The following is a 72089-nucleotide window of genomic DNA, read 5'->3' as shown; positions in this document are numbered from 1 at the left end:
CATGGAAAAGGGTATTTGCTCTAAATTACAAATAAGAAAGTTCAAATTTAGAATGTAAACTGTATGCCCATAGTCCGCAGTTGTTAGGTATCAGATATAGAATTCAACCCAACCCCATGGAATGATTTTCCACAAATCATTCGATTAAAATTGCAATCAGTTATGAAAGCAGAGTTGGTAGCCCCATCTCACCCCTTTGAACAAATGCCCTCATCATCAATCACAAACAACATCGGCAGAAATCTTAGACTACTATTAGTTCTGGAGTTTCAAGCACAGGTTTCTTAGGCCCTCCATTTTTCAGTGTGTATAGATACAGCCATAAAATCTAATACACAGTCAAATTATTTATAAACTTCAGTCTCTTTCAAATCCATCTGTTTACTGATGTCTTTTGACACTATGAATCATTTTGCCCAACATAGGAAAACAGGATTCATCAGCTATGTGTCAGAATTCCATTATGTTTCCATATTTTTTCCCTGAATGAAATCTATCACCTTTAAAGTCAAAGCTGGATACAGGGAGATGAGGAAACAAATATTGTCTCATACCTAAGAGCACTATTTTCCAGTAATACCAAATGATGGTGAAACAAAAAGAAGTGGAAATTGTACAACACTTAAAGGTACTTGAAACAATTATTTTTGACTATATTTTACTTCATGCAATGAATGCTTAATAATCTTTTCTAGTATGTAAAAATATATGTAAAAATGCATGTAAAATGCATGTAAAATGTATTTTTACAATTGTATTTTTGTAAAATACATACAATGCATGTAAAAATAGTTATAGCAAGATAATTTATACTGGCTGCATTACCACAAACCAAACATACAATAATTGAATAATTATTCCACCAAAAAACAGTATAAATAGTAGATTAAGTATTATGCAGTTATTTGAAATTAAGATTGTAAAAAAACCAAGAGGTAGCCTGTAAAACTCTTATAATGTTAAGCATAAAAAGTTGAATACAAAAACATAAGTATATCCTTACTTTGGGAAGCTTAATTTTTTCCGTCCATTTTCTCTTATTTAATTAATGTGTCTATGACACAGCCATAACAAGATTATTTGTAACTCCTGCCAATATTCAATTCCATTTGTGTTCTAATATCCTTTTCTTCTACAGATTATTCTGTATCCATTTAGGTAAAAGACTATGTATGACATTTGGAAGCTGCAGTTAGTGATGGTTGCTAGGATATGTGAGCATAGTTGGTCTAAAGTGAAAGAAAATAAAGACATTATGTAGAGAGAAAGTGAGGTTATCCTGTAGCAGTTTTGTGTCTGATGCTCAAAATTGTCCCAAAGACCTAGGTAAGTCTTGATCCTTTTCCAAATTTGCTTATAAAAAAACATATTTAGATTCCATGAACCAATACTATGACCTTCCTGATGGAAGTTTAGTGGAAGGCAATGTGGGTATAGAAGACTGAGGAGGAAAGAAGTCATAGCAGGTGGGGCCAATGTTAGAGGGCCATCAAATTTGGGCAACATGAGGTCATGGTAATCAAATTTAAACACTTCCCTTTTCTTTATCATTGTAAAATGTGTTAATAACACTGGCAGTTACTTACAAGTTGGTACTTCTATTTTAGAATGTAACTAACTAAATATATATGTATTTTAGAGAGGTATGTTTATGCCCTTTGAAGCATAATTGTTATTACCGGAAAATGTTTTTCCATTTGTTAGATTATCTTCTTAGGTAATATAGCCAAAGTAGAAAATTATAACAATTCAGGTAAAAAAGGAAAGTAGCTGAGCTCAAAAGGGGCAGAAGAAGAGTGAAAATTCTTTTAATTCTGGATAGATGAGAATGATGGAGCCCACAGAATGTATTAAGAGACTGAATGTGGGGATAAAGACAGGGGTCAGAAATGACACCGGGATGTTTGGTCTCAAACACGGAAAGAATGGGGTTGCCCTCTACTGAGACACAGAGTAGAAGGTGCTGGCTTGGAAGAAAATACAAGCAGTGTAGTTTCATCAATGTTACCTTTAGATGCCAACAAACCTGCATACCTGTTCTTATCTTCATTTATCCATTTATTTCTCCCTCCTGTCATAAAAGAGGGCGATCTAATGCTAACATCACCAGTTCTGTTTTGAGATATATTCCTATCCATTTCCAATAGTCACTACTTATCTTTTTTCCATTGTTTCAACTTAAATTCCATTAACATATAATGTATTATTGTTTTCACAGGTAGAGGTCAGTAAATCATTGGTCTTATATAACACTCAGTGCTCACTAAATCACCTGCCCTCATTAATGTCCATCACCGAGGTACCCTATTCCCCCACCCCCATAACTCCAGCAACATTCAGTTTGTTTCCTATGATTGAGAGTCTCTTAGGGTTTGTCACCCTCTCTGATTTCATCTTGTTTTATTTTTCCTCTCTTCCCCTATGATCCTCTGTTTTGTTTATAAAGTTTCATGTATCAGTGAGATCATATAATAATTGTCTTTCTCTGACTGACTTATTTCACTTAGCATAATACCCTTGTTGCAAATGGCAAGATTCCACTTTTGATGGCTGAGTAGTATTCCATTATATAAATGTGCCTATTCTTCTTTATCCATTCATCTGTCAATGAAAATCTGGGCTCATTCCATAGTTTGGCTATTGTGGATATTGCTGCTATAAACGTTGGGATGCAGGTGCACCTTCAGATCCCTACCTTTGTATCTATCTTTGGTGTAAATACCCAGTAATGCAATTGCTAGGTCATAGCCTCGTTCTATTTTCAACTTTTGGAGTAACTGCCATACTGTTTTCCAGAGAGGCTGTTAACAGCTTGCCTTCCCAACAGTGTAACAGGGTTTCCCTTTCTCCTCACCCTCTCCAACATCTGTCATTCCCCAACTTGTTAATTTTAGTCATTCTAACTGGTGAGAGGTGCTACCTCATAGTGGTTTTGATTATATTTCCCTGATGCCAAGTGATATTGAACATTTTTTCATGTGTCTGTTGGTCATTTGGATGTCTTCTTTGGAGAAATGCCTGTTTATGTCTTCTGTCCATTTCTTGATTGGATTATTTGTTCTTTGGGTGTTGAGTTTGCTAAGTTCCTTACAGATTTTGGATAGTAGCCCTTTATCTGATATGTCATTTACAAATAAATATCTTCTCCCACTCTGTAGGCTGTCTTTTGGCTTTTGATCAAAAGCTTTTGATCTGGATGAAATCCCAAAAGTTCATTTTTGCCTTTGTTTCCCTTAGCTTTGTTGATGTTTTTAGGAAGAAGTCGCTGAGGCTGAGGTTACAGAGGTTGCTGCTTGTATTCTCCTCTAGGATTCTGATGGATTCCCGTCTCACATTTAGGTATTTCACCCACTTTGAGTGTATTTTTGTGTATGGTATAAGGAAATGGTCCAGTTTCATTCTTCTGTATGTGACTGTCTAATTTTCCCAACACCATTTGTTGAAAAGACTTTTTTCCCATTGGACATTCTTTCCTGCTTTATTGAAGATCAGTTGACTACAGAGTTGAGGGTCTATTTCTGGGCTCCTTATTCTATCCCATTGACCTATGTGTCTGTTTTGTGCCAGTACCACACTGTCTTGATGATTACAGCTTTGTAGTAAAGCTTGAAATCAGGTAATCTTATCCCCCAGTTTTGTTTTTCTTTTTCAACATTTCTTTATTCAGGGTCTTTTCTGGTTCCATACAAAATTTATGACTGTTTGTTCCAGCACTTTGAAAAATGCCAGTAGAATTTTGATCAGGATGGCATTGAAAGTATAGATTGCTCTGGGCAGTATAGACATTTTCACAGATGACATGATACTTTATATGGAAAACCCAAAAGACTCCAGCCCCAAACTACCAGAACTCATACAGCAATTCAGTAATGTGGCAGGATACAAAATCAATCCACAGAAATCAGTTGCTTTCTTATACACTAACAATAAAAATAAAGAAAGAGAAATTAGATAATCAATTCCATTTACTATAGCACCAGGAAACACAAGATATCTGGGAATAAACCTAACCATAGTTGTAAAGGATCTGTACTAGGGGAGCTACAGAACACTCATGAAAGAAACTGAAGAAGACACAAAAAGTTGGAAAAGTATTCCATGCTCATGGATTGGGAGAATAAACGTTGTTAAAACATCTGTTATTTGGGTTAAAGTCTAATTTGTCTGATGCAAGGACTTCCACCCAGCTTCCTTTTGATGTCCATTAGCATGATATCAAATAGTCAGTAATCCTCCAAGATATACTTCATCTTCAGATAATCCCCAGTTTGACTTGATCTTCTCTTTGATCTTTTTCAGACTTTTTTGGAAACCTCCTTCTTAAATCAGGGTCTGCCCCAGGGATTCCTTCTGTGTGCTACCTTAGGAGTATCACCCGCTATCACCCCCAATTCACTGTCTCCATCCAAAACCTGTGTCTCATTCTAGTTTTGCCCTGCACTGAGTATCTCCACTGAGCTTCTCAAAATTGACTGACATCTCAAACTAAATACATTCTCCAAAACTGAAACTCTCGTTTCTCTCGGTGTTCTGCCTTAAACAAACTTCTTTCAGTTATCCACATTAGTAAAATACATCACTCTCTAATCTAGTTGTTCAAGCCAAAAGAAGCTAGGATCTCTCTTGGATGTTAATCTTCTACTTATCCACCTATATCTATATCTTTAATCAATTAAACTTTATAATATGAGAAGGAAATTGGAAATGAAGGAGAACACATAATAATGGGTTGATTCTTTTCTGATAGGAGCTCCACTCCCAACCCAAAGGAAGGGTTGGATTTCTTTTTTCTACCATTAAAATCCTTAAAAAAAAAACTAGATCATATTTTCTACATTTGACTCATTCCTCTTGATGACAGTCATTGTTTCATTTGAAGATACATGATATATAGAGTTGCTGTTGGACATCATGAATCTCTTTATAAAATGACATTCATAAACTTCAGATAACAGCTGGAGTCAGACTACAGATGAATAGACATTTTCAGGGAGAAAAAAAAGTAAGATCAGTTGAGTACTTACCACATTTGCCCTTTCATTATACCTCTGATTGGTAATGAGAAATGAGAACTAGCATTCTTCTTCTTTTTTTTTTTTTTTTTGTACGTGAGGGAATTTGGAATTTAGATGCTGAATTGTGAAGCAAATTGTTCAAAATCACACATTCAGAAAGTAAGGGACTTAGGTTTAAATGTCATTTCTCTAAAATCTCTTAATTTATGCTATATCAAAATCCCATACCTATGTTTTTGTTCATGACTCAACAGTTTTTATTTCAAATTGATAATAAATGCATTAATTTGTTGTTACTGTCTCACATAAATTATTTAAGTAGAGAATAGTTAAAGAAACTTGTCAACTGGTGAGCATTAGGTATGATACCTGCTTCATGTGTTTTGTCAATTCATTCATTCATCATGATAATTTCACTATTGCCATGATATTTTGCAAAATGTATTAGAGACAAAGGCATTAAACATCAAAAATCCTTCTTTAACAAATGTCAAAAACAAAAATCAAATGATTAAGTAAATATATAATTCCCTGGTTTATGTAATTAAACAAAACACAGATGACTTAAGAGGGTGAAAGGGCACATAACATAAGAACCAGAACATAGCTAGGCTTAAAAAAAACAACTAAACTCACTAGAACTAATTATCTCTATTGCTGTGTATTGTTGTTCCTTGGCTTCATTCTTTTCACCAAAACAACACTTTCTAAACCTAACTAACAGCTTTCCCCAACTCTATTTTTAAAAATCCCTGGAAAGTAATTCTAATTGGCATGTCTTGGTCACATTCTTGCCCTTTGGTGAATCAGAAAGAACCGGGTGTGCATAGAGAGGGTCACTGCTAACAGTGTTGTGACTGAGTGTGTGTGTGGGGGGGAGGCTGGGGCGGAGGGAGGACATTCGAAGCAAGACTACTTCCTTATTAAAGTAAACTTTTAGAAGATATTAAACAACTCGTAAGTGGTGGGGATGAGATCTCAGTTCTTTTTACTTTCAAAAATCATGTCTCAGAATGTTGAAAAAATAAGCCAAAGTTAGTGACATCACAATTCCACACTTCAGCTAATTACAAAGCTGTAATCATCAAGACATTATGGTACTGGCACAAAAACAGACACATAGATCAATGGAACAGAATAGAGAGCCCAGAAATAGACCCTCAACTGATCTTTGACAAAGCAGGAAAGAAGATCCAATGGAAAAAAGATAATCTCTTCAACAAATGGTGTTGGGAATATTGGACAGCCATATGCAGAAAAGTGAAACCAGACCATTTCCTTACACCACACACAAAAATAGATTAAAAATGGATGAAATACCTTAATGTGAGACAGGAATCCATCAAAATCCTTGAGGAGAACACAGGCAGCAATCTCTGTAACCTCAGCCACGGCAACTTCTTCCTAAAAACATCGCCAAAGGCAAGGGAAGCAAAGGCAAAAATGAACTACTGGGACTTCATCAAGATTAAAAGCTTTTGCACAGCAAAGAATACAGTCGACAAAACCAAAAGATAGCTGACAGAATGGGAGAGATATTCGCAAATGACATTTCAGATAAAGGGCTAGTATCCAAAATCTGTAAGGAACTTATCAAACTCAACACCCAAAGAACAAATAATCCAATAAAGAAATGGACAGAAGACATGAACAGACATTTCTCCACGAAGACATCCAAATGGCCAAAAGACACATGAAAAAGTGTTCCACATCACTCTGCATCAGGAAAATACAAATAAAAACCACAATGAGATACCACCTCACACCGTCAGAATGGCTAAAATTAACAAGTCAGGAAACAACAGATGTTGGCAAGGATGAGGAGAAAGGGGAAGCCTCCTACACTGTTGCTGGGAATGCAGGCCGGTGCAGCCACTCTGGAAAACAGCATGGAGGCTCCTCAAAAAGTTGAAAATACAGCTACTATGACCCTATGACCCTGCAACCACACTATTGAGTATTTACCTTAAAGATACAAATGTAGTGATCTGAAAGGGCACATGTACCCAAATGTTTATAACAGCAATGCCCACAGTAGCCAAGCTATGGAAAGAAACTAGATGTCCATCAACAAATGACTGGACAAAGAAGATGTGGTATATATATACAATGGAATACTATGCAGCCATCAAAAGAAATGAAATCTTGCCATTTGCAACGATGTGGGTGGAACAAAAGGGTTTTATGCTGAGTGAAATAAGTCAATCAGAGAAAGACAATTATCATATGATCTCTCTGATATGAGGAATTTGAGTGGTATGGTGGGGGTTGTGGGGGAATAAGGAAGGAAAAAATGAAATGAGATGGGATTGGGAGGGAGACAAACCATTAGAGAATCTTAACCTCACAAAACAAACTTAGGGTTGCTGGGGGTTGGGGGGTAGGGATAGGGTGGTTGGGTTATGGACAGTGGGAAGGGTATGTGCTATGGTGAGTGCTGTGAAATGTGTAAGCCTGATGATTCCCAGACTTGTACCCCTGGGGCAAAAAAAATATATTATATGTTAATAAAAATAATTTAAAAAAATCAATTCTCTTTAAATTTAAGACTACTGTCTGTCAATAGCATCTGTGTGAGGAAAATTATGAAAACGACAAGTCCCTGGTTTTTCCTATACCACAAATGAATACATTTTTTCTATCTTTCTCCCAATTTTTACATGAATAATTTGTTGAATCTTAACTAGATCTTTTCACATAAACTCAAAAGTAGAAAGAAAAAAAACTGGTCAGATTATATATTCAGATTTGAGTTTAGAAGTCTATGGTAATTAAGCTTGTCCAGTTAAGAAACAGATTATATACCCAACAAATTTTAGTTTTAGAGTGTTCTACTCCTTTGTTTACACAACCAGTAGACTTACCATCTTCAGAAAAAAATATGTATGCTGTAAAAGACAAAAAAGTTTAGGTCTGTTGTTTTTCTACTGACTTTTATAGTTTTTCTATTTTGTTTTGTTTTGTTTTTTCCTTCAGACACACACTGAGATAACTGCACTTGGTAAAAAGTTCAAACTATTATGGATATCTTTGACAAAAGAATGCATAGAAGCTGGATTTTATAAATGTTAATATCTGTGCAATATAATATATTCTATCAAGAACATTTCCTAACTATTGGTGTTCCTATACACTTAAGAGTTGAACTATTTGATCACGTGAGAAAATAGACTTAAAAAAATACTGTGGTTAAAAAATATGTTGACATATGTAGTAATATAAACCTAACATGAATTTGGTGATGTAAAACATCATAATTCACGTGTGATTTTTAGGTAAATAAATTTAGAATCCACATGCTGTATATTATAAACCAATAATTGATTGAAAAAGATATTCAAAAGTCTTTCATTAAAGACAAACATTAATGGAAAATCTGGCTGTAAGGTTGAGGAAACACTGCCCATTAACAGAAGGAAGTAGGACCTTACCACAGAGAATCACATCTGGTTTTGAGGCTACCCCTAAGAACTTCTAATACTCTCATACCTTCCCTCACAGTTTGGGGAATGTTAGCCTCATGCTTTCAGAAGACAACCTGCAGGTAACACTTTGCTGAGTGTTTAGTGTCAGTGGACCTGAATAAAGCAACAGTCACATCTCCATGAGCATTTGCAAACATGTCGAGGTTTCAGACTGGTCTAACATCCAATCTGAGACAGGGAGAGGCAACAGGATATGATTCCATCCCCAGACATAAACATATGAACTAAGATTAAACCTTGGGATTTCTGATTCCAAAATAAAAGTATTTCACTGTGTCATTCTGTCCCATTTTATATGGGAAAAGATCCAACTTTGGTAACATTTTTCCAATATGATAACACGAACTTTGAAGAACATGATCCTGTCATAATTCTCAAAAAATTAACAGTTGGTTAATACCACCTCTTCTTCAATAAGACTGTTCTTCCCATAAGTTTCTTTGTACTGTAGGTCCCTCCATCTGTTCTTCATGAATTAAGTACTGTGAGCCCCTCACTAACGATAAGTAATAACCCTGTCTGTGCCACAGGGACACTCCAGATGCATCTCAGGGCTTATGTATGATAGGCCTGAAGGTGCCAAGAGCAGAATTTAAACTGCTTTTTCCTTCGTGGATAATGGTCATTGTTATGATCCCCAAGACAGATTATCTTGTGCCCATGTTCCTTCTTTTCTTTAGATGAGCTCTCTATCTTACTTTTCACTGGTCTGGAATAGAAGAAAAAAATATTAAGACAAGTTGTGAAAAGAATATAAGAGTAATGAAAAAGAAACAAATTATTAGGGAGAGCTATCCAAATTTCATTTTCTATTCTCTCCATTATCATTTTGCTTATAAAATAAAAATAAGCATTAAAACTAAACTCTCAAAATATACTGGAAGGAAAGAAAAAAGAAACAGCTTAAAACTGGGCAAAACCTCATGGACATTGGTGTCCTATCAGCTTGTGTTTCAAGTCTGAGTTCTGCTCCTTATCAACTGCATGATACTTGATGAGTTATTTAACCTCTTTGTACCTGAGTTTTTTTGTCTCTAGGCAAGTTGCACTATCACAACTGTAATGCAGTAAAAAAGAATTAAACAATATAAAGTCTTTAGAACTGTGCATGGTATTGTAAGGATATGACAGATGGTGATATAGCTCTTTTGCTTCCTCTTCTTTCTATAGGAAAATTCTTAAACACACCTGCCATTTCATTCTGGCACAAAAGATTAGGTGAAATTCAGAAATTGTAAGGAAGTAACCAAAACCCCACTTTGTGTTGATCTGACACCTGACTGAGCCTCCTTTTGAACAGAATTAGATCAATTTAATGCACTTATAAAATGTCACAGTAAGAAGCACTGCCTTACCCAACCTGGGTTGAAATTATTATTCCTTCCTGCTGTGTAAGCCACCCATTCCTGGGGGAACAGTGGTAAGAAGTGGAAAGAGTTCATATCCATCTTCCCAGACAATTTTGGTACAAACGATGCTCACCTGGTTCAGAGGGCATCACTGCTCTGTCAACTACTCTGATTCCATTCTCTTTTGGAATAAGGTACAGTTCTATTCTAGAGAAATTGCTTGAGAAGGATACAAGATCTGTGTTGACTACACCTGGCTCTCTCAAGACAGCAGTGGGCCTATCATATATAAACTGTTCATTTGTTTGCATTCTAGCCTAAAGGAAAAATCATGAACGTTTCTGCAATCTGTGCAGCAAATCAAATGTTTGTGAAAAGTGAAACATGAAAGTCTTAATATCCTGCAGGTAGATGATCTTCTAGAAGATTAATTTTAGGGAAAGGAGAGAAGAAGATATACAGACACCTCAGGAGAAGGCAGCTTTTCTGCATACCCCTCCTTTCACCTCATGTTTTCATGATAAGCAAAGAGGCCTAGAGTTTTGCCTTTTTTGAAGTCAGTTTCGCAGGTGGCAGTGAAATCAGCGGGACACAGCAAGTAGGCTCAAGTAAGGGCGAATGGGAAGGAGGACACAGGGAAGCTACTCCCAGCAAGGTCAATAAGCAGATGCTAAAAGTCTCACTCCTAAAGAGCATTTTTCCACTAGATCTCCAAAATTAAAGGACCAAATGGAGATCTGGGCTGAAGTTGGAGCTCATAATAAAGATTATATAAGTGTGTGTGTGTGTGTGTGTGTGTGTGTGTGCGTGTGTGTGTAATTTCTCCAAGTTTATGTCCCTTAGAAAACTTAGAAGTTCATGTTAAGTGGCTGGTCAGAGATTTAGACTCTTGACCAAAAAACAAAACAAAACAAAAAAAACTAAAACACCATGAGCCTTATAGAAGATTTGTATTTCCTTTATTTCTCCATCTACTGGAAAGTCTGTTCCCCATCCCTGAAAGGGAAACTAATTATGGATTTTTGAGAACACCATTTCTCCATTTTGTACCTGATTCCTCTTAGAATCCCCTAAATAGAGAAACAGAAAAGCCATCAACTATTCTTCATAAACTGGAAAATGTGTGGTAGATCAAATTGTTGTCTAACTATGGCAGCTTAGACCCACAAATGAGATCTGCCCTCATCTAAAAACCCACTAAAATGCCATTAAAAAAAAAGTTTAAAAAAAACATAACGAAGGGGTGCCTGGTGGCTTAGTGGGTTAAAGCCTCTGCCTTCGGCTCAGGTCATGATCCCAGGGTCCTGGGATTGAGCCCTGCAACGGGCTCTCTGCCTGCTTCCCTCCCTCTCTCTCCCTGCCTTCCTCTCTGACTACTTGTGATCTCTGTCTATCAAATAAATAAATAAAATCTTTAAAAAAATAACCAAAAGAAAAATAAATTGAAAATAGAAATGTGTCTAAGTTCATGGTTCTTGAAAGAAAAGACTCTAAGATGGAGATCTTTGTGTGTCAGAGTTTATGAGGGAGTATCCTTGGATTCAAGACCTGTGAGGGGATAAGGACTGGCATAGGGAGAGACTGAACTGTGGTTTTAATTGCAAGTAAAAAAACTCAGTGGAAACATCTGGAACTAAGAAGGCACTATAAATTATCCCTCAGGGAGGCATGAGTAGGCAACCAAATATTTGCCCATGATTGGATGCAAGCTGCCACCAGCAAAAGGTATGAACTTGGTGAGCAGCTCCCCTAGTCTGAGGGCAACCCACCTCTGAGACATCACCATGACAGTTTGATTGTCAGAGGAAGTGAGTATCTATATCCCACCATTAAATGATGCAGCAGACAAGAGTCATTAAGAATATTTTGTGGGGCACCTGGGTGGATCAGTTGGCTAAAGCCTCTGCCTTTGGCTCAGGTTATGATCCCAGGGTCCTGGGATGGAGCCCCTTATCGGACTCTCTACTCAGTGAGGAGCCTGCTTCCTCCTCTCTCTCTCTACCTGCCTCTCTGCCTACTTGTGATCTCTGTCTGTCAAATGAATAAATAAAATCTTAAAAAAAATATTTTGTAAAAAGAAAAGCTGATAGATACATCATAGCTGACTTTGAAGAGCAGAAAGGGCAATACCAACCCTTAACTGCCTATTGACTTAAGTAGAACAGGTAAAATGGAGGACAGAACAAGTCAAGAAGCTAAAAATAAGGGAATTTTCTAAAAAGGCTTTACAATAAATAATAATACCATGCTGCAAATTTGACCCATGTGAAAGGGGGAGGAGAGAAAATAGGTTTGGGTATGAAGAGCTTTCAGCCACAATGCAGATCTGACAAAGTCTAAGCTGACACAGTATGGAACTCCCCCAAAAGATTGCCCATGAGAAATCTCCCACAGGGGAGAAAGAGTCGAGCCCTGATTTCATCCTGCTTGCTCACTAGCTGGAGCTCAAGTCCCTTCTGTCCCAAATATCAAAGATGTACATCTCCATGATCACCACACATCAGAAGCTTGCATACAGTGGAGAAACTCCTTAATAATTCTTTCAGAAAGGTGGTTACAAACCAAAATTCCATCCTCTAAATGTCAATCAAGACTGAGCATAAAAATAAAGGGGAGCCTGGATGGCAGAGTTGGTTAAGCCTCCCACTCTTGGTTTCCACTCAAGTTGTGATCTCAGGGTTGAGAAATTGAACCCCATTTTGGGCTCTGTCCTCAACGAGGAGTCTGCTTAAAATTCCCTCTGTCCCTCTCCCTCTGCACATGCCCCTCCCATTATCTCTCTATAAAATCTCTCTCTCTGGAATAAATATATTTTTTTCAAACAAGAATGCTCATAAAAATAAAGAAATTCTCAGATCTTTGATATATATTCTAAAAAATAACAATTTTTCTCCCTACAACCGGGGAAGGTGATCGGAGAATAAAATCTCCCAAATAGGGGCATGAACCAAGAAAGAGAAATTCTAGTGATACAGGAAATGAGGCATTTGACTTAAAAACTACTGAAAGAAATTCACATTTAAACAGATGTACAGTGGAACTGAAGAGAAATTACTGCAAACTGAGAAAAACAGATGTATCCCTCCAAAACAAAAAGAGAAAGAACGAAGAAGAAAGCTTCACCTTGTTTGTCCCTATTTTAAAAAGTTCAAATTTCTGTTAGATCTTTGTAGGAACAATAGTTATGGATGAATACATAGAAAACCAAACCTCCAAAATCAAGGCAGTTAATAAGTAACACACAAGGAAGGAAATGATTCATCATAATACAGAACTGTGCATAGCAAGGCTTAGCTTTGAATAATATTTATGTAGTCATAATTTTTCTATGTCACAAAATTACTTAATATGTAATTGATTTTTTTAAAGATTTATTTATTTTAGAGAGGGGGTGGAGAAGAGGGAAAAGGAGAGAGAGTCCTTTTTTAAAATTTTATTTTATTTTCTCAGTGTTCTAAGACTCATTGTTTATGTATCACACACAGTGTTTCATGCAATATGTGCCCTCCTTAATACCCATCAGCAGGCTCACCCAACTCCCCACCCCCTTAAGCAGACCCCACACTGAGTGTGGAGCTTTACCCTGAGATCATCACCTAAGCTGAAACGAAAAGTCAGATACTAAACCAACTGTACTACCCAGGTGCCCAAATAGATAATTGTTAAATAACTACTTTGGGTACATAGGGTGGCAAAATGTAAATGGAGAATGATGGGCAAAGGGAGCTAATGTTGTATATTTCACAACAAATCAATAAATAATGTGTCTCAAAGTAAAAAGAAACAGTTTAGATACATGACTTAGAGATACTAGAGGAATAACTATAATAATTGGAAGCAGTTGCCTTTGAGGAATGGCAGTTGGCAAGGCGGGTGTTTTAAGACTCTTATTGCTACTGACTCTTTCAAATTAAGTGCGTATATTAACTTCGATAAGAATGCAATTTAGCAAAACAACACAAGCAGAAAAGCTGTGAAGACCAGACCACTAACTACACCATTTTCTTTGGAGGGACCAGAGCTGAGTTCTCTCAAATAAGTTCAGTGTGGTTTTAACAATAATACCACCTTACCGTGGAAACCACGACCCATGGCAGAGCCCTTGCATCCATGTCATGAAGTGCATGCTTCTCCCCATATACCTCTCCTCTGGGCAGCTTCTTGACTGATTGCTCTCCACCCTATACAATGTCCTTCAACTCTTCTTTCCCTGGCAAACTCCTATTCATTTCTCAAGATGATGCTAAAAAGTCATTCTTTCTGTAAAGTCTTCTCTCGTACTCCTCCCTCCCATCACAGAATTAATCATTCCCTCATTTAAGTCTCCCATAACATATAGCCTGTAGCTTTATCATGGCATCCCCACCCTCTGGCTCCATTAGTTACTTACTTGTTTATCTTTCCTGATAGACTATGAGCTACTACTCTTAGAATAGAAACATGTTTTATTCATGTTCATGCTCTTGCTTCCTTTTACTCAATTGGGCACCAACAAAACAGAGCCTTGATTCATATCATCTAAATTAATTAGTTGGCACATCACAGCATATCGGAGAAGAAGGTAGGGCAGCAATCATCAGCTTCCTTTGGCAGGTGAAGAAATTGAGTCTAAGAGTGACTGAGTACCCTGACCAAGGTCACAGTTAGCAGCTGTGAGGTACTTTTGGTCTTTGACAAAACACACACACAGAATTCAGAAGAAAGTTACTACTTATTACAAAGATAATCATGATCTTTCTTCCAAGTCCTTTGGTATACCTACTATGCACAGAGGCAAGGTTTGGTTAAGAAATGCAACTGGACCTGGGTGTCTTTGGTTTGTTCTAGGTGATGAAGCAGCATAAAACCCCAATGGAGAAGTGGCCCTTGCGGATCCTTGGGGCACCTCAGAGTTAGTGACTCTTACTTTCCTACTCCCAGGTCCCACTGGGCTCATAGCCTAACACAAGCTCTGCCTACTTTCAGAGGCCCCAGGCGCAAGACTAACAAGTGAATGGTAATGTGATTCTCTGGCACTGAGTTCTCTGGAGAGGAAAACCACAAGAGCACAGAGTGAGGAATGTTAAGGAAAAAAAATCACAGGTGTTAATATGGAACACATTATACATTATTATGTAGCAATAAGGACTCTACTCACAGATGATCTGGGTTTTGCATGTTCTCTTTTTAAGTGCGTAAAGCTTATTTATAAAATGCAGTGCTTTAAATAGAGCAAATACTTTTAAAAATAAAGTATTCTAAGAGCAGGTGTGATTGCAGCTGCTCAAGCGCTGGGACTCCATAAATGTTAATGGAATGATTAGATGCTTAATAAGAGCAGCAATAAAAAGATTTTTCCCAATACCCATTTAAGTCTTAAGCTAGGTAAAGTGTGCCAAGTATCTCATGGCAATTAATCCCAAACAGCTTATTTTTATTTTTATCAATACTTTGACCACTCCTCAGAAACAGAAACTCAAGCATGTGTTTTCATAACAATGTTTTCCAAAAAGAGCTTTCTCTTAAGTCATTTCTCTATTGCCTGTCAACCCAACCAGAATGCAAAATTAAGGTTCCATTGATATTGTTATCTCCCTGTCCATTAACAGTGAAAGTGCTCGGTACCTTTTTCTTCATACATTAACCACCCAGAAAATTCCTGGGACAGTTTAATTGGAGAGGAGAATACTGACATAATGAACAATATGCAAAATGCCATACTAGTTTGCTTGAAAATAAACTTAATTAAAGGCTTCTGTTCCTAGAGTATTCTGCAAGAGTGTGTATGTGTGTGTGTGTGTGTGTGTGTGTGTACATTAGAATGGCAATTTGCCTGTAAATCATTTAACATGTGTATCATATAACAATTACCCGCATGTCTTCATGAAGTATATAGAGTTTTGGAGCTAAGCAAGAAGTCAAGACCAGAGACATTAATGTAGGAGTCTTCAGCACATACAGATCTATTAGCTCAGGTCATGATCTCATGGTCAAGAAATTGAGTCCTTCATCAGGCTCTGCAGTAGGGGTGGAGCCTACTTAAGATTCTTTCTCTCCCTCTCCTGCCCCTCCCCCTGCCTCTCTGTCTCTCTATCTAATAAAAAACAAATACTTATCTACATATTAGATTAGCTTTTAAGCATTGACTTGAAAAATTGGGGGAGGGCTTACCTCAGAGAGCAAAGCTCTTCAGACAGGATGCATTATTTTTTTTTTTTAAGATTTCATTTATTTATTTGACAGAGAAAGACAGATCACAAGTAGGCAGAGAGGTGGGCAGAGACGGGGTGGGGGAAGCAGGCTCCCTGCTGAGCAGAAAGCCCAATGTGAGGCTTGATCCCGGGCCCCTGAGACCATGACCTGAGCTGAAGGTAGAAGCTTAACCCATTGAGCCACCCAGGCACCGCCAGGATGCACTAATTTATTTTTCTATTAAAAGTTATGTAAGTCGGGGGGGTGGGAGGTTGGAGTACCAGGTGGTGGGTATTATAGAGGGCACAGCTTGCATGGAGCACTGGGTGTGGTGAAAAAATAATGAATACTGTTTTTCTGAAAATAAATAAATAAATAATAATTTAAAAAAAAAAGTTATGTAAGTGGCCATTACCCTTATTTTTGTATCCATTGAATATCATTTTTATTTTTTTTATTTTTTAAAAGATTTTATTATTTATTTGTCAGAGACAGAGTGTGCACAAGCAGGCAGAGTGGCAGGCAGAGGCAAGGAGAGAAACAGGCTCCCTGCTGAGCAAGGAGTCCAATGTGGGACTTGATCCAGGACTCTGGGATCATGACCTGAGCGGAAGGCAGACAATTAACCAACTGAGCCACCCAGGCATCCCAAATATCATCATTTTTAAATCCTTAATCAAATGATTAATAAAAGAAATTGCTTTTGATAAAACACATCATTTTCATTAATTTTATTAGTGCCAGCACTTAACATTTGGGGGCGTATTAGCCATCTGAATTTTTTTTTTAATTTTCCAAACTAAAATTGTTAATACAAGCTATCTATTTTCCTTCATGTACTTTGTAATTGACTAGTTGCTTCCTACTATACCTCCACCCATGTCTAGGAATCTAGTACACTACTTTCTGTCACTAGAGATTAGTTTACATTTTCTTAGAATTACATAAATAAAACCATACTGTATATTCTCTTTTGTTTTCATTGCTTCATTGACTTAGAGTTACTGAGATTCACCCATGTTGTAGCATATATCAGTAAGTCATTCCTTTTTGTTACTAGTTTTCCCATGTATGGGTACTGAGGGATACCATTCACCTATCATCTGTTAATGGATACTTTGGGTTGTTTCTAGTTCGGGGTTATAATGAAAAAATTGCTAGGACATTCATGTATAAATTTCACTTTGTATGTTTGATCTTTTTAATGTTAACCACTCTATTATGTGTGTGATTGTATCTCCTTGTAAGTTTAATTTGCATTTCCTAATAACTGATGATATTGAACATTTTTTGGATGCTTATTTACTATCTTTTCACTGAAAAAGTAATATGTATAAAGATTTATTTTATTAACATATAATGTATTATTTGCTTCAGGGGTACAGGTCTGTGAATCATCAGTTTTACACAGTTCACAGCAGTCACCATAGCACATACCCTCCCCAATGTCCATAACCCAACCACCTTATCTCTACTCCCCACCCCCCCAGCAACACTCACTTTGTTTCCTGAGATTAAGAGTCTCTTATGATATTTCCCCTCCCTGGTCCCATCTAGTTTCATTTTTTCCCTCCCTACCCCAAACAAACCCCCACCCTGCCTCTCAAATTCTTCATATCAGAGGGATCATATGATAACTGTCTTTCCATGGATGACTTATTTTGCTTAGTATAATACCCTCTAGTTCCATCTATATGGTTGCATGGTTGCGAATGGCAAGATTTTGGGGTTTTTTGATGGCTGCATAGTATTCCATCATGTATATATACTACATCTTCTTTATCCAGTCATCTGTTAGTGGACATCTAGGTTCTTTCCATAGTTTGGCTGTTGTGGACATTGCTGCTATAAACATTCAGGTGCATGTGCCCCTTCGGATCACTACATTTGTATCTTAAGGGTAAATACTTAGTAGTGCAATTGCTGGGTCATAGGGCAGCTCTCTGAAAGACAGTATGGAGGTTCCTCAAAAAATAGGTATAAAGATTCCCCCAGGTTTTTTTTTTAAAGATTTTATTAATTTACTTAAGAGAGAGTGAGAGAGCATGAGACAGGGGTGAGGGACAGAGGAAGAAGCCAGCTAACCACTGAGCAGGAAGCCCAACACAGGACTGGATCCCAGGACTTCAGGATCATGACCTGAGCCAAAGGCAGACGCTTAACCAATTGGCCACCCGGGTGCCCAAAATATGCCCAGTTTTAATGGATTGTTTAGTGGGTCATTTACTGAGTTCTAAGAATTATGTATAATTACAAATACTAGTCATTCAAAAGATGTACAGTTAACAAGTATGTTCTCCCAGTGTCTGGCTTGTCTTTCATCCTTTTAGCAATGTCTTTTGAAGTGCACAATTTCATGATTTTGATTAAATCTAACTTATCAGTTTGTTCTTTTATTGACCATGTTTTTGATGTTGTGACTAAGAGATGGTTACCTAATCCAAAGGCACAACAGTGATCTCCTAAAAGATTAATAGCTCCAGGTTTTGCATTTGGGTATATGATACCTTGTATTTAATTTTTGTATATAATACAAAGCACACATTGAAATTCAATTTTTATATATAAATATATAACCATTATAACACTATTTGTTGAAACAGTTGTTGAAAAATTCTCTACTGAATTACATTCATCTTTAACAAAAACCAGTAGCCCATGTATGTATGTATGCTTCTACTTCTGAATTCTCTAATATTCCACTAAACACGTACCACATTATCTTGATTGCTGTAACTTTATGATGCAATTTAAAATAAAATAGTACTAGGATTCCAACCTTAGTCTTCTTTTTCAAGGTTGTTTTGATCATTTGAGGGCTTTTGCATTTCCATACACATGTAAGCATTATCTTGTCAATTTGTTTAAAAAAAAAAAAAAAGAGAGAAAAGTCCACCAAGATGCGCCATGGTTTCATTGAATCTATGCATCAATTTTGGGAGAACTGGCATCTTAACAATAATAAATATTTTGACCAGTGAGCATGGTTCTTATTTATCTTTCCAACTATTTAAGTCTTCTTCAGTTTATCTCCGTAGCATCTTATTGTGGAGTGTTCAATAAATATTAATTAGACCAATTTATTTTAGCATAATCTTCAAATCTTTGATACACTTACTAATGTGCTAATTTTTGCATCAATAATTGAGAGACAGCATTGATATCTCTGACTATAACAATGGATCTAACTATTTCTCCTTTAATTTTATTACCTTTAGCTTAGGTATTTTATGGTTCTATTATTAGGTAAGTAAATATTTAAGATTGCTATCTTCTCCTGTTGAACTGACCCTATTATCATTATGAAATGTGCTTGTTTAAACCGGCATTATTCTTGGCTCTGCAATTCTCTTTCAGAGGAAAGAAATTATTTTTTTAACCTTTGATTTTTAACTTGTCTGTTTCTTTATATTTAAAGTGTAGTTTTGTGGACAGCATGTAGTTGGACTATCCACTCTTACCAAAACTGAAATAAATTGAGCTAGTTGAAAAAATTATTTGGCTTAGACTGTTTACACTTAATGTGATTATTTTATCTGGTTAGCTTTAAAGATAACACTTTGGGGCACCTGGATGGCTCAGTCAGTTAAGTGTCTTTGGCTCAGGTTATGATCCCAGGGTCCTGGGATCAAGTTTCACATCAGGCTCTCTGCTCAGCAGTGAGTCTGCTTCTCCCTCTGCTCCTTCCCAAAGCTGTGCACTATCTCTCTTTCTCAAAAATCAGTAAATAAAGTCTTCAAAAATTATTTTGCTGTTTGTTTTCTGTTTATCCCATATTATTTGTTCATTTTGTCCTATTTATCTGTTTATTAATTAAATAATTTTTAGAATTCAATTTATTAGTGTCTTATTAACTGCTATTTTAGTGCTTTATTTAGGTTTGCATCTTTAATTTATTACTCTCTACCTTCAAGTGACATTATACTTCTTATCTAGTATAAGAGCCTCAGAATAGTACATTTTAGTTCTTCTCAACATTTACCCTTCGTGTCATTACAACTCTACAGTTTAGTATCACATATAGTATAAACACAATGCTATAAAATTATAGTTATTTGTTTTAAGTGTTTTAAATAAAAACTATGTACTCATCAATGTAGTTATAATTTCCTTTTCTCCTTTTCCTTAATCTACATTATCATTTCCCTTCCTCCTAAAGAACTTCCTTTTCTGTAGGGTGGGTCTGCTGGTAATGAACATTATTTTAGACATTGTTTATCTTAAAAGAAGTATGTTTATTTTACTTCTATTTTTAAAGATATGTTATCATGGCATAGAATTCTAGGTTGTTTTTCTTTCAGAATTTAAAAGCTACTGCTCTACTCTTCTGGCTTGCACTGTTTTGAACAAGAAATCTTTTGTGGTTCCCTGCATGTGCTTTGCTTACTCTCTCTTAACGGTTTTAAGGGTTTTTTTTGTTTGTTTGTTTGTTTTCTTTTTGTTTTTATCATTGATTTTTGAGTGATTTATGTTTCTCATGCTGTAGTTTTATATTGTATGTGTGAGCCTGTGTATACATGTATGTATTGGGGTTCATTGAGTTTCTTAGAATTCAATAGTTTATAGACTTTATCAATTAAAACATTTTTCCATTATTATTTTTCAAAATAATTTTTTTCTCTTTCTTTTTGGAGACTCAATTTACACTATCTCAAGCAGTTACACTGTGTTCTCACAGTTCACCAATATTCAGTTATTTTTTTTTCTAATTACACTTATTGCACTTTTTCTTGCTTTATTTCAATTTCACTAATTTTTTTTCTGTGTTTCTACTCTGTCAATTATCACAGTGTATTTCTTTTTTCTTTCAAATATAGTAATTTTTACCTCTAGAAGTTCAGCCTGGGTCTTTATATATTTTCTATGTCTATTCTTATCTTTTTATTTTTATTTTTTTAAAGATTTTTATTTTTTTATTTATTTGACAGAAGAGATCATAGTAGGCAGAGAGGCAGGAGGGGCAGGGGGAAGCAGGCTCTCCACTGAGGAGAGATCCCGATATGGGGCTTGATCCCCAGACCCTGGGATCATGACCTGAGTCGAAGGCAGAAGCTTTAACCCACTGAAACACCCAGGCTCCCCATAGACTTACCGTTTTTAAACATATAAAATGCATTTATAATAATTGTTATTGTGCTCTTATCTATTAATATCTGATTTCCTTCTGTGTCTGATCTGCATCAGTTTTTGATTGATTTTTTTTCCTCATTGTAGTTTATATTTTCCATTTGTTTTTATGTTTGATACTTCGAATAGATGTCAGACATTGTGAATTTTACTTTGTTTGGAGTTGAGTATTTTTTGAGTTTCTAGGAAAACACTTGCGCATTGTTGTTGGATACAGTAAAGCTTGACTTAAGAGATTACACAACTTTTTCTTAACATTCTATCTTCTATAAAATAACAATCATTATAATTAATTTCAACTTCCATTATGCATTTTTTAACTAGCAAAAAAAAAAAAAACCTTAAGAAGGCAGAAGATGAAGTTAAAAGACATACATGGGGTCTAGAAAGGAATAAGTATCTCTCCATAATGTCCACAAAGCAAATATCTTCATAAAGTACATTATATAGAAGATAGGTGCTCACCTTCCTTTAAGATACTTAAAAAAATGAAAATCAACTTTTTTAAGTGCTTTCTATATGCCAGGCACTATTTTAAGATATTTGCTTGCCTTATGCTGTTTCATATTTACAATAAATTTATGAAGTGAAATAATATCATTACTATTTTGAAGATGATATCATTGAGACTCAATCTACTGAGAAGATGAGTTATGACTTAAATAAAAATTTGGGGGACTCCAACAAGCATGCACTTACTCAATAGTCTACACAAATTTCAGTAATAACAATAGTAACAAGAAAAAATATCACACATCATTATCATGTTGAATGGAAACCAGACATTTTGTGTTTTCTATAAATATTTGATACATACATAATACACATAGCATACCAAACATCAGAATATCATCCATGTTTCTCTAGTATACTTTCAGATCAACCTTCAAATTAACAATTTACTATTAAAAATAATTAGACATCCTTCCAGTAAGGAAAACTGTACTCAATAATATGTTGAACTACGCTCACCTCATGATTTAAAAGACCTCTTTAGAATATTGCTGATAATATTCTTCGTAATGGTTTCCCTTCCTTCTTTGTGTCTGACATAAAGAATCATAACTGTAAAAGAGGAGGAGTGGTTTGTACTTTTTTTTTTAAGGATTTTATTTATTTATTTGACAGACAGAGATCACAAGTAGGCAGAAGCAGGCAGAGAGAGGAAGAGAAGCAGACTCACAGCTGAGCAGAGATCCTGACTCGGGGCTCGATTCTGGGGCCCTGGGATCATGACCTGAGCTGAAGGCAGAGGCTTCTGATCAAATGGAAGAGGACACTAAATATTTTGCAAAATGTAGTCAAAGGAGCTTGATGCAGACTGTAACAGATTTTTCAACAACTTTGGTAAAAATCTAAACCTGAATAACATAAATTACAACGAGGTATACTATTAACTTTGTGATTTTTGCAAAGTGAGTGTCACAATGAGTAGGATGAAATCTAATTCTCATTTTAATCCAGATCATGATTTTATTGGGACGCTAAGCTATTATTGCCAGCGTGGTGCCAGCAATCACAGAAGATCTTTTCTATCAAATAGATTTTGGCTGTTGCATCTTTCATTTTCAAGGCATTTAAAGGTGTGATTCCCTTTGGAGCAGAGATTATGCTTTAGTCAATCCAGTGTACCCTGTACCTGGCAGGGTTCTTGGCATAACGTGAGGACTCAGTGCATGTTTCATGAATAAATGACTGTGTCTGAGCTTGCGTCTCACAATGCACATTATGTAATTGGTCTTCAAGCCACTAATCCAGGCTAAAGAACAAAAATCAGAAGTTCAATGTGAAAGTTACGATGCTAGATACTGGAAGCCACCCAAAAATATGAAGAGCATATGGAAAATGTCATTATAAGAAAAACAATCACAAATATATTAAAAAATAATTCAAGGCACAATACATGTGATTCCATACAAATATTGACCAAATTTCCTTTTCCACCTGTTTTACATTATTTTAACATTTACTGTAACCTCTTTGTGTTTAGAGATAAAAGCAATACATAATTGAGTTCCAGAATTGTATTGTACACAATATGATTCTCAACAAAAAGCTTAACACTGATGTTCTGAATTTCTTTAGAAATTCAATAGTTAGTGATTTATGGCCCAGACACTCCATAAATAAAAATGTATTTCATCACAGATCATAACAAGAACCTTAAGAAAAGAGAACATGAAATTCCCAATTACTCTGTTGATACCTTTAAGAGTGGTATTTCTATTCTTTTACAAATCTCAACAGAAATATTATTAGCTCAGCAGTTTAAAACTGAAGATAAAATCCAAGATCTATTTCTATTTGACCATGTGAAATTGTCATAACCACTTTGAGTGTGAGTATCAGCTCCTATGTGTCCATTTCTTTAACTTTAAAAGTCAGTTAACCCCTGGCTTTATCCTAGGCCCATCACTTCCCATGTATAATGGCTTGATCTGAATTATTGGTCTGTTGGCCAAGTGAGAAAGTAGAGGTAAATCCTAAGGGAGACAGATGTTGTTCTTTAAAGCAGAACACTGCACTCTCTCTAAGCAAGTAGGGAGGACTAACCATTAATAGGAAGAAGCAGGTCATTTCTACAAGCACATAAGGATCAGGAGAAAATTGGGTTTTAAAGTTCTTGAGTGGATTGACTCAGAGTTCTCAGCTCTGGGTCTCTCTGTCCCTAATCTTGGTAGTGCACTTTCTGGGCTTGACAATTTGATCTTCTCTGGAACTCTGCAATCTTTATAAATCAGTTCCAGGTTGGATGCTCACTGATAGCTACCCTTTAGCTGCAGGAAATGGGTACTTATTAATATGTCACCAATGAGATCTCTCACTTTCACATTTTGTTTCAAGTTGGCTATTAACTCTCTTCAGCCGTCCATTGTCTTTCTGCAGTGCGTTGTTATATTCCACAAGGTACATTAGATCTCATTGTCTTTTAATTTCTCCAGAGCCTCTAGAAGGGATAAGACTCCGGTGACCAGGCAGATGTGTTCCTTTCCCATTTCTTACAAGGAGAATAAGAACTATGTCACATTCACAAGGGATAAGAAAGAATACACACGTGTGTTCTTGCCCAACTATGTTAATTCTCCTTTGTTATGATAGCCTGAAGGGACCTGAAGAGACTGACATTCTGAAAAAAAAAGGCATCATTCTATTAAGTTGGTGACATCATGCTAACTGAACTGGGTGAGTATGTACTCAAGAAGGTAGGAGGTAACCCCAATAAATATTCTGGATACTACCATATCAGTAAAGACAGAAAACAATTTGTTAAATCTTACATCTCTCACTACCAGAAGAGAAGTCCAGTGCCTGAGAAGCTTCTTTGGGTTTCCGAGGCAGCATGTCCACACTTGGGAATACTGGCCCCAAAACCCTGCCCTGTGACATGGAGGGCTTCCAGCTTTGTGTGGGACTCAGAACAGGAGAGACTCTGCAGGAGGCTCGCTTTACAATATAAACAGGCCTGTCACTTGGGCCATATGACCCAGTAGACCCTGTCCTATTAGAGGCAGTTGTGATCAGAAAAGATGCCCTACAGAGCTACAGAGTTTTCAGCAAATCTCTATGGGAGAATCACAGTGGAGAGCTCTAGGGTTTTAAGGCAAAGTTATGCCTTGTCAGAGAACTATCCACTATAGTCCAGCTACTGACATCCTACTACACACAATACCTGACTACAGAAGAGCAGAGTGCCTGGACCAGCTGACATCAGCCAGGCACTAGAAGTCCACTCTTCCAATTCTGAGGGTTGTAATTAAAATGAGGGCATGGATTGCATGGGGCACTGGATGTGGTGAAAAAATAATGATACTGTTATGCTGAAAATAAATAAATTAAAAAAAAAATCAGGGCACATGGGTGGCACAGTCAGTTGAGACTCTGTTTCAGTTAAGGTCATGATCTCCGTCACCATGGAGCCTGTTTGAGATTCTCTCTCCCTCTTTCTCTGTGCATTCCCTCCGCCCTCTTTCTCTAAAATCAATCAATTGATCTTTAAAAAAACAAATATGTGTATGTATATATATATATATATATAAAATCAATCAATCTTTTAAAAATTATATATAATTTTGTATAATATATAAATTTCATATATAAAATTATATATATATAAATTATATATATATATTTGCTAATTTGATTGGCAAAATCATGGTAGCCATTTTTGTTTGGTAATTGAATTTTTTCAATTTTTATTGATCTTGAAAATATGTATATATCTCTTATATAGCATACATATCTTATATAGGAATACTTGAGTTTCTTCTTTTGGAAACTTATGTTTAATCCTTGTAGTAATTTGTCTGTTTTACTGGTTTGATATATTAAGAATGTTAATATAGTATATAATATGTATATAATTATATATTAATATAATTATATAGTTATGCATATATTTGTCATAATAATTTATAATTATGTATAAGCACATAATAAAATCTTAGTATATAATATACAATTATATGTTTTATATCTTGAGAATATTTGCTTAATATTTAAAAATGTTTAACAAAATTAATATCTATGTTCCCTTTCCCACCTCCAGTTTGCCCTTTGACTTTTTCTTTTATTTATAATGAAACATAGGAAATTGCCCTTGTCAATGTTCAGAGGGTAAATTTATTATTCTTTCCTTTGTGGTTTCTTCCTTTGATGTCAGTGTTTTAAAAAGTCAAGTCATTTAGTAAAATTTTCCATCTTAAGAATAATGCACACTTTTAAAGGTACAAGCTTTCAGTATGAAATAAATAAGTCCTGGGATGAATAGATAGCATGGTGATTACAATTCATTACACTGTATTATATATTTGAAAATTGCTAAAAGAGTAGAACTTAAAAGCTCTCACACACAAAAAAAAATATGTGCAGAGCAGATGTTAATTCGACTTCTTTTGGAGTTCATTTTACAGTATATACAAATTTTGAATCATTATGTTGTACACTTTAATCTAATATCATGTTATATGTCAATTATGTCTTCATAAATTATATATATTTAGAAAAAGGAATAATTCTAGTCACTATAATAAATTTGGAAAATACAATGATAAGGGTAAAAATCCTTTGAAGTCCCAAAGCCTTAGACCGTCACTAGACATGTGTTAGTGTATTTATGTCCCACATTTATACTATGTATATTTTTCTGCATCTGAAATAATACCAAGTGTCCAAATTCCCTTGAACTTTTTTCTTTTAACATTTTCTCATGGCATACTGGCTGTGTACTATCCAACTTGAGATATTTACTCACCATGACTATTCCTTTTATTTTTCCCTATTGTAAATAATGCTACAATAAGCAGTCTTGTATATATTCTGCCCTTCCTATAATCAAAATGGGTTATTTCCATCAGATAGACTCAGACAAAATGGAATTCTGAGTCATAGTACATACTTGGGAACCCATGTGTATTGCCAAATTTCTAAGCAGTATTTCTTCCTACCACAATTATGAGTTGTCACATAGTTTCCAATGGAAGACTTTACTGCTCTTGGTGGTCACAGTTTGCCCTTTGAGCCATACGCACACATATATGCACACACACAATCAACTCTTACCTATGTTTTAAGTGGAAATTATAGTGATGTTTGCTTCCTTTTGGTTATAGTTCAAGGTAAAGAAAAAGTAAATTGTGGCTTATGAGTTATTGATTGGAAGCAGAGTATCATTTGTCAAAGCAGTCATCGGCCTGATATATCAGCAACTGTACAAACACATATGCCCCCATCACAGATTTTCTGGTCATGTTCTGTTATAGAAACACAAAGCCTTATTGATTGCATTCTCAAATTAAAGCTCAGCTCGACGGTTGCAAACATACCATTGCCTATAATACATTTATTTTTGAGACTTGTTTAACTGTAGCAGCTAAGAAAATCAATGTGTGGGGCCCAGCTAGACTGACCTTTAACAAATAAAATAACCTTTTATTTCTTTCTTCCCCCCTCTACTCTTTTCCCACCCCCCCCCACTCTTCATGTAATTTTAGTCTTTCTCTTCTATGGTACTTAGAAAATTCGGCAAAAATAGTATTGGATATTTTGGGTGAAGACGACTTTGGCTGAGACAGAGGGAGAAAGGGACTTTGTACAGATTGTAATCTTTTTTCTTTTTTTTTTCTTTTCTCTTGAAGAGTTTTATTGAAGTCACGTCATGATAGTAGCAGTGTCATGGGTGTCTGCATTGTGTCCAAACTCACCAAATTGCAGTGCTTGTAATTAATGGCCCAGGGTAGGAAACCTCTATGAGCTGATGCATCTTGATGAATCTCTATTTTTCTTTCTCTCTCTCTCTACTCCCTTTGATGGAGTTAAAAACGGTACCTTAGAAACTAATGTCAGATTAAAAAATGAAAAGTCTCTCAGGTGACATAAAAATGTATGTACATAGAGCTCATCAAAGATGCTCAGGCTTCTTCAAGAAGAAACACATTCTGTATTGGTGACATAAGCAGCTCTCCAACATGGGATCTATATCTTGTGTGCCTCTGGAAAACATTTTAATCTCAGTAAAATGCTTGCTCCTTGACTGAGTCTCCCTAATCAAGGCTGTTCAGAATGGAAGCAGATGAAAGAGAAAAGAGGGAGCCTGGAGAAAATGCCATGCTGGAGTTAAGAATACCAGTCTCGTGGGGATAAGGAATATGATGGCTAGAAAGAGCACACTTTGGCCTCTTTCATTCATTTTTTTTTAATTTCTGACAGCTTTATTGAATTATAATTGACATGCAAAGGACTGCACATATTTAATGCACACCGTTTGATGAGTTCGGATGTATGCAAACACTTAGGATACATTCACCAGAATCAGGACAATAGACATATAGAATACCTTCCCTTCCCTGTATCAATTTCTGTGTGTGTGTGTGTGCATGTACGTGGGTGTGTGTGTGTGTGTGTGTGTGTGTTAAGAACACTTAACAAGACATGTACCCTTAGAACAAATTTTTAAGGGCACAGTGCCATACTTTTAACTATAAGAACCATGCTGTACAGCAGATCTAGAACATATTCACTCATTCTGTCTTTCATTTATTTGTTTGCTTGTTTGTTTATTTTCTACATAGATACTGATCACTGACCTCAAGCCTGAGGCTCATTGTCATATGTTCAAAGCCCAGCTACAGCAGCAGACATAGGAATAAGTAGGAACAATCACTGAACCAAGTCTTGGGGTTCAGGGATGCCTACAGTGCTGCTGGAGCCCTTGGAAAAAAAGTGACCAAGGCTAACAGTGCTAAAAAAGGTCTTCTACCAGAAGAGTCAGGACTCACTGAGGTGAATCTTGACAGCTGTGTAGACATTGGATTTGCTGAGAAGATGAAGAAACTAGAGAGGGCAGAGGGAACACCGGTTTGGCAGGGTCTTCTTGGGGGGGAGTTCATGGGTGTTGTGTTTGGGGAAAGGGCCACACAGAATGTATGGATGGAATCAGATGGTGGAAAGTCTGTTAGATCAGGGAGGAGTTTGGAACTTTTTGTTTTCCTTCCCTGGAACAGAATAGCATACCCTACATTTTTGCCTTAAGTTTCTTCTCAAATAGCAGCCAATTTGAGTCAGACCACTTGCTTTTGCAAAACCTGTAATGACTTCCATTTTACTCAAAATAAAATCTAACTAAAAATGACTTCCAGGTCATTGCAAGCCTCCCCTGAATCGTTCTTTTCTCTAATTGGGCTACTCTCTGTTTCATTCTAATTCAGCCACATTTTCAAGCATAGATAGGCACCTGCCCCAGGTGCCTTTCTCCAATACTTCCTGGCCTGGAAATCTCATTCCCTCAATCAGTGTCACCTGCTCACCCTTCCTTTGCTGAAGCACCTCCTTGCCTCTGTCCTATCATTCTGTTTAATTTTGAAAGGTACTTTTGACCCAGCAGCTCCTTCCTCCTTCCCAGCTTTACTTTTTATCATAGAACTTCATCACTATCAGACATACTGCACATTTAATTTATTTATTTGTTAATTTCCTAATCCCCCTGTTTAAAATGTAAGCTCCATAAAAGCAGATGCTTTTGTTGGTTTTGCTTATTCTCATGCTTTTGTCTTCTGGTTATCACTTGATATCTGTGACATGAATAAACATCATTCTTCTCTAAAACTTTGGTGCATAAAAATAAAGGTAAGGCTTCACCGGAAATGCCTTTAGCCATAAAAATTTACCTCATATGTAAATTAAATTAGCCTATTAACTCTCATATAAAACACATTAGAATAGTATAGTTGGTAAGTATCTATAAAAAATGGAATTTGAAATTGTAAGCATCCTCTATTATGTGGCAGGTTAGTGACTCACTCAACCTCAGTTTCCGCATCTCTGACCTAAGGGAAGTTAGACTTCTGAATCTCCAGGCTTTCCACAGTTTTTATTTGCTGTGTACTCCCTCAGGGTTAGTTCTTGAGCAGATCAAGCCTGCTGATTCTTGGAACTCCACCAGTAGGGTGGAGAAAGTGTAGGACAAAGATCCAATGGAATTCTTGAGGTCAGTGGTGTCCTCAAGGAAAAGATTGACAATTTTGGTACATAAGGTAAAGGAGGGGGAAGAGATAGAAATTATAAAAATTGTGAAACATTTACTTCCTTGTTGTGGTTCTTATTTATTATAGTCTTAACTCAATGCAGTCAAGCTACTAATACTTGAAGAAAAAAAAAAAACAAATAATGTGTGACAAGGAGGTTGAGACATGAAGTTACCCCTTAGGCATCATTCATTCTAAAATTTGGGCAAGAAAGAACAAAGTAAGAAACAGAGAAAAAGTTTTTCAAACTGACCTCAAATGTGAACCTTGGATATTCTATCCTTAATTACCACACATAGTCTAAAACTGTTCCTAAAAGTGAGAAGCTAACAGAAAGAAAAGGTTGCATATTAGATAATAATAAAGAACATTATTAGTCCATGCACTTTAATGAGTTGTGAATTAAACACAAAGGTACAAAGGTACAAAGGTATCAAGCTCTCTAAGATTTAGGATTTAGAATTTAAGCCAACAATTCATACAATAACATTTGCTTTTATCATCTGGGTAGAGTAATAATAGTAATAACAGTATTAATAATTATGGGGATCCCTGGGAGGCTCAATCAGTTAAACATCGGCTTTCAGCTCAGGTCATGGTCCCAGGATCCTAGTCCCTCATCAGGTTCCCTGCTCGGCAGGGATCCTGCTTCTCCTTCTTCCTCTGGCCTTCCCCATGCTTGTGCTTTCTCTCTCTCTCTCTGTCAAATAAATAAATAAAATATTTAAAATATGTATATATTAATAATTGTTATTCAAAAGTGAGTACTGTTAATATACCAGGATAATGGGTATTTTATTTAGTTTAGTGTACATAGTCTTGCTCAAGTGCTGGCAAATATTTTCTGTAAAGAGCCAGAGAGTAAATATTTCAGTATTTGCAGGCTACAGGATCAATCTCCTTCACAACTACCCAATTCGGTTGTCATAGCCATAGAGGACATGTAAATAAGTGTGCATAGCTGTATTCTAATAAAACTTTATTTTAAAAAAAGGCAGTGACTGGATTTGGCCATGGGCTGTATGACCTCTGGTTGAATTCATCTGATAGCTGTAACAAACCAAAGAGGTAAAGGATCTGTACTCGAGGAACTATAGAACACTCATGAAAGAATTGAAGAAGACACAAAAAGATGGAAGACCATTCCATGCTCTTGGATCAGAAGAATAAACATTGTTAAAATGTCTATACTGCCTAGAGCAATCTATACTCTTAATGCCATTACAATAAAAATTCCGCCGGTATTTTTCAAAGAGCTGGAGCAAATAATCCAGAAATTTGTATGGAACCAGAAGAGACCCCGAATCACTAAGGAAATGTTGAAAAAAAAAATAAAACTGGGGACATCACATTACCTGATTTCAAGCTTTATTACAAAGCTGTGATCACCAAGACAGCATGGTACTGGCATAAAAATAGACACATAGACCAGTGGAACAGAGTAGAGATCCCAGATATTGACCCTGAACTCTATGGTCAAATAATCTTTGACAAAACAGGAAAAAATATACAGTGGAAAAAAGACAGTCTCTTCAATAAATGGTGCTGGGAAAACTGGACAGCTATATGTAGAAGAATGAAACTCGACCATTCTCTTACACTGTACACAAAGATAAACTCAAAATAGATAAAAGACCTCAACGTGAGACAGGAATCCAACAGAATCCTAGAGGAGAACATAGGCAGTAATCTCTTCAATATCAGCCACAGCAACTTCTTTCAAGATATGTCTCTAAAGGTATTATTCTAAACACCAATTTATTGATTAAGAAACTGGGGATCAGTTAGAATCAAAAATTTACTGGGATGTTGAAGGACCAGTGTTCTAAAACTTGTCAATTTGATCACAATGTAAATGTTGTTTTCCTTGCATTTCATTTTTCCCTCATCTGTGACAGATGAAGGTGGCTTTCCTGACTTTTATGGCCCCTTTCACAACAGGAACCACTGGACCTAAAGAAGACATGTTGGTTCCTTTAGTTCCTATTCAGTTCCGAATTTCAGTAGAGAATGTGTATGCTGTTTCTGAAGGACAGTTCCTGTTCCAGTGCCCAGGGGTGTTTGCTGACTCTGCATCTTCACTCCATCTCTATTGTTCTACGTACACTGAAAGCCTGATAGATGAGCCTTATTTTAGTGTCAAACTCAATTTGTCAACACTACCATCTTTCTTTGTGTAGCTCTGAAAAACAAGGGAGTGGGTTTGAAACCAAGGGCACACTCAACTAATCAACTATTCCTTGTTGTTGGGAAGGAAAGAAAAATCATGCTGGAAAGTTGAACTTCGGCCAAGTGTGGCAAAGGAAATAATAGGAAAGGCAATATTTTCTGGAAGGAATAGTGATGGGTCAAGAAGTCAAGATCTGCTGACTGAGTAGCTTTCACCTAAGCTGCATGGGCTTGAATATGCCACTTGAGTGTCATTATAATTGACTATAAGCAACATAATTTCAAAGTATGACCTTTTCTAGTTCCCAGAGGTCACTTGCTATCTTCTGTACATTTATGGGGATATTATCAGAATCAGGAATCCTGGTGGGTGGACACATTAGAAGGCAACTTGCCAACCTCGCATCTCTTCTTCAACTTTAGCTCCATCCTAACACCTGTCCTTATTGTCCTTTTCCTGGTCATCATGCCAGAAATATCACCTGACATTGTGTCACATGACACAAAAGTCACCCCTACATAGAGCCCTTTGTTAGTTCTGGTTCCCACAATGAGAAACAAAGTCTCCTCCATGGACTGACATCAGGAGTGACTTATCATTCTTAGAAAACTCTGTACCCAACCAAGAGGAAAATAGCATTTTCCCACCTGCAATTTCAGTGGCATCTAACATAGTATTCATAGCATCACATAACAGGAACCAGGTATAAGTTGCAACTGTTCCCTCAAAGAGTATCAAGGTCTCTTGTCAAGTTCTACTTATAAAACAACCTTATGGAAAACTACAAGAAACACTCCCATCAGGTCCTGCCTTAAATAGAAGAGCAATTTTCTAACATTAACTCCAAAGAATCACATTAACTTGCAAGCTTCAACTCACTCAATTTTAACATCCTGTTTTCTTTAAAACCAGGTAATCAGAGCACATTCTGAGGTTGGCACTAATACAAAAAAAGCAAATCTACAGTTGCATTGAGATTAATGTGTTTATTTGTACAACTAAAGGTGTGTGGCCAAATGTCACAACCTTCAGTGTGGAATGTCATGATTTTTTATAAAGTAAAATATAAATTTCATTTTTAATGGCAACAGTTTAAAGAAAGCAAGCATTTTACCTCCCTCCCCACCAAGGACTCTTCTGTAAATTTGGGGAATGAATTGTTCCACTGTCCCTTTCCACATTACTGTTTCAGTTTCCTAGAACTGCTTAGAGCCTGTTTTTCCACTGGCAGTCAAAACTGTACAGGCTTGGTGCTCCCTTGAGTATGTAAAACTTCCAGCTTTGCAGGAGGCTGAGTGTTGGCTCAGGTAATTTGATGGCATATACAAGAGCTTGCTTTTTAGGGCCAGTTAATGTGAAATGCTTTCTGAAGAATGCTATTATCTGCCACTAATGAATGCCTTTTCCTTCACCAAATGGAGAAACCATCCTCCAAACACTTAGAGATTTTTTTTTAAGGGTTCATTTTTTACATTTCTCCTACCTTGTCATCGGGTCCTTCAGATGTAGAGGGAAAAAGAAAGAAACATGAGGTATCCTAATTGAAATTTCAAATTACAAAATAGTGGAAGGTATACTGGGTAGCAGTATGCTCTTTCCACTTACAAAGAGTTAATTTATGCTTTTTAATGAGAAACCTGACATTTTTCAGTACATACCATGTGTTCAGTGCTTTACATTTCACATTTGCTAACTTTCACAATCCTCATAAGACACGTATTGCTACCCAACCCCCCCCCATTATCCCCTTACATGAGGACAAATCAGAGAAGCTAAGTTAGTTGCTTAGAGTCACATAGGGTTATAACAAGGGAATTGAGGGCAAAAAAAATCCATAATTGGAAGACGGGGGTTCAAATTTCACCTCCATCACCTGCTGATAGGATTGAAATTTCAGTCATAGAGGTTTCACAATGGGGTTTATCTTTCCACATTAAACTAAAACAAAGCAAAGCAAACTACTGATATGTTATGGTAAGCGATCATCAAATGAAAACATAGTGCTCAAAATTATTAAAAAATAATTTAACATGTGGTAGAACAGTTTGATGAATAAGTTGCAGAAGAGCTTAAAATCTAGAACAGAAACAAATTTAAAAACAATTAAAATAGAATGCATAATTAGTCAATGGAATAATATAAATAAACAATGAGCATAATTTTTTTTTAAAGATTTTATTTATTTATTTGACAGACAGAGATCACAAATAGGCAGAGAGGCAGAGAGAGAGAGAGGAGGAAGCAGGCTCCCTGCTGAGCAGAGAGCCCAATGTGGGACTCAATCCCGGGACCCCGAGATCATGACCTGAGCGGAAGGCAGCAGCCTAGCCCATTGAGCCACCCAGGCGCCCAAGCATAATTGTTTTTTATCCCATCAGTTACCAATGTGAATTTTAAAAATGCAGTAAGAAGTTATCATGTTATTTTACTATAGTGGTGAAGAATAGTAAATGATATTTAACATTGGAAAACCAGATACTTTCATAAACAAATGTATTAGAGTAACAGTTTAACTTTCTCATAGGGTAGATTTCCAATATTTTCTTACATATTCATACTAGTAAAACATGGAATATCTAAGTATTTATACTGAAGAAATAACAGGTGTAATGAACTGAATTTTGTCCACCGAAAGTTCATAACTTGAAGTCTTAATCATCAATGTAATGGTATTTGGATGTGGGGCTTTTAGAAGATAAGTGTGTTTAGATGAGGTTATGACTTTAAGGAACTCATGATGGAATTAGTGTCTTTACAAAAAAAGGAAGAGACGCCACAGCTCTTCTCTGCCATGTGAGCACACACAAGAAGGTGGCCATCTGCAAGTCAGGAAGAAAGCTCTCTCCAGGAACCTAATCAGCTAGCACTTTGATTTTTGACTTCCAGCCTCCAGAGGTGTAAAAAATAGATGTCTCCTGTTTAAACTATCCAGTGTCTGAGATGCCCAAAACAAGTGGCTAAAAATACCAGAATATAAGAATATGGACATTTACAGTGCTCGCTTCGGCAGCACATATACTAAGAATATGGACATTTACAAAACATCATTCATACATTATAAACTCTTAAAAACAATATAAATATATAATACGGAATTAATCAATTGATTTAGGTTAAATCCAAACAATGAACTTATCTTGATTCATGTGAAGATGTAGTTTGTTTTTTTGTTTATTGGCTTGACAAATGATGTACATGTTCCTAAGTGGAAAAGAACATTATGAGAGATTGTATCTTGTATTCAGTAGAAAAAGGTATATCACCACCATTGCCAATGAAAGGGAGCCAGAGAGTGTGCTATGTAACATGTTTACATAGTCTTAACTATAAGACTGTAACTTAACTATGAGACTATAACGATAAGTAATCTTTCTCTGTTCATGGTGTTTTATTATTTCTTATATAGAGATCAGAAAATAAGCATAAAATTTTAAGGGGATGGCAAAACATTTCTCAATTACTATGTGGCAGAATCTTGATTTGAACCCAGTGCTCTCTGATCTCACAAGAATAATTGAAGTCGCTGGGTACCAACTTATTTTAATTGTAGACCCACCCAATACATATACGTGAAAAATATACATATACACAGGTTGAATACAGATTCATAATCATTAGTTAACTTTTACCATGATTTAAACAATAAACAGAATTCCTTGTTTGGAAATACGGGTAGCAATCATACTTTACTTAGTCTTTTTTAACAAAATTTTCTTCACTTTTTATATAAAATTATATCATGATTTTAAATATGTCTTTCAGCTAAATATGAACTTGTGTTAGAAAGAAGAGAAATGTTACTCCTACCAGTTTCTTTGCTGAACTCTCTAAGACATTTATGCATCATTTGACAATTGGTTTACAGAAACAAGATCATATAAACTGAAAATCTACTGAACTAGAACAGCACAAACTTCCTAGTGTCACAATAAGCAGTATGAACATCAATAAGGAAGGAGACTTTTGCAAACTCTAGTTTTTAAAGTTTTTACTATTTCACTAATAGACCATGCCTAGTCTATTATACTTACATTTAAGTTAGTCAGCTCCAAGGGGATTTAATAAATAGAGTCTCCTTTTCTAGTCTGAATCGGAAAAAGAAATAGGACAAAGAAGTAAGACATCTGCTTTACTCCTTATCTTTGTTTCTCTGCATAAAATGTATCTCCACCTTCCCTGGATATTTTAAGATTTCCCTTTATCACTTAGGTTGATTATTGTTTCTTGAAAAATTTTCTTTCTTTTCTCTCTCTGTATATTAACTGAATGCCTTACTGTATCACTTAATATTATCCCACAGGTCACAGCTACATATGTGTAGTAACATACAATCATATAATTATCCAACTGTCTATATAATTATATACAATTATGTAACTGTCTATATATTTGATTGTGTCTGTATATACATTTATATATACAGTTGTGTATATATACACATACATATATACATACATATACATGTTACACATATGGGTGTATGCATATGTGTGTGTTATATATACACAGAGACAGTATGTTTGTGTAATAATCAGGGTCTCCAAAAAACAATAAAATTTATATCTCTGTATATAAATAGATGGATAAAGGGAAAGAGAGAGATTACTTGTAGGAAACTGGCTTAAATGACTATAGAACCTAGGAAGTCCCAAGACCTTCAGTGGCTGGCACTCTGGAGACCCAGGAGGGTACATAGTATAACTTCCAGTCTGGACACTGGCAGGCTTGAGACCCTAGAAGAGCTGATGTTTCAGTTTGCACCCAAAGGCAGGAAAAAACTGATATTCCATCTCAATCAGTCAGGCAAGAGTTGTTCAGGGAGGATCAGTCTTTTTGTTCCATTCAGGCTTTCAACTGATGAGATGGTGGAACATTAAAGAGGACAATCTTCTTTACTCAGTCTACTAACTTAGAAGTTAACTCAACCAAACCATCCTCAAAGACACACAGAGAATAGTGGGTGGCCAAGTGTCTAGCACACATAGCCCAGCTATGCTGATACATAAAATTAAAACTATACTACTTCAGAGTCACGACATAAAGCATTTATTTTCTCTGTTTTATTTTAGATTATTTCTATTGCTGTGTCTTTAAATTTGTTGATCTTTTCTTCATGAGCATCCAAATTATTATTAATCCTATTCAGCGTATTTTTTGTTTCAGGTATAGCTTTTCACCTCTACAGCCCCCTTGGGTCTTTTTTAATATATTCCATTTTTCAAGTCATTATCATGATTCCCAACATTTATTGAAATACCTGGAGAATATTATAATATCTGTTTTAATATATTTTCCATTAATCTATCATCTCTGTTATGTCAAGATCTGTTTCTACTGAAAAAAAAAAAATTGTCCCTGGGTCACATTTTCCCACTTTCTCATAATCTATGGATTTTTAATTGAATGCCAGAGTTTGTGAATGCTGTATTCTTGATTGCTAGATTTCATTTTATGACTTTAAAGCGTACTGGGCTTTATCTGGCTAATAGTTTAGTTACTTTTTTTTTTAGTTTAATAATTCAAGGATTTCTTAAACTGAGGGTTTTAGAGGGGAGGGGATGGGGGGATGAGTGAGCCTGGTGGTGGGTATTAAGGAGGGCACATATTGCATGCAGCACTGGGTATGATACAAAAACAATGAATCTTGGAACACTGAAAAAATAAAATTAAATTTAAAAAAAAATAATGCAAGGAATTTTTTAAGGCAAAAGGGAATTGACTATTCATTATTTTGCAGAAAGATTCCCAAGTTTAAAAAAAAAAAAACAAAATTACACGTTTCTTTAAATTATCTGATTCCCTTGTGCTTTTAGAGCAAGATTTGATTTAGTGTATTTATTCTCTAAAGTAAGATATAATGGTAATTTACTGAAAAATGCTTTACTTCATCCAACCAAAACTATTTTTATCATAGTCCTTGCCAAAGCTTCATAGAAGAATGTAAATGGAGATTTAATCTAATACTTAGTAAACTGGTCTTGTTAAACAAGCAAACTTTTTAAGTTTGCTATACAAATTTGCTATCCAATTCCTAGAAAATAAAAAATATATATATATATATATATTTTATGCCTATGTCATGGTGGACAATTCTATGATGAAATAGACGTGGAGCACAATAATTAGTCAGAATAAACATTAGCTTTTAAAACCAAAAAAGACAGTTTTTTTTTTTTTTTGGAGGGGATGAATTGAGGATAGCATTTATTATAGAAAAAATATATTTACTTTTACAGCACAGTTCCTCGTTTGTCTTTACTGATTATTCTATGTACTCAACAAGATTATCTCCCAGAGAGATCTCTAATAGTGCCCAATTCTGTGTGATCTCAGAGTTATTTGGATTATAGTTCTCTAGTAATTTTTCCCCCCTGGGGTTATTATCTGCTCCCTATACATGGGCAGGTTGGTATTCAGCTAAAGACTCAAGAAGACCCCAGTAAAGACATCTAGGACTAATATACAGCACCCTTCTCCTGAGCATTCTGCTCCACATATTCGAGGTGCTGTGGTTTTCCTTACTCTTCCTTCTCCCTCTTCCCTTCTACTCCTTCTTCGACTCAGTGAAACTCCTGGTCTCTGCTTGGCTTCCCCAGACTTCATTTGCTAATTCCCTCCAGAAAGAAAGCTGATCACAGGGTTCCTCGGTTGGTTTTGTTTTGTTTTCAGACATCAGGTATTTTTTTTTGCTATATGTTGTCCAACATGTTAAAATGTCGTTTCCTATATATTGTATTTTTCTTTTTAGTTTATACTGCAGGACAGTAATTCTGCACTTTTTCATTCTGTCATGGTAACAAACTGAAGTTAAAGATTCATCCCTATATCCTACTTTCCATCTTGAATAATGTCCAGCCATGTTGGACAATATATTGCAGTACCACTTCTACAATGAGATTAAATGCCATTAAGACACTCAAAATGCCAACAATATGAAAATGTCCTTAGATTTAATTTAAACTGTGCCTCATAATTCCATGAAGAAATTGAAATCCAAAAATTAAAAATTAAATAACCTTACAAAATTAAAGTCCAAAGGAATTAATGCTTAAAATAAAATTCTTCTTTGTGAATTAAAGTTCAAGAAAATTCAAGTATAAAATCCATCCTTTGCACCTTCTTATCTGGCTCAGTTTCAGCAAGATCCTCTTAATGTCTGGTTGGGTCAGGATCCCTTTGGATGAAGCCAGCAGCACTTCTGTTTCTCTGTCTCTGTGTTTCTATCTCTCTTTGTCTCCGCCTATCTTTCTCCTCTTACTTTTTTTCAATTCCATAGTAAACTGCATCTTTATGTCACTTCTTAAAGAGTCCAAAAATTCACTCTATCACAGTATTGATGATCAGAGAATGTCACATGAGTTATTACTGTCTTCTCACAAGGTTTAGGAATGTGCAGTAGTAGTAACCTCAGTCACAAGGTACTTAGGCTTGTCTGTCTAGTGTATACTTATAAATATATCTATATCCATATTTATATCTGTGTCCATATCTATCCCTCTTACTTTCCATTTCTCCTTTTATCCTTGAAAACAATTGCCAATGCACAGATTCTTTCCAGCAATATAATGTCCACTCTTTCTTATTTAGCCCTTTTATGTCCTTTGACTCTCTGCCTGCTCCCACTGCTACTTTCTTTTTTTTTTAATTAAACTAATTTATTTATTTTCAGAAAAACAGTATTCATTATTTTTTACCACACCCAGTGCTCCATGCAAGCCGTGCCCTCTATAATACCCACCACCTGGTACCCCAACCTCCCACCCCCCCGCCACTTCAAACCCCTCAGTTGTTTTTCAGAGTCCATAGTCTCTCATGATTCACCTCCCCTTCCAATTTACCCCAACTCCTTTCTCCTCTCTAACACCCCTTGTCCTCCATGCTATTTGTTATGCTCCACAAATAAGTGAAACCATATGATAGTTGACTCTCTCTGCTTGACTTATTTCACTCAGCATAATCTCTTCCAGCCCCATCCATGTTGCTACAAAAGTTGGGTATTCATCCTTTCTGATGGAGGCATAATAGTGTATATGGACCACATCTTCCTTATCCATAGTGTATATGGACCACATCTTCCTTATCCAATCGTCCGTTGAAGGGCATCTTGGTTCTTTCCACAGTTTGGTGACCATGGCCATTGCTGCTATAAACATTGGGGTACAGATGGCCCTTCTTTTTACTACATCTGTATCTTTGGGGTAAATACCCAGTAGTGCAATGGCAGGGTCATAGGGAAGCTCTATTTTTAATTTCTTAAGGGATCTCCACACTGTTCTCCAAAGAGGCTGCACCAACTTGCATTCCCACCAACAGTGGAAGAGGGTTCCCTTTTCTCCACATCCTCTCCAACACATGTTGTTTCCTGTCTTGCTAATTTTGGCCATTCTAACTGGTGTAAGGTGATATTTCAATGTAGTTTTAATTTGAATCTCCCTGAGGGCTAGTGATGATGAACATTTTTTCATGTGTCTGATAGCCATTTGTATGTCTTTATTGGAGAAGTGTCTGTTCATATCTTCTGCCCATTTTTTGATATGATTGTCTGTTTTGTGTGTGTTGAGTTTGAGGAGTTCATTATAGATCCTGGATATCAACCTTTTCTCTGTACTGTCATTTGCAAATATCTTATCCCATTCCGTGGGTTGCCTCTTTGTTTTATTGACTTTTTCCTTTGCTGTGCAGAAGCTTTTGATTTTGATGAAGTCCCAAAAGTTTATTTTCACTTTTGTTTCCTTTGCCTTTGGAGACATATCTTGAAAGAAGCTGCTGTGGCTAATATCGAAGAGATTACTGCCTATGTTCTCCTCTAGAATTCTGATGGATTCCTGTCTCACATTGAGGTCTTTTATCCATTTTGAGTTTATCTTTGTGTACGGTGTAAGAGAATGGTCGAGTTTCATTCTTCTACTTATAGCTGTCCAGTTTTCCCAGCACCATTTATTGAAGAGACTGTCTTTTTTCCACTGCATATTTTTTCCTGTTTTGTCGAAGATTAATTGACAATGAAAATACAGAAAGGGAAATTAGAGAATCGATTCCATTTACTATAGCACCAAGAACTGTAAGATACCTGAGAATAAACCTAACCAAAGAGGTAAAGGATCTGTACTTGAGGAACTACCAAACACTCATGAAAGAAATTGAAGAAGACACAAAAAGATGGAAGACCATTCCACGCTCTTGGATCGGAAGAATAAACATTGTTAAAATGTCTATACTGCCTAGAGAAATCTATACTTTTAATGCCATTCCGATCAAAATTCCACTGGTATTCTTCAAAGAGCTGGAGCAAATAATCTAGAAATTTGTATGGAATCAGAAGAGACCCCAAATCGCTAAGGAAATGTTGAAAAACAAAAATAAAGCTGGGGGCATCACGTTACCTGATTTCAAGCTTTATTATAAAGCTGTGATCACCAAGACAGCATGGTACTGGCATAAAAACAGACACATAGACCAGTGGAACAGAGTAGAGAGCCCAGATATGGACCCACTGCTACTTTCTGTGGAATTTGTCCTAGCAAGGCTTTTACCCTCATGAGGAATTATTTATTCTGGAGCTAACCTGAGACCACCAAGAATGAACCTGTGGACAGGGTCAGATTCAGGTTTGTAAAGTTTACACAATTTGTGGTATTCTCTCACAAACAAAATAATATGGAATTTCAATTACAAAACCAGCTGTGCCCTCTGGTCATGTTCCTGTATGTAGCACCTATGGTGCATCAACACAGAGTTGAAAGGGACATTCCTGGAATCATGGCCTATGCCATGATGGCTAACAATAATATGGCCCTTCAGGAAAGTGACCATGTTCCACAAACATATATCCTACTCAACTCAAGCTAAGTGCATCCCCACTTTAATTTTCTTTTACTAGATCCCCAAACTGTCATGGCAAGTCCCATCCTACCCTTCAGTTGGGAAGAGAGGTGAAGGGGAAGTTGGAGTTTAAATAACAATGTTCATAAGTGATTGTGGCTAAAATATCTTACTTTTGCCAATTTTATAAAACATGTGACCTTATGGAGACATTGCTGGGAAGCCTCAGAGAGCTTTAGGGGGAAACTGTGCACAAGGGGACCTGGAAGCCTACATTTTGTTGTCTTCATCATAAAGCCCCTTTGAAGAGATGTGTTCATGAATCCAGGGCTAGCCTCTCACCCTAAAAGAACTTAATTTGGAGCCCCTAATTTAACACCACGTGACTACTCTGGGCACGAAAAATTTGAAATCGAAGCTGCACTACCTATGTCTAGTTTGTGGATACTCATGTGCCACTTGAAAGCAGAGACTATTGTCCTCTTCTCTAATATCAGAAAGGTCAAGAAGGCTCTTTTTCTTATGGTAAAATGTTTGCCTTTGCCAACCATGCTCAAGAAGAGCTGCATTCCATAGCTTGAGAACAAATCACAGAAATTTGGCTTACCCCTCTGCTGAAGTCACTTATAAGTCACTTATAGCTTGACCTGATTTGTGACAATGCTCCACAGCCAACCATCCACTGGGACCATTACTGAGGGCAATCTGTGACTGGGGCTTCCAACAAAACCTACACTGGGTTACGGCCAAAGCTTTTGTAGTATGTGGTCAAGATTTAACAGCTACCCCATGCCTTCTACTATGGAGCCTACAATCCAAAGCTTTACTGATCTCTACATTTTCTGAGGGTAATGTGTCTCATATTTGCTTACCAGATGTTATGGTATGGTATTGTTGAAGAACCAGAACATCTATTCCATTACTGAGTCCAGTGTCTGTCATTTGACTGGACCCTGTGGCCCACATCTTTGCTGAGGTTCACTTTGCATGAAACAAACAAGGCCTAATCCTCTATTACATAAGAATTTGTGTGTGTGTGTGTGTGTGTGTATATACATATATATATATGTTTTATATAGCATGTTTTACAGAATTGCCACCATATACATATATATATGTTGCATATATACACATATATATATGAAGAGGTCAATTAAAATTCTATTATAAAATTCTAAAATAAGCTAATGGGCTTTAAGGCCTAAGCTAGGTGCTCGGATGGCAATGGTTAAAATCCAACTGAAGAAAACTAAGCTTGTGTCCTAGCATAAGCCTGCATGTATTATGAAACTTAAAATGCCATGTCCATACAATAGACCCAACAATAAGCATTTTGAATACAACAAAAGGTTTCCATATATTATTTTCTAATCTAAGTATCTATTATAAAGATAAAGCTTAGTATTAAAAATATTTATATTAAAGACATAACATCAGCATTAGAATCCTTGCTCTGCTATTCACTAGGCATGTGACCTTAGGCAATTTGCTTCTTTTCTTTGTGCATCAAGTCCCTCATCATCATTTTTTTTTTTTTTACAGATTCATTTATTTATTTGAGAGAGAAAATAAAAAAAGAGAGAGAGAGAGAGAAAAGGAAGAGCAGAGGGAGAGGGATAGAATCCCAAACAAACTCTGTATCCAGCTCAGAGCCCAAAAAGGGGCTCTATCCCACGAACAACCCTGAGACCCTGAGTTGGATGCTCAACCAGCCGAGCTATCCAGGTGCCCCTCTATCATTATAAGATGATTATGCTATAACCGTGCTATGGTATAGTGTTGCTATAAAGATTAAATGAGTTCGTGTTTATAAAGCACACAAGGGCTCTATAAGTGTTCATTAAGCTTACACACATATATTAATCAATCACAGCCTATTTCTCAAAGTCCACAGAGTAATGCACCCAGTGAAGTGCACTCAGCTTCTAAACTCCAACTCTTTCACTGTCATCACCAACACCATGGAGGCTTGACTGTTAAGTTTAGTGCATGGAACATCTATCCCAGTCCATCTGGCCCATGCTTCATATGCTGGGATTTAAAGACACTCTATGATTGGCAGCCCTCTTTTTCTCCTTCTCTGAACAAATTGAGAAAAAAGATAAGGAAGGAAGATGAGGTTAAAATACCAACATTTTTTTTTTAACTGATGAAGTTGATATTATTGAGGATGGCTTATTTTTGTGCCCCTATGAGCTTGCTGATACTGAACCTCAAGTTATTTAAGTGACTTACCCATTCAGCCTGACCATCTCAAACTGGAACAGGCCTTGCCACATGTGTTGTGTGTGTGTGGACATTTATTCCACTTTGGAAAACTTAAAACAAAAGGTATAGAGTCCTTTAGACTCCATGCACCCAAGAATAGTGGAAGGAGAAATGTGTTTCCAATTTCTTCTTCCAAACTCAACCATGAGGTTAATACCTAACTCAAATAGAAGAAGTAAGGGAATGGGAAGAGGTCAGAAGCATTAAGCTAACAGGTGGTCACTGGGCCATTGCCCCTAACAGAATGGGTCACAAAACACATCCAAACTCAGTGGTTAAAGGCAACAGTCGTTTATCATTACTGATCTGAAACTCAGATAAACTGTGGAGGAGCTAAGCTAGATAGCACTGGGTGGCTGTGTCACAACCCACAGGTTTGCTGTACAGGCTGCGGTGATTCTGCCCTCTGTGCATTTATTCTGGGACAGCAGACACAAAGAACATTCTCGCTGAGGTGATGTCAAGAAAGTGGCGACTCAAGTCCTCTTCAGACCTAGACTCAGATCTGCAGGCTGTCACCACACCCACATACCATTCGACTAAGTAAGTTGCATAGCCAAGCCAGAGTCAAGAAGTATTGTACATTTCATCCACAAGGAGGTCATAGAAATGAAGGGCGGCAGAGAAAAGGGAAAGAGCAGGGCCAGAGATTCAATCTACTTCAAGTCCCTAATCAGTGTCTGGCATATGAAACCAGATTCCTCGTGCCAAATCTCTATGTTTAATGCTACTTACAGCACACACACCCACTTTGCAGACCATTGCTCCAGACAACCAAAGCACAACAAATAAACAACCACTGGATGTCTGGTATACGTAGATACTCAAGAACATTTTGATGAATGAAGAATGGATGAATGATGAACAGTTGTATGCCTTGAATGTTACTTAAACTCACTAAGTCCCATATTAAAAACACAGTTATGAATAATTCAGCTATTAAAAATGATCATGAATAAAATATTCTTATTATTATTAATTCATAGGTTTGTGCATTGATTTTTATAGGTGCTTTTGAAAGTGTATGTGTGTGTGTGTGTGTGTTTTGTTTTGTTTTATTTCTCCAGTATCTCAATCTTTGCCTTTGTATTCCAGGTTTGTTTTTCTGTACTAAATTATCCAATTTGTCACTTTAAAAAGTATTCTCTGTCCTTCTGTATCTTTAAAGCTTTCCTTTTATTCCTTGATCTTTTGTTTAGAACTTTGATATTTAACGATACAGCTCGGAAATCAGGATGAATGGCCGGAAATAGAAGGCATTAGAGCTGTAGGTCCTTGCCTTCAAATAGGCAGAGATCATACCTTGATTTCATGTTACTGTGGTTTATTTTTAAAATAAAAAAGATGAAAAACCTATTATAACCTAAAAGGATAAGATAAATATTGTGACAACATAAATGTCAACTGTGGCTGAAGATTGACTTCAAAGTCCCATATTTCTAATAAATTTGCATATATTTGATAAAACTACAAAGCAGTTTTGAGCAAACCTCAGAATATATGAATGTACATGAATGTAAATGACATAAAAATTCCTGGATTGGAAAATCAGAACAGTTTTAAATAGTTGGATCTCCTAAGTGTTTACTGAGCAGGTACTACATTCACAACATTGAGCTAATCCCTCAGGAATATAAAGATTGAACCATCATAGTACAATGGACTTGGCAGAATTCTACCACTTACTCATTGGCCTATGGCTGAGCTCCTTTAATTTGCAAATACTTGCTCATTGTTCAAATTAACATTTGAAGAAACTGAGAAAGGAAGTACAAACCACGCAGGAACATCATGAAAATAACACCCAAGAGGAAGAAGATCAGATGAATAAACTCAAGCTCTGGAGCCTGGCCAGGTACAAGTCAAGATGTCACTTATTATATATGAGAAATAATTATCTGTTACTATTGTCTAGATGTTCTCATGGAAAACAGTACAACAGAATTTTCTACCTCAAGGAGATGTTGCAAGGAATGAGAAGGAGCCCAAGTAAATTGCTTAGTACAGTACCCACACATGTCCTGAGCTCAGTATGATTTACTATGATTGGGGGTGAAATCCCTAATTGGCTTCCCCTGATCCCATAGTCCATGCTGCTTTGATATGATCAGGGTTTGATATTAACTTCATGCCACTTTGTGATTAAATAAAATTACCCTTAGCATTTACTTTCATAGTGCCTGGCAAGCAGTAAGTACTCAACAAACTCCTATTTATTTACTAAATGAATAGATGCAGCTCTTACTCTTTGGGAACTTAGTGGGGAAGTGCAAATATATATTTGCAACCACTCTTTTAATTTCTTCAAGTCACAGTAACATTGAGATTCAGTTTATGAGCAAAACAGGAAATGCCACCTTCCTATTTTAGGATTTATCATTAGCTCATTAAAAACAGCATTTCCTAATTGGATCAGACCTCTTGTTCACTAGCTTTGTCTCTTCTACTGTTTTTAAGTTGACTGAAGAAAGATCAGGAAGACTTCTCTGAAACAAACTGTATAACAACTAGGCAATCACTAACTTAACAAATTGGGTGGCCAATACCCAAATCAGTTTAAGGCAACAACTATTTGGTTACTTTTCATCAGTCAGCATGGTAGGGTCTGGGCTCCAGCAAAATTAAGATTAGTGTCTTTCCTCTTGAGAAAAACTAAGGTGGTGAGCTGGGGGAAAAAACAGACAAAGATTAAAAAAAAAAAAAAAAAAAAAAGTATGGTCCATTTCATAGTGAGAAAAACTCCAGGTGTTCATTACCCAAAGTTCTGATGGAGAACAAGTCTTCTTCACCTGATAAGAAGTAATATTTGGTCAGTTCATCAAAAATGTTGTATTAATGTGAGGAAGTGATTTAAATGATACACCTATAGCTTGCAAACACATTTTATTTTGACTTGAGACTATAAATGTATGTGAATTCTCTGGTCCTGTGTTGTAGACCCAGATTCCTGCTGGAGTCCTGCTATCTGTTTCCTGATAAGTCACGGCCACAGTGAATCATCTACAATTTCCAGTTGAAGTTTCTTTAAAATGGATCAGATTGTAAAGATGCTTTCCAAACAATATGTGTATAGTGTCTGATCAAAATTTTAAACTATTTTTCCATACTTTACAGATGTATTTCACCTCATTATTACATAATTCACCCCTTATATTTTTGTAGGCACTTCTCCTTTCATGAATTATTCTAAAATATTCAGGTTAGTTTTGTTTTATTCTATTTTTTGTTTGTTTGCTTGTTTTTTAAATGATGACAGGAGTTTGTGTGATTGTTTTATACTTTGCTGGTTGGTTGGTTGGTTGGTGGTTCATTTGTTTTCTGTAATTCTGCAAGATAAACTTAAAGAGTAAGGACATGTTAGCCAGACTTTTAGAAGCTCTGGGGAACTTAACACAGAAGCTCTAGAGAAACTGACCTAAAAAACAATAAGAGGCATGTGGTCTAGATGATATACTCTTGGATGTGCCTCTAGACTTTACCACAAGCTGAAGTGCTCCTGGTTTATGTATGTTAGAAAAGGTCTTGTTTTTTTCTCAACAACTATCCATCCCCTTGTGGCAAACTTGGAGGCCAAAAGTTTGAACTTCCCCTTATCATCTATTTATATACTTTGTTGTTTTGTTCTCCTGATTACACTCACCTCTTTCTTTTATCCCTTACACCAGAAAATCCAATATGATTTGACCATAACATTTTTCCACATGAGTTTCCAGTTCATTTTCAACTCTACTCATTCTTGTATACAAGTACTTAAGTATATTCATACTCCATTAATTTCTGCAATGCTGAGCTACATCATTACATAATTATAAGAACATGTAGAACTGGTAAAAACAGGTTGGGGGTAAACAAAACTTAGGTTTGGTAGGCACCCATATCAAATGTCCAAAGAAAAAGAGCCCGAGGACAACAAAGAGAGGCCAGTGGTGAAATAAAGTCAGGTCAATCTGCAGAGTGAGTGTTGTGGAGGTTGCATTAGCTTCCTGGGGCTGCTGTAACAAATCACCAACTAATGGTGTTGCTTAAAACACCAGAAATTTATCCTCCCAGTTCTGGAGGCCAGAAGTCTGAAACTGAGGTGTTAGTGGAGATCTACTAACCTTGAAGATGTAAAAAAGAATCCCTCCCAATGGTGTGGCTGGGTGATGGACACTGGGGAGGGTATGTGCTATGGTGAGTGCTGTGAATTGTGTAAGACTGATGAATCACAGACCTGTACCCCTGGGGCAAATAATGTATTATATGTTAATAAAAAGAAGAAGAAGAAGAAGAAGAAGAAGAAGAAGAAGGGGAAGTGGAGGAGCAGGAAGAAGAAGAAGAAGAAGAAGAGGGAGAGGGGGAGGAGGAGGAGAAGGAGAAGAAGAAGAACCCCTCCTTTCTTGCCTCTTACCACATCAGGTGCTGTGGGCAATCAATCCTTGGCTCCTGTGATTCTGATCTCCATTCCTGTCTTCATATCCTCCTCCCTCCCCTCCCCTCTGTGTGTCTCAAATTTCTCCCTGCCTTTTTCTTATAAGGACAATTGTCATTGGATTGAGTGCTCAACTTGAAAAGCAAGGATAATCTCATCTCAAGGTCTTTAATGTAGTTATACCTGCAAAGGCTCTTTTTCCAAAGAATCTCACATTCATAGGTGTCAGGGGATCGATGTAGACATAGATTTTAGGGGGCCTTCGTTTAGCCAACAGCAAAGGTCTTCTACTATAAAAAGAACTCTTCAGGTTGTTTTACTCCTCCATTTAAAACTCTTCAAAGGTTTTAATCTTGTTTACTCCAGCAGATAAAAGTACCACAACCTACTTTTCTGACCTCCTCCCACATTCTCTATCACTCAACACATCAGTCACATTGACCCTCTTTCTACTCTTCAAATCTCCTATCTGTTCTTGTCTCCAGGAAAGCTTCCATTGCCCTTCTACCTACTTGGAGCACTCTTCCAAATATTTTCATCTAGCCCACTCCCTAGCATGCTGGTCTCAGCTGAATGTCACTCCTCATGGGGACTGGGATGGCTTTACATTAGTCAGATATCAGGAAACATGTAGTACACTCAAAGCAGGGTTATCTGAGGATTTCTTTTCAAGGAGACTATTCATAACCATGTGGGTATAGGGGAACTGCAAGGATAGATATTTCAAGATCCCTAAGTTGTAGAAGTTAATCAAAAGCCAGAATGAAATAGTGCAGAGCCCTAGAACAGTAACCTTTGCATGAGGAAAAGAGCCAGCCCAAGATGACCTGCAGAGAGGGAGCAGAAGAAATAATATCTGACTTGATGTTCCTCCCTCTTCCAATCTCTATTAGAGGTCAAATGGTCAAGAAAGCTGGGAACACCTTTGATATAATCTCCCAGAGTCAGCTTTCCTCCAAAGCAGAGGGTGACATAGAGACAGGTGAAAGTGTAGAGGCAAAAAAAGAATATTCTGTTTCAGTATTTCATCCCAAGGCATTCTTTATCATCCCTCCCTGTTTCCTTTCATTTACAATACTTGTCACTATATGAAAACATTTGTTGTGTGATTTGTGTCTGCTCCATACCAGTGTGTAAGTTTTGTGAGGTCAAGGATTTTCTCTATATCATGCATCAGTTTATCCCTGTTGTCTAGATGGTGCAAGGTATATATTAAGCATTTGATAAATCTTTTACTGGAGCTTAAATAAATAAAATCATATATGCATTAATCAGTATCTTCCAGAGAAACAGAACCAAGAGAATGTGTGTAGACACATAGAGAGAGATAAGATTTAAGAAATTAACTCACATAAGTATAGAGGCTGGAAAATCTAAAAGCCATAGTGTTCAAATCCACAGGTTATCTGGGGGTAGAATTCCTTCTTGCTTGGGGGAAGTCAGCCTTTTGTTCTATTTAGGAGTTGGGTTGACTATGTAAGGCCCACCTACATCCTGGAGGGCAATCTGCTCTGCTCTAAGTCCACTGATGAAACTAGTGATTTCATCCAAAAATACCCTCACTGAGACATCCATAATGTCATTCCTCCACATATCTGGGCACTATGGCCCAGCCAGGTTGACATAAAACTAAGTGTTCCAATACCACAATAGATTAACAAACTGTTCCATTCCAGTTGCTTTCTTTTCAGTCTCTGAGAACCATGTTGGCCACATTTTATAATCCCACTTCTTACATATTGAATGAAAGGCACATAAACAAATAGCTCAACTGGTAGCAACCAACTTAAAAAAAAATTTGATAACCTCAGAACCAAGATTGTACATTATGAGCATTCATAGGAACATTTTTGTGTATTTAGTCTCTGCTGGTCCATGTATATCATCTCATGCGTTGTTTCATCCCTTCCAGGAGGTACAATAAGCATCTTCTCTTTCCAGATATGGGAAATAAGGCTTAGCACAATGAAGTAACCTATGAAGGATAAACTGGTTATTTACATCTTCTGCCTCAAAATCTGTGTTCTCTCTACCAGTTATGGAACAAATTGCAGAGCCCCTAAAAATTTAAAAAAAAAAAAAATGCATTGAGGAAATGATAGAAAAAAGTAATGGAAATTTACCTTTTCCTCTGTTACTCTCTCCGGGTTGAACTGAAGACATGACCTGATGTCGTAATTTTCAGCTTTCTCTGTAAAAGAGATTTTACCAGGAAATTTCTCAGTAGGGTTATATTTTTGAAACACACATAGAAGAATACTGCTCTTCTGCCTCTTGATGGTGTCACTGAAATGCAGATTTTGCAAATGTCATTTGGGAAATGTCTGAGAGACCTCCAAGTATAAGTCCTTACTGATGGACATTTAGAAGCCAAACACTAATGCTAACAATTAAGCGGCCATAAAGAAATAGGTGCATCTACAAAGGGGTGACTTAGAGCCCAGCTGCTCGCTCAATTAAAATAAATTCGCGTTACAGTGGGTCTAGAGAGAGAGGTTTAATATTTTCAGAGGCAGAAAGAAAGCTAAAGACAGAGAAGCAGCAATCAATGAATATTCTTCTCCTTTGACTAAAAATGCTAATATATATATAAATTGCTGACTACTTGAGTTCAGGCCAGGAAAGCTTTATCATTATTTACCTATTTATAAATAACCTAATAATCCCCAAATGATATTTGAGGCACATTATAGGGCAACGATGTATGGGAGAGATGATTAACATCTCAAGAGCAAGGAATAGCAAGAGAGGAAGTTAAAAGAAGTGGATGAAAAAGAAGATGATTCAAGCTCAGCACAGATGAAGAAATTTTACTGAAGAAACTTTGATGAAGAAATCTCTTCTGTTTACACTGGCACTCGTGGGCTCTGGCTGCCACGTCACAATGCCGCAGGGTGGCTAAACAGCAGAAATTTATTTCTCACAGTTGTGCAAGCTGCATGTCCCAGATCAAGGCCTGGAGGGGCTGGTGTCTGGTGAGCACTCCCTTCCTGACTTGCAAACAGCCACCTGTCCTCACATGGCCTTTCCTCCTGCCAGCAAACACAGAGAGAGAGCATTCCCCACTTTTCTTATAAGACCATCAGTTCTAGATGATTCAGGCCCCACCCTTGTCACCACGTTTAACCTTAATTAACACCTAAAGTCCTTCATTCCCCATATAGTCACACTGGGAAGTAAGGTTTTGATTTACAGATTTGGGGTAGGGAGGCACAATCCAGTCCATAGCAATACTTTTGACCTTAAACTGTGAAATGTATTCTTATCCTTTAGTCCTGTACGCCCAGAAAATCTAGGTCAGGTTCAGTCTTCTAAGGTCAATTTTGCATGGTCACCCCTGACTGCTCAGCTCTGGGTTCTGGGCCCCTCCACCTCTCAGACAATTAGCTTATTGTAGCCTTTCCTAGTAACTGAGTCTATGGTAGATTAGGAGGTTCTGATGTCAGAGACTATGACCTAAGTATCTTGTATCCATTCTTTTGGGCAGTCAGTATGCATTGACTTCTCCTTTGTCCCGGGAACTATCCCTCAATATCTCCATTACCAAATTTTTATACCCTGTGCCCTCGTGGCGCTCTACAATTTAAGGAGCTATGGTGCAAGTGAATGCCAGTGAAAAACAAGCTGATACAGAAGATAAGCATATTTGCTAGGTGAGTGTTTTCATGAAGTCATTAAACTAGTGACTCAGATACAAACAAATGGGGAATTATTCACTGTCATTACAGAATACTTCTTGACTCTGAAATTGCATGTTAGCTGAAACCTAAAGATCCAAACACAGGGGCACCTGGGTGGCTCAGTCAGTTAAGTGTGGAACTCTTGATTTCGCCTCAGGTCATGATCTCAGGATCCTGAGACCAGCCTCTGATCCAGTTCTGCACTGGGTGTGGAGCCTGCTTAAGATTCTCCCTCTTCCTCTGTCCCTCCCTGACTGCTTGTGCATATCTCTCTCTCTCTCTCTCTGGAAAGAAAAAAAGAAAAGACGCAAAAACAACCATCCTGTGAGTTACTGTTAAAGATTTTATTTATTTATTTGACAGACAGAGATCACAAGTAAGCAGAGGCAGGCAGAGAGAGAGGAAGAAGCAGGCTCCCCGCTGAGCTGAGACCCCCCAATTCGGGGCTCGATCCCAGGACCCTGGGATCATGACCTGAGCCAAAGACAGAGGCTTTAACCCACTGAGCCACCCAGGCACCCCCTGCAAGTTACTGTTAATTGATTTTCCAAGATGACAGCATATACAACATTCCAACAAGGGCAACAATCTGGAGAGGGCAGCGGAATACTTGGATGGCTAATCACCTTCTGAGGGGTGAAAGACATCAGAGTGAAGGTGAAAAAATAACCAAGGGCCAGGTCACAAAAAGTGTGTGACACAGAGCCTAGTATACAACAGGACCTTATAAACATGGCTAAATAAATAAAAATGTCCAAAGTGAGGAGCAGTATGGCCACACAAGTGATGTACCAGTCAAGGATGGAGACATAGTGCTGAGCTCAGCACCATTTACAGTATATACCATAGGAGACACTTGACAAATGCCCTTTTCTTCCATCCTCCTTACCTCGAGCTCCATTTCCCACTTCGCCATTCCTGCCTCTCAGAGTTGCATGGTTCCTCTCTCTCTAGAGGTATACTTTTTGTCAGAGGACAAAAAGCAGTTTTCATTTTTCTAAGAAAGCATACATTTCCTTAAAAAAAAAATGTTTAAAACGTGGACCCCATCAGACCCTCTTTGTTCATTTAGACTAGCAACCACTAGTTACCTATCTTGTATAAAAGATTTGACGCTTTGCTACAGGAATTGCAAAGACAAACCAACCACAGTCCCTGTTTTCAAGAAACTGACCACATAAACCCCTCCCTCGGCCAAAAATCTCTATTTCTAATAGATAGACAAATTCACAGGGTTCAATAAATGCCTGTTACATGGCAATTAAATGGAAGAGGTATAGGGCGATTTGGAGATGTAATGAGATAATATGCACCGACTAAATATCCCAGAGCAGATCTCAATGTCTGACACAAGGAAGATTTTGATAACGTTATGTGAATGCTTCCCACACACAAATTTCATAGGACCGTGTTAGCATAGCATGACTGTGCAGATAAAATCTGACCATTTAATTTTCAAATTCTGTGTCTAGGTCAATACCTTTTACAAAAATGCATATGAGAAGAATTAGGTGGAGTAATAGGTCTGATCATTTAGGCTAATAGCAATTGATTGTCATTTGATTTATCAAACAAGTAGTTAATCAAAACACACTGACCAGAAGCACAATCTATTTGATGTCCTCATTGAAACTCAATAATCATGTTTACATGTGACAAATAATAGTACTTCTAGACATTTTCCTTAAATATATATAAAGAAAATTGGGATTTTTAAGATTCTCCTTCACAAGGTCTCTTTAATAGACAATATTATTAAAAAATAATAGACAATATTATTAACACAGCTGTAATTTAGCCAACAACAGTTACAAGAGCTTTTTTTTTTGTTGGTTTTTTTTTTTTGGTTTTTTTTTTTGGGTTGATTTTGGCACAGCTTGGTTCAGACTAAGCAAGTACTCTGTGATGTTTACACATTATAAAATAGGCATGTTTCTCAGGGACATAAGCCTGGGCTGCAAGATGTCATTTTGTATTTGTTGATAGAGACATCAACACTATAATTAATTAGATCTAGTAATGCCATCAGCTGGCTCACTTGCCCCCATAAAACTGGTTCCAAAAATCTCTCTCCTAGTCAAAGTCCTGTTCTTGTTCATTATTTCCTTTCACTGAGCAAGGATAGAAGTCAACAGTCATTAACTTTCAACAGGTGGCCATACCGATATGGCAGCCAGGCTTTGGGGGGATACTTTAGAATGAAAGGGATCTGCCTCCTGTATTTTGAAGTCCATAGGAGACCACAGCTCTGTTTTCAATGTTTTCTTTTCTTTGGGCCTCGCCATAGCCACGTGAGTTGGGCTAAACACAAAATCTTATGCCAATTTACAGATGAGGATAAGGGTCTGAGTAGACCAGTCACCCATAACTAGCAGATTGGTCCAGACGGCTTACAGAAGAGATTCTGAGAATCTTGATTTTCACACACTTCACTCCTGACAACATCAATTCTTTATTCTCCCCAACTGCACAGTTTCATGCTGAGTTTTCCTTTCATTTCTTCTCAGGAGGGCCTCTCAGCCATCCCTTAATTACAAATCCTGCACGTGACCCATTTCAAAAGTCTGGCAAACTGTAGTCATTTTTAAATCCAGTGGCAGACATTACCTGAGAAACCTTCATGAATGATGGCAGAAAAAAAACTATTAAAATGAGAAAATAGAGAGAAAAATTAAAGTGAAAGAAGGCTCTTATATCAGCTTTTCCCAGAAAAATGCTTCAGCTATTACATAAAAGAAGAAGCTGTCTGCTTTTTGGCACAGAAGAGTATGGGAGGGAAGCTAAGGAAATTGGTGAAAGGAAACATTAGAAATTCCAGAACAGTAAGCTACACATACCTTTAAATTATTAGGGGGGAAAAAAAAATCTTTCACTTTTAAAAGAAGTAATGTCACTAAAATGTCTTTATTCATATATATATATGAATTATATAAATTTTGGTGTTTTTCAATTTAAATAAAACAATATCTCAAGATTGAATAAAATATTTTACACACAAGGTAAAAAGCAACCACTTATATTCTCATCTCACAAGCAGAGTTGCTTCCAAATCCATATTCTTTTTTATCTTCGTATATGAATACACATTGTTTAGTAAAATATACTTCAAATTTGTCATAAAATATTCCTTGGTCTATGCTTTAGAAACTTCAGTTAAATAGAAATAAGTTGTCTGTCTTGTCTCAATTAAATTCATGGACTTTACTACTGACCCAATATTTTATCCATGGTGGAAAAAAAAAAAAAAAAAGTGAAGTTCCTTATATCGGTAAGAGGCAGGGGAATGAGTGTGGACTGGCTTTCTGTTAGAGTGGATGTGGGTGATTGGCCCCTGGGTCTCGGAGGAAGCTAACCAATTCCAAATGTTTATCATGAGCCAGCAATTGAGCTAAGATAAAAGTTTGAGAAGGTATGCCTGCATGCATAATTTCACATACTGCTAGGCATATATGTATTATTAACCCTATTGAGTCATTTTAAATCAGATTTTTGAATCATATGTGATACTGATAAATATTTTCCTTACAAAGATATCCCTCATGAGAAAAATAAATTTCAAAAGGAACTTGTTTAAGTTTGATCTAGGGGAGCATGGGTCTCTGTTTTAGGAGGAAACACTCTTCTAAAACAAACACAATGAATGGGTGACAATAACAACCTCATTATTGATGTTCTGTCTTGTGCTTGATTCCTAACCTCTATAGTTCTATCCCTAAATGAAATGATTTAGGGTGTTGACTATTTCCCCCTGCCCAATCTAAAGGGCCTTTCTTGAAATTTACTATGTTCCCTTGACCTTCGAAGGATGACAGTGCCATGCCTGCCCTGAGCCCAGACCAGACCCTTGTGACGTTTCCTCTCCTCAGCGACCCTCTATGTGATCCTCTATGCTATGGACATACATGACCAATGCACGTGGAACTCTAGCACTTGTGACTTTGAGGTTGCCCAAGGCTAGGGTTCTGATTCCGAGGGAGGTCATTACTGCCGACAGGAAAGATAGATCAGCTCTCGCAAGGATTCTTAATGCCACCATATGTCACTGTGGCCATCACATCACCCACTTCCCCAACTGAGACAAAATGGGACACCATCCACCAAGAGTACCAAGTTGGAAGGCTGTATTTCCCTCATTGGGTCATACCAGAATACCAGAATAGTGTTGACTCACTGACAATCTCCTTCCAATATAACTGAGAAGAAGTTCCAAAGAATTCACAGAAAGAAAAAAAAAAATCATACACAAAGTACCTGGAAAATTAAATGACATAATATCTAACAAATGCTTGGTACTGAATACAAGTTAAATGTAATATAAGAACAGAAAAGTTTTCTGCAAAATCAAATTAAAAAAATCAGACAATTTACTTTTTATAATAAATAAAACTCAAAGACAAAAAAAAAGCAAATAAATTTGCAACACTTATTTAAACCTTTATGTTAAAGAGTTATGATTCTTTTTCTTATGATGTTATTTATTTGAGAGAGAGAGAGAGTGGACAAAAGAGATGGGGGAAGGGTAGGGGAAGAAGGAGTCTCCCAACCGAACAGGATGCTAGACTCAATCCGAGGATCCTGGGATCATGACCTGAGCAAAAGGCAGACACTTAACCAACTGAACCACCCAGGTGCCCAAGAGTTATTATTCTTAATAAATAAAAACTCCAAAGATCAAATATCAAGGAAAAAGAAAAAACAGAGCTTACAGTAGGTATTTGGTATGAATCATAAATATCTCATAAAATAAATATCAATGATAATTGAGTTACACATACATAAAGTGTTACACATTCATTTAAAGATAAGTTAAAATAATAGGGTTGTCTCTGGCAAATATGCAGCAAAAGTGTGTTTTAATACACTGTGGATACAGTTAGAATCACCAGAGTTAATAGATAAGAGTTTGACGTGAGAAAAAATTGTATGCTTCGAGAGATTCACACCAGTTTTATTTATAGAGCAAAAACCTGGAAGTATCTAACTGTTGAATAAATATGAAAAATGATTAAATTAGAGTATTTCCACATATTATATTATGCAGCCTTAAAATAGTGTTTACAGTGACTTGTCAGTCCTGGAATAATTTTTTTGCACAATGTTAGGTGATAGACACAGGATCTAGTTGTGAGAAGCATGCATAGAAGACCCTAGATAGAAAGGATCCAAAATACATTTTTAAACAGATATTTTTACATCATGTGTTCTTAAATTTCAGTGCAGTTAAGAAATTTGTCTAAAGTGCAGATTCCTAGTCTACAGTCCTAAAATTTCTGATCCGGTGGATTTGAAGAGGGACCCAGGAGGAATAAACAAGCCTTCTGGGTGCGTTTGATTCAGGTAAGTGCAGACTCCACCTGGGAAACACGGTTCTAATTAGTAGGATTATGGATGTTAAGTATGTGCAAATACATGTAAAAACACACATCGCATGTATAAGCATACCAATCACAACTATATAATATATGACATTATTATATAATATGAACTATTTTAAATATTTGTAATGCAGGCCTGATTATACTTGTTTTTTAAATATTAAAATAGATTTTTCGATATGTATGACCAGTTTTATGAATCTGCTTTTTTTTTTTTTTTTTAATTTGGAAGGACTTGTGAGGACATCCAATTTACTGAAGATATTCTTGGTGTCTTCAGTCCGCTTCTTCCAGACGTTTCCACTCTAACTGGGAAATCACGTTTCTCTGCTGCTCATTTTAAATCTCCACCCTCAGCGGAAACAAAATGCAGTCTGAAGGGCGGATTCTGATTCTGGTTCCGCGGACTTCCTATCCCACTGATAAGAAAACAGAATGGAACCGGCAGATGCCAAGTGGCCTAAATGCCCATTTCGTGAAAACCGAGGCCAGTCTGGCTGGGGAGACTAGGAATGCAGAGTGTGAAGTTGAGAGCCCTTGAGACAGGACGGTTGATTTCAGCTCCAAGGACAGACGCTTGGAATGTGGAAAAGAGGGTTCCCGCCAGAGAGGCAGTGGGAAGCAGCAGGCCTGTTGACCCTGATTCAGTTGAAGGATCGTGGTGATTTAAGAGAGGTCAGCTTCAGGATGGGGTGATTTAAGAGAGGTCAGCTTCAGGATGGGCTCAAGTATCCCATCTAAACTAATTTCTTCTGCTCAGCAGACCTGCCCCGTACGCATTAGACCCGCAGGCTTCAGATTCTCAAAACCTAAATGGACTTCTCTGTCTTGCTAGACCAGTTGTTTGCACTTGGCCGTTAATTTACAAGTGTTGCTTTCCTCCTCTGTAAAATGCTTGATTGCAGACACAGACCTCAGGTATAGAATTTTCTCACCCGGTATTTGGCACAGGATTGTCACTGGTCCTAAAGTGAACAATGGAATTTGTTCTTATTAATGAAGGCTGAGTGAGACCCGCAGCGGGTGAGCTAGTGGGGTGGGAGCTGGGGTGGGAGGAGAGGTGCGGAGCCTATGGTGGGCGGAGCCCCAAGCAGCCCAAACAAACAACCATAGAAGAGAAGTGCAGCCCCTGGGAGGAATCCCAGAACCCACCTTCCTGACAAAGGAGAGAATCTAGGAGGCTGAAGGGTAGCCATGCTGTACAGAACTGAAAACTCATAACCAAAGTTGCTCAGAACAGGGCTTGTTTTCTCTGACGAAGGACAAAGGGGAAATGATGTAATGACATTGTTTTAAGCTTGAATTTGAAAGTCATGTATATGGAAGCCTGGTGTCCTTCAACTGTGTATTTCATGGGATCTGGGTTTTGTTTTAACAATTTGTGAAACATTCTTGTGAGACAAAATAAGGGACTGGGGATGTGTCACAAATGTGATTTTTGCTGTGACTTCATAAGTAAATAAATATATATATACATAAATATATACAATCACTGTATTTTAAATTAAAAAGCTATAGATTAAAATCTAGTTTAACTTTAGCATGTGTTATTAATAAAAGTTATTTTAATATGAGAATGGTAGGAATAACATGCCCTTGGAATAAAAGATAGTCCTTGTGAACACATTTTGCTTTATAAAATATACCTAAACCTCTTTTAATAATTAATGACCACTTTATCACAGACCTGTGCCGCAACTTTGATGACAGTCGGGGACACATTTGTAAGTACAGAGGATAGTCATCGAAACAGGTGAAAGAGAGGTAAATTAAGGTTAAATTTGACTATAAAGAAAAAAAAATATATATATATATATATATATATTTTAAATAATGAGTGCTTCTTTTTGGGAAGAGGGTTGATTATAAAAAAGTGGTGTCTTGCTGAAAAGTTGTCTCCATGTCACTGGAGGCTTCCACCAAAGGCTGTATAATTGATTCTGAAATACCCAGAGGCACAGGAGAGAGAAGCAAGTGAGTACTAAGTGCCCTCCAGGTCAGACTCAGTACAAAGCCCTGAATATTTATTATTCCCATCAATGTTAAGAGATGCTGATGAACTTGCCCAAGGCCACACAGCATGTAAGTGGGAAACCTGGAATTAAAACAGAATTAAAGGTCAGGCATAACAAAAAGCATGGAGGACATGGGGAGTTAGAGAGAAAGGGGTTGGGGTAAATTGGAAGGAGAGGTGAATCATGAGAGACTATGGATTCTGAAAAACAATCTGAGTTTGAAGTGGGGTGGGGGAGGTCGGGGTACCAGGTGGTGCATATTATAGAGGGCACGGATTGCATGGAGCACTGGATGTGGTGAAAAAATGATACTGTTATGCTGAAAATAAATAAATGAAAAAAAATGTTTAAAAAAATAAAAAAGGTCAGGCTTGCCTGCCTTTGGTGTTGTTTTATTTACCTCCATGTATTGTACTGGAAATACATCTGGGGAGCCAAATTCTTCACAAATATACTAAACAATAATGACAAAAAATGACATTTCTAAATTCTTCTTTTCCCCTTGCATTTTAACATTAACTCATTGTTTAACTTAAATTTTCCATCCTTAAACAGTCTTGCAGGTAGACGTTTGCTAGAGCAGGTGTCAGTAGACTTTTCCTATAAAAGACCAGAAATTCAGTCTGAGGGGTTTGAAGTGGCGGGGGGGTGGGAGGTTGGGGTACCAGGTGGTGGGTATTATAGAGGGCACGGCTTGCATGGAGCACTGGGTGTGGTGAAAAAATAATGAATAATGTTTTTCTGAAAATAAATAAATTGGAAAAAAAAAAAAGACCAGAAATTCAATATTTTTGGCTTTGCAGGCCACAGATTCTCTGCCTCAACTATTCAACTCCACCATTATTGCATGAAAGCAACCATAGTCAATATGTAAATCAAGGAGTTTAGCTGTGTTTGAGTAAAGCTTTATTCACAAAAGCAGGTGGCAGGCCCCTTTGGCCTGAGGGCTTTGTTTCACTGACACTGATGTTAATGACACTTAGGGTCTCTTTCCATTCAGTTTTCTGCTCCTATCCATAAGATGAGGACTTTTATCTAATGGATTAGCTTAGAAGAGGAAAGTCTTTTTTGCCAGCCCACCTCCCCTCAACCCAGCCCTCTCCTTTTCTTGGGCATTATTTTGGTCTATTCTCTGCTCTTAGGTGAGGATCCTTCCATGACAGAGGCCTGTGGTTATTCAACTCTACCTGTAAGTAGGTGGGAGTGTTTAATTGCCAGGCGTATATTTTAGGACTGTTTGTTACCCTCGTGTGACAACCAGCCTATCCTGAATGATTCATGAGGTAGAGCTCAAGGAACTCCTTCCTGTGCCCATATTTAAACACATCTTCCCATTCAGCATTTTAGCAGGAATAAAGCTGATATTTAGATTCCCATACATCTGAATCTTGTGGCTAAAACCCAGTTGGTTCCAGTATAGGGGGATCTTGTATGCGTCCTTGCAAAGTCATGATTGATCTCCACACAAAGACTGGTTCTGAGATTGGGAATGACGATACTACTATTCACACAAGGAAGGCTATGAAAAGGTATGAAAAGCTATAAAGAGCTGTGAAACGACCACCTTTGAGGTCTCTGGACAGAGTAGGCCTCTCAAACAGGTTAATGAACTGCATGAGAGAATCGGGACAAGAGATGAGGGTGTGCTTTGTTGTATGTAGAGAGTGTGGGCAGGGTGAGGATGCTCATGTGTGAGGAGGGCATTGCATGCTTTGAATCTCCCATGGGCACCAAAGGACGGAGCACCCGAGTTTTCATTTCAGCTTTCCCAGGTATGGGACACAAAAGAGAGAGGAGTAAAATATAATATCAAAAATGGTCAGCTTCTCTGATTTAGTAAAGATAAAGAAGTTTTACTTAACTAGGTACCCTATCCCTGGCCACCTGCATTTAAAAATATATACGTAAGTATTTCCTCTTTGATGAGGGAGCAGGAGGCTGGCTGAGGAGGGAGCAGGGGCTGGTGCCTTGCACCACCCACTCCCCTTAGTAATATGTATGACATTCCTCAGGCACCCCTGACTGCCCTAAAAGAAGAACAAATGGTTATATTGCAGAGATCATAGTCCTGTAAGGCAGGAGTCTCCCTTTGTTTGCAAATGTCCTTGAGATTTACAAACAAAAGAAGTTACCTTATCAATAGCCCAATTTCCAAGGACACATAACTCAGTTCCTCAAGCCCTAATGCCACCCTCCCCTCCATAAGAAACCAAAGGAGGCGGAGGTAAAAAGAAAAGTAAATAAAGTTAAATTTCTTCTAAACCTAAATCTCACTCACAAGGATGCTTGATAGCAGGAATGTAACATTCCACCAGGAAACTCCCAATTGTCTTTATGTTAATGCCTCATTAGAGGGGGAATACCTTGACTTGATAGTAACCAGGCCTTCAATATCCTGATAGTATTCTTTGCCACAATAGCTCTTCTGAACACCCCTTTCTCCTCACCTACCCAACTCCTGTGTATATAACCAGACACTCCTCACAGGCTCGGGGCAGCCGCATCTCTGCCTGCCCACGGGTCCTGTCCCCGTGCTCTAATAAACCACCTTTTTGCACCAGAGACGTCTTAAGAATTCTTTCTTTAGCCGTCGGCTCCGAACCTCACCCCACCGAACCTCACCTAGGTTCGAGAACTTCATCATCTTGACTCTTCTGTGTACTCTTAGATAGACTATTTCTTGTCTTATCAGTTTATCTACACTCATAGTTCAACATATCTCAAGCAGAGTAAATGTCCTTATGTGCAAATGTTATTAGTTGTTCTTTTACCTAAATGATGCAACCTAATTAGCTAATGAATTTAAATAAACATATCCATGCAGACTCGAAGGGATATGTTGTCAGATTAATATGATGCTGAGAATGTTGTGGCCCTCTCTTGTGTTAAAAATTGCAATTGTATCCAAGTTTTATTGCATTTTTCCAAGATAAAGTCAAATCTCCCAAAACCAGAATTAAAGAAGCTAATGAAAGGAGGCACCACCAAGTTTCCCAAGTTATCACATTCCCTGAAGCATCTAAAGGTTAAGAGGCACGGAATTTTACACAAGTGAGAAGTAATGCTTTGTGGAGAAAGAAAGTCTACCTCAATATATTATGGAGTAATCTGGGAAAGTATCCAAATGGAGCCTTACACTCCTTACTGTATAATGATGGCACCTTTTCACAAGGTCGAATAAGACATATGGAATATAAACTTTGGTTTTTAGGAATGAATGCCAGAGTTGCTGAGACCTTTCCAAACGTACAACAAAGTAGAAAACTTGTGATCTGAAACCCTCTTGTTTAAAGTATACTTGTTTTGAAATATTGATTTTTTAAAAAATTTTGAATTATGGAATAATACACTCTTTAATGTCCCAAGCAAGGCAAAATAAGTTTATGCATTCATTGAAGATCCAAGATTTCCATTCTAGTAAAAAATGTTTACACATTTCTGGTAAAAATTGTTTACATGTTCCCTGACGAAATCATGCCAAGAGTCTCTCCATGGATTTGGTGTGGAAAGACCTTTTTATATTCTGTCTCCCAATCACTCTTGATCAATGGCATTTCTGTGTTCCAGGAACTATGAAGGATTTCTGTAATCAGATACCTGCTCAACTGGATAAAAATAGAGAATATGGAAACATCTAGATCCCAATGGCATCATGCACCAGATGGTACTAAGATTTTCGTCGCATTTGAGGATCGAAGTAATACTTATGGATGAAGAATATGGTCAAATGTTAGTGGTTAGAGGATGTTTGAGCTTTTGGTTGGTTGTTTAAGGTCAAAGCAGTAAATAATCCAGAATACTAAGTATTTTAAAGAAAAGGCACCCAAATAAGTCAATAGCATGCAAATGAACTTTAACACCGTATTTGGAACAGTACACTGTCTGTTCTATTTACTATTTCCTGAATGGACATTCTTCAATGCCTTAACTCATCTAAGTATATGGGCAGGGGACACTGGAGATAGAAGGGTAGATATACAAGTTAGTTTATAAGTGATTTAGTAGAAAGAATTGTATGAGGAATAAAAATAGGTTCTTTAGATTTAGATTTTGACAAGCTGCTCCTTTTGATCATTTTTAATTATCTCAAGAAGAAATATTTCACAGAAATATGGATATGTTGCCTATTTAGGAATTGACATCTATTTTAATATAGGCCACTATAAATTAGATATAAAGGAAGGTCATCTTTAATAAAAAAGAGTTATCAATGTGAACAAAAATGTACTAATGTTTACTATTATAGCACAAGATATTAGAGCTATGTTAAAAACAATATCTAGGATTATAAGATAGGTCCTTAAAGATCATTTAAGCCAACTCCCTACGTAAGGAAAAAAAAAAAAAAAAAGGAGGAGCAAACTTCGAGATATAATGGCTAAGGCTATTCCCCAAGACCACACAACTATTTGGTAGATAAACTAAATTTTAAATACAAGGCTCCTGATTTCTAATGAAATGCTGTTTCAAAAAAAGCTGACATAGTGTGATCCCAAAGTTTAACTCATATTTCAAAGCTGTTGTTCTTATACATGTGAGCTGTTTGTTTTTTCTTTCACCATTTACACATTTACATGTTGAAAGATCATTAAAAGAATCATTATCTAACATAGTACAAAACACAGGCAATTTGATTCTGTCATTATGTCCTATGTATTTTATCTTTAAATTATTACATAAAAATTTTTAGGCTCTCAGACAGCTTCTCTGTTCCCCTGCTTTCTGCCTTCAGCTACTTATTCTTGCTGGCCTTGTTTGCTTTCACATTACATTCAGTTTTGCAAGGTATAGACATTATTGTCTAAATTCTCCTCCACCAACCTCTTATCTTTTCCCAGCTGCTGCTGCAGGGCCATCTCATCCTATCATAGCTCACTTCGGGGTAGGCCTCCAGAGTCAGCTTGGTGGCCATGCCTCCCACTGTTTGACCATGCTCCAGGGCTAAGTTAACTTTGATATGACAGTGCTCTAGGATGGTACAAATTCTTGTCCTCTCCTGTAATTTCAGAGAAATGTTTTGTTTGTTGCCTAGGATTAATTTGATAAGATTCTATGATTCTGGATTCCAATATTAGCACACATTAAGAAGTCTAACTGCTTAGACATATGAACTCTGTCATCAATCTAGCCTTTTCAGAGCAGAGAGAGTAATATCTTGTTCCTCATCTGCTGAATCCATTATCTTACTTCTAAGTTGGTTCAGAGTCCTGGTAAAAAAGAGGAGTACCTTTATTTGTGATTTCTTCAGCCAAAACACAGTATCAAGAGTATACTTAGGATTTTCTTCTGTATTTCCAGATTATAATCATTTATTTTTTATCTTTTGTAACATAAACATACTGATAATAGAACACTGTAACTATTCTGTTACCTCATGTTTTAAAAAAACACTTTACTAAATTGATAGGAAAACTAATAATCAATGTGCTTACAAATATTACATTACTTATCAATATTCTATGATGATTTGAATTCTAAGTTTTTTTTTTTTCATAATACAGTGGATGTGCCAGATATCTGTATCTAGTAAAAGGTCATGCTATCCATTGTATATTTCAAACAGAGATTCCCCAAATGGTAACCTGTACAAACTGGAACTCGTGCATATTTTTGCATTACGTGCCTTCGGATTCCTCCCTTGCCAGTAGACATACTTTTTAAATCATTCATAAATCATGTTTATAATATTTTACCAATTAATAATGCAATAACTATAGCACAAAATTATTGTAAGTGACTTTATTGGTGATGGGTTATTGTGGGAGAATTTGGTACATGCAAAATGCATATAGAAATCTTCTCAAACAAAAGAGCAGTCAAAGGAATGCGAATGTAAAATCCTATCTTTGGGGATTTTCTAAACTAAGATATAAAGAGCAACCAAAAAAAAAAAAGATACCTTACAGGCACATTTCAATTCCTAACCTCCACAGATACGTTGATATCTTTTATTTGATAGCTACACTGTATTGAACATTTTCTCAGGACAAGTAAAACCAATTCCCATAATCTGAGAATTGTTAAAAAAAAATACCTAGTTTTAGATAGAGAGATATGGAAAGAACCATATAATAGCTGTAAAACAATATTCAAGATCCACTTTTTCAAAACTGGACTCACAGCATAACCACAGAACGTTAGAGATTGTCATATCTTACCCCCATTAGAGCTTTTATCTCCCTATTTTGTTAAATGAGCCCTCAGATAATCTGAGTGGATTTTACATCTCGTACACAAAAACACTACTTGCCCATTCATAATTCCAGCCAGTAGATTTCATATCCGATGATAAAGGGTTATGTGGATATCGAGACAGGCTAAAAGGAGATATGGTAGATAGTCTGTGACAGTTCGTAATAGATTGCTTACAAAATAGCTGCAATTGTTCCCCTTCCTGTATCCATACCCTATCACAAAGCCGAATCTAGTTCCACTCCCCAAAACCCAGGTTACCTCTGTGACTTGCTTTGGCAAGAGAATACAAGGGAAGGGGCAATGTGTCAGCTTTGTTTTGTTTTGTTTTTTAATTTTTAATTTTTTATAAACATATATTTTTATCCCCAGGGGTACAGATCTGTGAATCACCAGGTTTACACACTTTACAGCACTCACAAAAGCACATACCCTCCCCAATGCCCATAACCCCACCCTCCTTCTCCCAACCTCCCTCCCCCCAGCAACCCTCAGTTTGTTTTAAACCTTGACTATAGGGGAGTGGCATGCATCTACTCTCTTTCTCTTTTAGACTCTTGTCCCCACCACATGAAGAAGTCCAGTCTAGTGTGCCAGAGGATGCAATGTCACTTGCAACAGAGATGGGTCATTTCAATCGAAATGCCACAACAAAACTGAGTCGATCACAGTCCATTTCTAGCCCAATGGACTAGAAAAATTGCCCAGCCAAACCCAGTCCAAGTTGCCAATTTGCAATTGTAGACTAAAAAAAAATGGTTGTTTGGTTAAGCCATAACTTTTAAGGGAGTTTGTTATGTAGCAGGAGGTTGGAGATGCTCAGTCTTCTTCAGTACTAATAAAAAATGTTCCTGTTTGGGCGCCTGGGTGGCTCAGTGGATTAAAGCCTCTACCTTTGGCTCAGGTCATGATTCCAGGGTCACAGAACTGGGCTCTCTGCTCAGCAGGGAGTATGCTTCTCCCTCTCTCTCTGCCTCTTTGCCCACTTGTGATCTCTATAAAATAAATAAATAAAACCTTAAAAAAAATGTTCCTGTTTGCTAGGTTATTGACCACCATACTAACACGTGAGGCTCTGTCCAACCTAAAACCTAAAAAGAAGAACAATGCACTTCTAAGATGGCAGCTCCTACTTGGGTTGAAATCCTACATTAGTGCCACTCGAAATACAAAATATGCTACCCCCTGGTCACCAGCAAACGATGATCTGCTGCAGCCAGGTCATCTCAATGGTAGCATTAAAGAGTAGAGCCAATAATAATAAAATGCTCCTTTGCACCCAAAAGTAAACATCAGTGATTTAGGACAACAGAATTTCTTTAAATTAATTGCCAGAATGCCATTGCCCATTGGCCAGTACCAACACAGAATATAAGATGAGGATGATTCTGGTTACTCAAGCCAAGTGACCTCTTTGCCAGGAAGATAAGGGATATAGCAAATAGCATTGGACGCTTGCTTTGAGAAGCCCCTCCTGCCAGCAACACAGAGAAAACAAGGATTACATTGAAAACAAACAGTCTGTAAAAAGAGGTAAGAAAGCGAAAGCATTCATGGTTGGGCCAGGTGTGGACCCTGTGGAAGGGGGTAGACACAGTGGTCCTGAGGAGTTCACCTAAGAGGGCAGCCTGCAGGGCTAACGTGCTCTGGGCTATGGGAAGGGTGATGGAAGGTGAGGGTTTGAGTTAAATTGTCAGTGACTATGAACTGAGTTAATGCCTTAGATGAAAAAACTGGAACTGAGAGCAATTGGTTAGACTCTTCACATAGTCCCCAATAAGACACAGCATGAAAGAAGGGATTATCCACATATTTTGAACATTTGAGGCAAATTAAAAATCTTTAGAGCTTTTTTTTTTTTTCTTTCTTTCTTTCTTTCCCTTAACTCTCCTCTCTTCAATTCCTCCTGCTCAGAAGGAACCCAAACAGCAACTGATGATTAGAGAAGAAAAGTGAAAAAGACAGACACAAACTACAGACCCTTCCCCATTCCACACTTTCTGGTTTAAGTCAGGCCTAAGCTTTAGGAAGAAGAAAACTTTAAAATTAGGGGAGTAATCTATGGTTTGATACTATTTTGAGAGGGACTGCTTTTAAATATAATGGAGAAAAAAGAGACTATTTTTCATTACTTGAAAGTAGCCAGAAAATGTTTTATTTTCCTTTAATATCATTCAAGGTTGGAGAAAAGCAACTTCAGTAAATTGCTTTGGGAAGACATTGGTGAGAAAGAATAAACTGACACAGGACCAAGTCCAGCTTAAACAATATAAATTGTACATAAATAGAGTTTAAGTTCTAATTCCCTTTAGAAGACCCATGTTTAATAACAATAATGAAATTATCTTAAAGAAAGCAATGATTTTATTCAACCAAAAAAAAAAAATGAACTATTAAACGTCTAACTGTTGGAAATTAAAAAAAAAAAAATGAAATCACAGAAGTTTCCTTCCATAATTCCTAGCTAGCTGGTACATTATTTTTTATTTTTTTCCAGGCACATGAAGATAACTTGTGGGAAATGACTATTATTATTTTTCCATTGCTGCAATATTTGTACAAGAATGCATCCCATTTAGGCCTCCCTTCTTCTTCTTGGCATTATTTTTTTTTTTTTTTACCCATTTTATGGTTATCCATTTTTTTGATCAGCAACTATTTACTGTCCATCTACTTCTTAAAACCATGTACAAGAGATAAAAGGAGAAAGCCACAGCCCTGCTCCCCACTAAAAGTTCATTAAATGGTAAGGAAGATAAAACATCAGACAAATGCATCCATATAATTAAGTGAGATAAGTAGCTGGCACTATATATAGTGGAGGCTGCCTACCCAAGCCAAGATGAATTGGGAGGAGGGGACTGTTCTGAGCTAAATTGTTAAGAACTAGCAGAAATGTATTCTAGGCAGAGAACTGGGAAAAGGGGGTCCTAAAAGAGAAGAACATTGTGGGTAAATACATAAAAACACAGAACCAATATGGTGCATTCAAGGAAAGACACATGTCTCCTCTGGCTGCAGAGAAGTGCTTTTGGGTCCAAGATGGACATGAGAATAATAAGGAGTAAGAGTCAAATCTTGACTAGCCTTATCCTGAAGGTAATGAGGAGCCCCATGGTAACAAGATTCACCTTTCATGTTTGCATTTTTTTTTAATTTTTAATTTTTTATTTTTTATAAACATATATTTTTATTTTTATCCCCAGGGGTACAGGTCTGTGAATCGCCAGGTTTACACACTTCACAGCACTCACCAAAGCACATACCCTCCCCAATGTCCATAACCCCACCCCCCTTCTCCCAACCCCTCTCCCCCCCAGCAACCCACAGTTTGTTTTGTGAGATTAAGAGTCACTTATGGTTTGTCTCCCTCCCAATCCCATCTTGTTTCATTTATTCTTCATGTTTGCATTTTCTTAAGTCAAAGTTGTATTTAATCTCTAAGGCATCCCCTACCTAGCAGCCGCACAGCTTTCTGCTGCATGCCCTGAGGGGTGTGTTGTTTCTATAAGTTTCCCTTCTTCGCTAAGGTGTGGGCTCTCAGTTTGTCCTCATTGTCTAGTCCTTGGAAATATTCTGCAGTAATTCTGCAGAAGAGAGCCAAGGAAGGAGCTCTACAAGATTGACAATCATCTTCCTTTTTTCCATTTCCCTCTGTTCTTTTATAATTGCTCTAGGGACATTTTGTTACAAAAGGAAAAGAGATTTAGCAAGACAGGAGAGAAAGGAGACTCTAGTAGGCCTCACCCCTTATCCACAGTTGTGCTTTTTAGGGTTTGAGTTACTTGCTGTGATCCTTCCTCTGACCTATCATCAGGATGTCAAAAGTAGCACAACACTGCATCACAATGCCTGTGTCCTTTTCCTCACTGTGTCTCTTCACATAGGCATTTTGTCACCTCACATCAACACAAAAAGAAGGGTGAACACAGAACAATGAGATATTTTGAGAGGGAGAGAGAAAAACCACAGTCACATGACTTTTATTAGTTATTGTTATAATTTTTTATCTTATTATCAGCCATTGTTAATTTCCTACTGTGCCTAATTTATAAATTAAACTTGATCAAAGGTATGCATATAGAGGGAAGAAAACAGTGTATATAGGGTTCAGTATTTCTATACCATCAGACATCACTGGGGATCTTGGAATGCATCCCCCACAGATAAAGGGGAGCTACTGTAATTAAAGAGGTGATAAAAGAGACACCAAAAAATATCAACTTGAGATTAAGATAACAGAAGTTGAAACTGAGAAAAGAGAAGAAAAATCAGGTAGAAAGAAGTGAGGGATAGTAACTGAGATTTGGCAGATAATCAGTATAACATTTGTGGCCAGGTGGCTGGCAGAAAGAAAAGAATAAAGCAAGCCAGCAAAAGAAAGATTAATAAAGGGGTATAAATATAATGGTGGTAAAGAACATTTTATTACAATACATTATTAATTTATACTGCATTATTTAATACTTGGCCCATAGCACATACAGCACTTAGATACTGTTTCAGTGGATGTTATGGCTCCAACATAAAAGGGAAATCGGAGAATGTATATTTTGCCTTGTATCTACAAAGGTCAAATGAACACTGAGCTGAATAGTGTCGGCTAGTGCCTGAGTGCTCAGTGCTGATATGGAACACCCCTGTTTTCTCACCTCTTCTCTATAGTTACACACATGGGCTTCTCAGCAAATGTTCGTGGCTGGGGGTGAAATGATAAACGGGAAGCCACAAAGTAAATCAATGGTAAATATGTAAATAGAACTCTGGACTCATGACTTGCATTTTTAATCATGGCTACATAAAGTTGTTCTCATATGCATGAAATGTGGTAAAATCACTTGGAGGGGAACTTCTTCCTGCTTCCTCATGATTCAGTACTTTAATCCAAGATACAGTTTCTCAACTATGGCACTGTAGACACTTAGGGCTAGGGATTTCTTTCTTTGAGGAGGGTTTCTGTGAATTTTAGGATAGTAACAGCATCTCTGAGCCCTACCTACTAGATGCCAGCAGCATGACAACCCAAAATATCTCCAGATATTGCCAAATGTTTCTGAGGGGTAAAATCACCCCCTACTGAAAATCAGTGGGCTGATAGGAATGGCAGTAGATCAGGCTGTCCCAGGAACCAGACCTAGGTCCAGAACTAGTGTGCAACTTGAGACAAGCCGTTTTTCTTTCATGTCACTTCCTCATCCGTCTAGTGACAAACATTGTTTCACTGACCAAGCTCTACGCAGGTTCCCCAAACTCTTTTCTAATTACTCCTGACTTTTGGACACCTATGTTCCTCTCTGCATTGTCCAATTGCAGCAAGAATTCCAATGAGTCAGTTAAACCAGAGCTCACACCCTCAAGATCTGCTCATCTTCAGTGTCTGCTAGAGGTTCTTCACCCTCACTACTCCCGAGGCAACGTCTGATCACTCTGACATACTTCAGCAAGAATCCTATTAGACCTCTTGAGCCAGAATCTCCCTACCCCTGAAATCTCCTCGTTAATTTTCCTTCACTCACCTCACCTTGCCACTTGACTATGAATTCCCCCTTGCATATGCTGCAAACTCATTGTAAAATTCCAACACAGATGTCCTCTTACCTGCCATGATGAATAAAGTCTTCTAGTTATGTTTTAACAGGGGCCATTGAATAACTCTTGACACTAGTGTTTTACATAGTCAGGATGCATTAGATGTGAATCTTAACTAAAGGAGAAGCAAAGTTAAGAAGATTGTCAAAACAGCTCAAGTCTGGAAAGATGCTGATCTATAGCAGTCATGGATGCAGAGAGCTTGGTGGAGACCAGGATCATGAATAAGAAAAAAAGTTATAGCTCGGAGGGTTGGGGTCTTAGAGAAAATAGGGAACAGCCAAGTGAACATGGAAGATGAAGAATGAGGAGGAAGACTGATGGCAGTGGAGCCAGTGTGGAGAGGAATCAGATTCAGAAAAGGAAGGGGAGAGAGAGAATACGATTCAGGTAAAACTAAGGTCAGGGCACCACGCATTGTGGCCAGAGCAGCTTGTTTATGCAGAGCCTCACACCTGCTCTGAAGGTCGTCATGACAGGTGACAGAGGTACAGATTAGAGAATGCTCACCCCTAGTGTCTCAGAAGTCACACTTGCATTTTATGGTTGATTTCAAAAAGTATTTATTAAACTTAAGGCCCTGGCCTGGGCAATTGATTATCTCAGGTTTTTTGTTTTTGTTTTTGTTTTTGTTTTTCCTAACATCTCATTCCCTTATTTGCAAACATTGAGATAATTCCTTTTGAATACTCTGATATATCTGCAACAAGCTACAACAGATCTTGAATCATGGTAGGTTTCTAATAAAACCTATCTTATATCCTTTCTGACTCCTTTCTTGGGAAGCACAAATGTAAATAAAACATAATAGTTTCTTTAAGTAAAGAAGGAGGGGTTGTGGAATGAAAGGGTTGTTAAGTGCTTTCCTAGCAACCAAACATTCAGTCTTCACACACTTGTG

Source organism: Neovison vison, chromosome 11 (genome assembly GCF_020171115.1).
Source record: "Neovison vison isolate M4711 chromosome 11, ASM_NN_V1, whole genome shotgun sequence".
In the NCBI taxonomy this organism is placed as follows: Eukaryota; Metazoa; Chordata; class Mammalia; order Carnivora; family Mustelidae; genus Neogale; species Neogale vison.
Note: the sequence above shows the minus strand (reverse complement) of the source record.